The sequence below is a fragment of the Pseudophryne corroboree genome, chromosome 2 (assembly GCF_028390025.1).
Source record: "Pseudophryne corroboree isolate aPseCor3 chromosome 2, aPseCor3.hap2, whole genome shotgun sequence".
NCBI lineage: Eukaryota > Metazoa > Chordata > Amphibia > Anura > Myobatrachidae > Pseudophryne > Pseudophryne corroboree.
In genome coordinates this window covers 825,389,631-825,461,719 of record NC_086445.1, presented here as the reverse complement: position 1 = coordinate 825,461,719, position 72,089 = coordinate 825,389,631, and the positions used below count along the sequence as shown (strand labels likewise).

The 72,089-nt window shown below is 43.7% G+C and overlaps 1 long non-coding RNA gene across 2 annotated transcripts; it reads right to left on the bottom strand.

The window, feature by feature from the left end:
• Positions 1-19,795: 19,795 nt before the first annotated feature.
• LOC135051290 (uncharacterized) lies at positions 19,796-38,105 on the bottom strand. 2 transcript variants are annotated; one of them, XR_010242166.1, is made up of 4 exons: positions 37,872-38,105; positions 29,339-29,465; positions 21,759-21,904; positions 19,796-20,505 (listed from the first exon to the last, which is right to left on the bottom strand). It is a non-coding gene; the product is annotated as an uncharacterized LOC135051290 (long non-coding RNA). The 2 variants fall into 2 exon arrangements; XR_010242165.1 differs by lacking the exon at positions 37,872-38,105 and adding an exon at positions 30,075-30,162.
• Between the last annotated feature and the right edge of the window lie 33,984 nt (positions 38,106-72,089).

Below are 72,089 nucleotides of genomic sequence, written 5' to 3'. Positions count from 1 at the left end.
TGCAAGAGTTCTTGATTAGCTGAACAATGGCGATAATTTAAAATAACATTTGCTGACCATCTTAGTATAAATCTTTATTGATTAAAGCACTACAAAAATGAGTAACAGTGTCTTCTGAGGGGCCAAAGATCCAGCGGTGGTGCATTCTTCATGGAATGATCCTTCCTCGGACAGGAAAGTGCTACTAACAGACGTCGACAAGCAGACACTTCCTGCTACAATAATAAGAATAGAAATTCTCATGCAGCAAATTCATCCTAATGATCCAGGGGTTCCATAGAGTCCCACATTAGAAACCCTGCCACACCTCTGCATGTACTACATTAATATGCACAATGGTCATAATGTGTTATATGACATTGTAGTAATTTCCTATATTTAATTATCACTGCTTAAATTGTACACGGCTGCAGTATTATATTACATTATAACATTATATGATAACACAGTAACATCATATTAACTGGCAAAGCATTTTGTACCTGTTTATAATATTCATGTATCACTATTATGCATGGTTATCTTTTACAGTTTTACTTCATGATTTAGCATTCTTATATATGAGTAATAGATTGTGATAGTACTGTGCATTGTATACATATATGACACTGTTACGTATCACAATTATAAGTTTCAAGAATTGGCAGAATTATGTAACTAAAGTTATGTAACACTTACAGGTATATGTTGTTGATTTACATACTGATGACTCTGTATAAAGCATTGTTATGCCTTAGTTTAAAGCATTTTTAAGTATTAGATATATACACTGTTATTTGTTGAAGCTCTAAAATGATGTATCAGACATATACATTGTTAAAATGTGGCATCATGGTGAATATAATAGATATTGTGTTTATTATGCATATTTATAGTTTGAACTATAGAATACTGTTTTTCTAAAGATTTTCTATTTTTGACCACCACTGTTGGACTGAGCTTTTCTTACAAGCACCAGATAATAAATGAAAGAGTGAAAAAGATGCACAATAACACACAATCCATGATTTGCTCACTGTAGCAAACTGTGATTGTTTATTGCAAGAAGTCTTGATTGGCTCAAAAATGGTGCCAATATAAAATAATGTTTGCTGACCAACTGAGAATAAATCTTCATTGATTAATGCTTTCAAAAAATGAGTAACAATGTCTTCTCAGGGGCCAAAGGTCCAGCGGTGGTGGCAACCTTCATGGAATGATCCTTCCTCGGACAGGAAACTGCTACTAACAGACGTTGACAAGCAGACACTTCGTGCATTAATACTATGAAAATAATTTCTTATGCAGCAAATTCATCAAAATGATCCTGGGGTTGAAGTTTCAAATCAGGAACCCTGCTGTACAGTACTTCTGCAAGTATTACTTTAATATGCACAATAGTCATAAAGTGTTACATTATTTAAACTAATACCAGATAAGAAATGAAAGAGTAATAAGACGCTCAATAACACGCAATCCATGATTTCGTCACTGTGACAAACTGTGATTGTTTATTGCAAGAATTCTTGATTAGCTGAAAAATGGTGACAATTTAAAACAACATTTGCTGACCATTAGTATAAATCTTTATTGATTAAAGCTTTACAAAAAAGAGTAACAGTGTCTTCTGAGGGGCCAAAGATCCAGCGGTGGTGCATTCTTCATGGAATGATCCTTCTTTGGACAGGAAAGTGCTACTAACAGACGTCGACAAGCAGACACTTCCTGCTACAATACTAAGAATAGAAATTCTCATGCAGCAAATTCATCCTAATGATCCAAGGGTTCCATACAGTTCCACATTAGAAACCCTGCCACACCTCTGCATGTACTGAAAAGATTTTCTTAAGCAGCAAATTCATCAAAATGATCCTGGGGTTCCAAAGAGTTTCAAATCAGGAACCCTGCCATACTTCTGCAAGTATTACTTTAATATGCACAATAGTCATAAAGTGTTACATTATTTAAACTAATACCAGATAAGAAATGAAACAGTAAAAAGACAATCAATAATACGCAAGCCATGATTTCGTCACTTTGACAAACTGTGATTGTTTATTGCAAGAATTCTTGATTAGCTGAACAATGGTGACAATTTATAATAACATTTGCTGACCATCTTAGTATAAATCTTTATTGATTAAAGCTCTACAAAAATGAGTAACAGTGTCTTCTGAGGGGCCAAAGATCCAGCGGTGGTGCATTCTTCATGGAACGATCCTTCTTCGGACAGCAAAGTGCTACTAACAGACGTCAACAAGCAGACACTTCCTGCTACAATAATAAGAATAGAAATTCTCATGCAGCAAATTCATCCTAATGATCCAGGGGTTCCATAGAGTCCCACATTAGAAACCCTGCCACACCTCTGCATGTACTACATTAATATGCAAAATGGTCATAATGTGTTATAAGACATTGTAGTAAGTTCCTATATTATCACTGCTTAAATTGTACACGGCTGCAGTATTATATTACATTATAACATTATATGATAACACAGTAACATCATATTAACTGGCAAAGCATTTTGTACCTGTGTATAATGTTCATGTATCACTATTATGCATGGTTATCTTTTAGTTTTACTTCATGATTTAGCATTCTTATATATGAGTAATAGATTGTGATAGTATTGTGCATTGTATACATATATGACACTGTTACGCATCACAAATATAAGTTTCAAGAATTGCCAGAATTATGTAACTAAAGTTATGTAACACTTACAGGTATATGTTGTTGATTTACATACTGATGACTCTATATAAAGCATTGTTATGCCTTAGGTTAAAGCATTTTTAAGTATTAGGTATATACACTGTTATTTTTTGAAGCTCTAAAATGATGTATCAGACTGATACATTGTTAAAATGTGGCATCATAGTGAATATAATAGGTATTGTTTATTATGCATATTTATAGGTTGGACTATAGAATACAGTTTTTCTAAAGATTTTCTATTTTTGACTACCACTGTTGGACTGAGCTTTTCTTACAAGTACCAGATAATTAATGAAAGAGTGAAAAAGACGCACAATAACACGCAATCCATGATTTGCTCACTGTGACAAACTGTGATTGTTTATTGCAAGAAGTCTTGATTGGCTCAAAAATGGTGCCAATATAAAAAAATGTTTGCTGACCAACTGATAATAAATCTTTATTGATTAAAGCTTTCAAAAAATGAGTAAGAGTGTCTTCTCAGGGGCCAAAGGTCCAGCGGTGGTGGCAACCTTCATGGAATGATCCTTCCTCGGACAGGAAACTGCTACTAACAGACGTCGACAAGCAGACACTTCCTGCATTAATAATATGAAAATAATTTCTTATGCAGCAAATTCATCAACTGATCCTGGGGTTCCAAAGAGTTTCAAATCAGGAACCCTGCCATACTTCTGCAAGTATTACTTTAATATGCACAATAGTCATAAAGTGTTTCATTATTTAAACTAATATCAGATAAGAAATGAAAGAGTAAAAAGACAATCAATAATACGCAAGCCATGACTTCGTCACTGTGACAAACTGTGATTGTTTATTGCAAGAGTTCTTGATTAGCTGAACAATGGCGATAATTTAAAATAACATTTGCTGACCATCTTAGTATAAATCTTTATTGATTAAAGCACTACAAAAATGAGTAACAGTGTCTTCTGAGGGGCCAAAGATCCAGCGGTGGTGCATTCTTCATGGAATGATCCTTCCTCGGACAGGAAAGTGCTACTAACAGACGTCGACAAGCAGACACTTCCTGCTACAATAATAAGAATAGAAATTCTCATGCAGCAAATTCATCCTAATGATCCAGGGGTTCCATAGAGTCCCACATTAGAAACCCTGCCACACCTCTGCATGTACTACATTAATATGCACAATGGTCATAATGTGTTATATGACATTGTAGTAATTTCCTATATTTAATTATCACTGCTTAAATTGTACACGGCTGCAGTATTATATTACATTATAACATTATATGATAACACAGTAACATCATATTAACTGGCAAAGCATTTTGTACCTGTGTATAATATTCATGTATCACTATTATGCATGGTTATCTTTTAGTTTTACTTCATGATTTAGCATTCTTATATATGAGTAATAGATTGTGATAGTATTGTGCATTGTATACATATATGACACTGTTACGCATCACAAATATAAGTTTCAAGAATTGCCAGAATTATGTAACTAAAGTTATGTAACACTTACAGGTATATGTTGTTGATTTACATACTGATGACTCTATATAAAGCATTGTTATGCCTTAGGTTAAAGCATTTTTAAGTATTAGGTATATACACTGTTATTTTTTGAAGCTCTAAAATGATGTATCAGACTGATACATTGTTAAAATGTGGCATCATAGTGAATATAATAGGTATTGTTTATTATGCATATTTATAGGTTGGACTATAGAATACTGTTTTTCTAAAGATTTTCTATTTTTGACCACCACTGTTGGACTGAGCTTTTCTTACAAGCACCAGATAATAAATGAAAGAGTGAAAAAGATGCACAATAACACACAATCCATGATTTGCTCACTGTAGCAAACTGTGATTGTTTATTGCAAGAAGTCTTGATTGGCTCCAAAATGGTGCCAATATAAAATAATGTTTGCTGACCAACTGAGAATAAATCTTCATTGATTAATGCTTTCAAAAAATGAGTAACAATGTCTTCTCAGGGGCCAAAGGTCCAGCGGTGGTGGCAACCTTCATGGAATGATCCTTCCTCGGACAGGAAACTGCTACTAACAGACGTCGACAAGCAGACACTTCGTGCATTAATACTATGAAAATAATTTCTTATGCAGCAAATTCATCAAAATGATCCTGGGGTTGAAGTTTCAAATCAGGAACCCTGCTGTACAGTACTTCTGCAAGTATTACTTTAATATGCACAATAGTCATAAAGTGTTACATTATTTAAACTAATACCAGATAAGAAATGAAAGAGTAATAAGACGCTCAATAACACGCAATCCATGATTTCGTCACTGTGACAAACTGTGATTGTTTATTGCAAGAATTCTTGATTAGCTGAAAAATGGTGACAATTTAAAACAACATTTGCTGACCATTAGTATAAATCTTTATTGATTAAAGCTTTACAAAAAAGAGTAACAGTGTCTTCTGAGGGGCCAAAGATCCAGCGGTGGTGCATTCTTCATGGAATGATCCTTCTTTGGACAGGAAAGTGCTACTAACAGACGTCGACAAGCAGACACTTCCTGCTATAATACTAAGAATAGAAATTATCATGCAGCAAATTCATCCTAATGATCCAAGGGTTCCATACAGTTCCACATTAGAAACCCTGCCACACCTCTGCATGAACTGAAAAGATTTTCTTAAGCAGCAAATTCATCAAAATGATCCTGGGGTTCCAAAGAGTTTCAAATCAGGAACCCTGCCATACTTCTGCAAGTATTACTTTAATATGCACAATAGTCATAAAGTGTTTCATTATTTAAACTAATATCAGATAAGAAATGAAAGAGTAAAAAGACAATCAATAATACGCAAGCCATGATTTCGTCACTGTGACAAACTGTGATTGTTTATTGCAAGAGTTCTTGATTAGCTGATCAATGGCGATAATTTAAAATAACATTTGCTGACCATCTTAGGATAAATCTTTATTGATTAAAGCACTACAAAAATGAGTAACAGTGTCTTCTGAGGGGCCAAAGATCCAGCGGTGGGGCATTCTTCATGTAATGATCCTTCCTCGGACAGAAAAATGCTACTAACAGACGTCGACAAGCAGACACTTCCTGCTACAATAATAAGAATAGAAATTCTCATGCAGCAAATTCATCCTAATGATCCAGGGGTTCCATAGAGTCCCACATTAGAAACCCTGCCACACCTCTGCATGTACTACATTAATATGCACAATGGTCATAATGTGTTATATGACATTGTAGTAATTTCCTATATTTAATTATCACTGCTTAAATTGTACACGGCTGCAGTATTATATTACATTATAACATTATATGATAACACAGTAACATCATATTAACTGGCAAAGCATTTTGTACCTGTTTATAATATTCATGTATCACTATTATGCATGGTTATCTTTTACAGTTTTACTTCATGATTTAGCATTCTTATATATGAGTAATAGATTGTGATAGTACTGTGCATTGTATACATATATGACACTGTTACGTATCACAATTATAAGTTTCAAGAATTGGCAGAATTATGTAACTAAAGTTATGTAACACTTACAGGTATATGTTGTTGATTTACATACTGATGACTCTGTATAAAGCATTATTATGCCTTAGTTTAAAGCATTTTTAAGTATTATATATATACACTGTTATTTGTTGAAGCTCTAAAATGATGTATCAGACCTATACATTGTTAAAATGTGGCATCATGGTGAATATAATAGATATTGTGTTTATTATGCATATTTATAGTTTGAACTATAGAATACTGTTTTTCTAAAGATTTTCTATTTTTGACCACCACTGTTGGACTGAGCTTTTCTTACAAGCACCAGATAATAAATGAAAGAGTGAAAAAGATGCACAATAACACACAATCCATGATTTGCTCACTGTGACAAACTGATTGTTTATTGCAAGAAGTCTTGATTGGCTCAAAAAATGGTGCCAATATAAAATAATGTTTGCTGACCAACTGAGAATAAATCATTATTGATTAAAGCTTTCAAAAAATGAGTAACAGTGTCTTCTCAGGGGCCAAAGGTCCATCCGGTGGTGGCAACCTTCATGGAATGATCCTTCTTCGGACAGGAAACTGCTACTAACAGACGTCGACAAGCAGTCACTTCCTCCATTAATACTATGAAAATAATTTCTTATGCAGCAAATTCATCAAAATTATCCTGAAGTTCCAAAGAGTTTCAAATCAGGAACCCTGCCATACTTCTGCAAGTATTACTTTAATATGCACAATCGTCATAAAGTGTTACATTATTTAAACTAATACCAGATAAGAAATGAAAGAGTCAAAATACGCTCAATAACACGCAATCCATGATTTCGTCACTGACAAACTGTGATTGTTTATTGCAAGAATTCTTGATTAGCTGAAAAATGGTGACAATTTAAAATAACATTTGCTGACCATTAGTATAAATCTTTATTGATTAAAGCTCTACAAAAATGAGTGACAGTGTCTTCTGAGGGGCCAAAGTTCCAGCAGTGGTGCATTCTTCATGGAATTATCTTTCTTCGGACAGGAAAGTGCTACTAACAGACGTCGACAAGCAGACACTTCCTGCTACAATACTAAGAATAGAAATTCTCATGCAGTAAATTCATCCTAATGATCCAGGGGTTCCAGAGTCCCACATTAGAAACCCTGCCACACCTCTGCATGTACTGAAAAGAATTTCTCAAGTAGCAAATTCATCAAAATGATCCTGGGGTTCCAAAGAGTATCAAATCAGGAACCCTGCTATACATCTGAAAGTAGTACTTTAATATGCACAATAGTCATAAAGTGTTACATTATTTAAACTAATACCAGATAAGAAATGAAAGAGTCAAAATACGCTTAATAACACGCAAGCCATGATTTTGTCACTGTGACAAACTGTGATTGTTTATTGCAAGAATTTTTGATTAGCTGAACAATGGTGACAATTTAAAATAACGTTTGCTGACCATCTTAGTATAAATCTTTATTGATTAAAGCTCTACAAAAATGAGAAACAGTATCTTCTGAGGGGCCAAAGATCCAGCGGTGGTGCATTCTTCATGGAATGATCCTTCTTCGGACAGGAAAGTGCTACTAACAGATGTCAAAAAGCAGACACTTCCTGCTACAATACTAAGTATATAAATTCTCATGCAGTTAATTCATCCTAATGATCCAGGGGTTCCATAGAGTCCCACATTAGAAACCCTGCCACACCTCTGCATGTACTACATTAATATGCACAATGGTCATAATGTGTTATATGACACTGTAGTAATTTCCTATATTTAATTATCACTGCTTAAATTGTACACAGCTGCAGTATTATATTACACTATAACATTATATGATAACACAGTAACATCATATTAACTGGCAAAGCATTTTGTACCTGTGTATAATAATCATGTATCACTATTATGCATGGTTATCTTTTAGTTTTACTTCATGATTTAGCATTCTTATATATGAGTAATAGATTGTGATTGTACTGTGCATTGTATACATATATGACACTGTTACGCATCACAAATATAAGTTTCAAGAATTGCCAGAATTATGTAACTAAAGTTATGTAACACTTACAGGTATATGTTGCTGATTGACATACTGATGACTCTATATAAAGCATTGTTATGCCTTAGGTTAAAGCATTTTTAAGTATTAGGTATATACACTGTTATTTTTTGAAGCTCTAAAATGATGTATCAGACTGATACATTGTTAAAATGTGGCATCATAGTGAATATAATAGGTATTGTGTTTATTATGCATATTTATAGGTTGGACTATAGAATACAGTCTTTCTAAAGATTTTCTATTTTTGACTACCACTGTTGGACTGAGCTTTTCTTACAAGTACCAGATAATTAATGAAAGAGTGAAAAAGACGCACAATAACACGCAATCCATGATTTGCTCACTGTGACAAACTGTGATTGTTTATTGCAAGAAGTCTTGATTGGCTCAAAAATGGTGCCAATATGAAAAAATGTTTGCTGACCAACTGATAATAAATCTTTATTGATTAAAGCTTTCAAAAAATGAGTAAGAGTGTCTTCTCAGGGGCCAAAGGTCCAGCGGTGGTGGCAACCTTCATGGAATCATCCTTCCTTGGACAGGAAACTGCTACTAACAGACGTCGACAAGCAGACACTTCCTGCATTAATAATATGAAAATAATTTCTTATGTAGCAAATTCATCAACTGATCCTGGGGTTCCAAAGAGTTTCAAATCAGGAACCCTGCCATACTTCTGCAAGTATTACTTTAATATGCACAATAGTCATAAAGTGTTTCATTATTTAAACTAATACCAGATAAGAAATGAAAGAGTAAAAAGACAATCAATAATACGCAGGCCATGATTTCGATAATTGTGACAAACTGTGATTGTTTATTGCAAGAGTTCTTGATTAGCTGAACAATGGCGATAATTTAAAATAACATTTGCTGACCATCTTAGTATAAATCTTTATTGATTAAAGCACTACAAAAATGAGTAACAGTGTTTTCTGAGGGGCCAAAGATCCAGCGGTGGTGCATTCTTCATGGAATGATCCTTCTTTGGACAGGAAAGTGCTACTAACAGACGTCGACAAGCAGACACTTCCTGCTACAATACTAAGAATAGAAATTCTCATGCAGCAAATTCATCCTAATAATCCAAGGGTTCCATACAGTTCCACATTAGAAACCCTGCCACACCTCTGCATGTACTGAAAAGATTTTCTTAAGCAGCAAATTCATCAAAATGATCCTGGGGTTCCAAAGAGTTTCAAATCAGGAACCCTGCCATACTTCTGCAAGTATTACTTTAATATGCACAATAGTCATAAAGTGTTACATTATTTAAACTAATACCAGATAAGAAATGAAACAGTAAAAAGACAATCAATAATACGCAAGCCATGATTTCGTCACTGTGACAAACTGTGATTGTTTATTGCAAGAATTCTTGATTAGCTAAACAATGGTGACAATTTATAATAACATTTGCTGACCATCTTAGTATAAATCTTTATTGATTAAAGCTCTACAAAAATAAGTAACAGTGTCTTCTGAGGGGCCAAAGATCCAGCGGTGGTGCATTCTTCATGGAATGATCCTTCTTTGGACAGGAAAGTGCTACTAACAGACGTCAACAAGCAGACACTTCCTGCTACAATAATAAGAATAGAAATTCTCATGCAGCAAATTCATCCTAATGATCCAGGGGTTCCATAGAGTCCCGCATTAGATACCCTGCCACACCTCTGCATGTACTACATTAATATGCACAATGGTCATAATGTGTTATATGACATTGTAGTAATTTCCTATATTTAATTATCACTGCTTAAATTGTACACGGCTGCAGTATTATATTACATTATAACATTATATGATAACACAGTAATATCATATTAACTGGCAAAGCATTTTGTACCTGTTTATAATATTCATGTATCACTATTATGCATGGTTATCTTTTACAGTTTTACTTCATGATTTAGCATTCTTATATATGAGTAATATATTGTGATAGTACTGTGCATTGTATACATATATGACACTGTTACGTGTCACAATTATAAGTTTCAAGAATTGGCAGAATTATGTAACTAAAGTTATGTAACACTTACAGGTACAGTATATGTTGTTGATTTACATACTGATGACTCTGTATAAAGCATTGTTATGCCTTAGTTTAAAGCATTTTTAAGTATTAGATATATACACTGTTATTTGTTGAAGCTCTAAAATGATGTATCAGACCTATACATTGTTAAAATGTGGCATCATGGTGAATATAATAGATATTGTGTTTATTATGCATATTTATAGTTTGAACTATAGAATACTGTTTTTCTAAAGATTTTCTATTTTTGACCACCACTGTTGGACTGAGCTTTTCTTACAAGCACCAGATAATAAATGAAAGAGTGAAAAAGACGCACAATAACACACAATCCATGATTTGCTCACTGTAGCAAACTGTGATTGTTTATTGCAAGAAGTCTTGATTGGCTCAAAAATGGTGCCAATATAAAATAATGTTTGCTGACCAAATGAGAATAAATCTTCATTGATTAATGCTTTCAAAAAATGAGTAACACTGTCTTCTCAGGGGCCAAAGGTCCAGCGGTGGTGGCAACCTTCATGGAATGATCCTTCCTCGGACAGGAAACTGCTACTAACAGACGTCGACAAGCAGACACTTCCTGCATTAATACTATGAAAATAATTTCCTATGCCGCAAATTCATCAAAATGATCCTGGGGTTGAAGTTTCAAATCAGGAACCCTGCTGTACAGTACTTCTGCAAGTATTACTTTAATATGCACAATAGTCATAAAGTGTTACATTTAAACTAATACCAGATAAGAAATGAAAGAGTAATAAGACGCTCAATAACACGCAATCCATTATTTCGTCACTGTGACAAACTGTGATTGTTTATTGCAAGAATTCTTGATTAGCTGAACAATGGTGACAATTTAAAATAACGTTTGCTGACCATCTTAGTATAAATCTTTATTGATTAAAGCACTACAAAAATGAGAAACAGTATCTTCTGAGGGGCCAAAGATCCAGCGGTGGTGCATTCTTCATGGAATGATCCTTCTTCGGACAGGAAAGTGCTACTAACAGATGTCAAAAAGCAGACACTTCCTGCTACAATACTAAGTATATAAATTCTCATGCAGTAAATTCATCCTAATGATCCAGGGGTTCCATAAGGTCCCACATTAGAAACCCTGCCACACCTCTGCATGTACTGAAAATAATTTCTTAAGCAGCAAATTCATCAAAATGATCCTGGGGTTCCAAAGAGTTTCAAATCAGGAACCCTGCTATACTTCTGCAAGTATTACTTTACTTTAATATGCACAATAGTCATAAAGTGTTACATTACTTAAACTAATACCAGATAAGAAATTAAAGAGTAATAAGACACTCAATAACACGCAATCCATGACTTTGTCACTGTGACAAACTGTGATTGTTTATTGCAAGAATTCTTGATTAGCTGAACAATGGTGACAATTTATAATAACATTTGCTGACCATCTTAGTATAAATATTTATTGATTAAAGCACTACAAAAATGAGTAACAGTGTCTTCTGAGGGGCCAAAGATCAAGCGGTGGTGCATTCTTCATGGAATGATCCTTCTTCGAAAAGGAAAGTGCTACTAACAGACGTCAACAAGCAGACACTTCCTGCTACAATAATAATAGAAATTCTCATGCAGCAAATTCATCCTAATGATCCAGGGGTTCCATAGAGTCCCACATTAGAAACCCTGCCACACCTCTGCATGTACTAAATTAATATGCACAATGGTCATAATGTGTTATATGACATTGTAGTAATTTCCTATATTAATTACCACTGCTTAAATTGTACACGGCTGCAGTATTATATTACATTATAACATTATATGATAACACAGTAACATCATATTAACTGGCAAAGCATTTTGTACCTGTTTATAATATTCATGTAGCACTATTATGCATGGTTCTTTTACAGTTTTACTTCATGATTTAGCATTATTATATATGAGTAATAGATTGTGATAGTACTGTGCATTGTATACATATATGACACTGTTACGTATCACAATTATAAGTTTCAAGAATTGGCAGAATTATGTAACTAAAGTTATGTAACACTTACAGGTATATCTTGTTGATTTACATATTGATGACTCTTTATAAAGCATTGTTATGCCTTAGTTTAAAGCATTTTTAAGTATTAGGTGTATACACTGTTATTTGTTGAAACTCTAAAATGATGTATCAGACCTATACATTGTTAAAATGTGGCATCATGGTGAATATAATAGGTATTGTGTTTATTATGCATATTTATAGGTTGAACTAAAGAATACTGTTTTTCTAAAGATTTTCTATTTTTAACCACCACTGTTGGACTGAGCTATTCTTACAAGTACCAGATAATAAATGAAAGAGTGAAAAAGACGCACAATAACACACAATCCATGATTTGCTCACTGTGACAAACTGATTGTTTATTGCAAGAAGTCTTGATTGGCTCAAAAATGGTGCCAATATAAAATAATGTTTGCTGACCAACTGAGAATAAATCATTATTAATTAAAGCTTTCAAAAAAAGAGTAACAGTGTCTTCTCAGGGGCCAAAGGTCCAGCGGTGGTGGCAACCTTCATGGAATGATCCTTCTTCGGACAGGAAACTGCTACTAACAGACGTCGACAAGCAGTCACTTCCTCCATTAATACTATGAAAATAATTTCTTATGCAGCAAATTCATCAAAATTATCCTGGGGTTCCAAAGAGTTTCAAATCAGGAACCCTGCCATACTTCTGCAAGTATTACTTTAATATGCACAATCGTCATAAAAGTGTTACATTATTTAAACTAATACCAGATAAGAAATGAAAGAGTAAAAAGACGCTCAATAACACGCAATCCATGATTTCGTCACTGACAAACTGTGATTGTTTATTGCAAGAATTCTTGATTAGCTGAAAAATGGTGACAATTTTAAATAACATTTGCTGACCGTTAGTATAAATCTTTATTGATTAAAGCTCTACAAAAATGAGTGAGTGTCTTCTGAGGGGCCAAAGATCCAGCGGTGGTGCATTCTTCATGGAATGATCCTTCTTCGGACAGGAAAGTGCTACTAACAGACGTCGACAAGCAGACACTTCCTGCTACAATACTAAGAATAGAAATTCTCATGCAGTAAATTCATACTAATGATCCAGGGGTTCCAGAGTCCCACATTAGAAACCCTGCCACACCTCTGCATGTACTGAAAATAATTTTTCAAGTAGCAAATTCATCAAAATGATCCTGGGGTTCCAAAGAGTATCAAATCAGGAACCCTGCTATACATCTGCAAGTATTACTTTAATATGCACAATAGTCATAAAGTGTTACATTATTTAAACTAATACCAGATAAGAAATGAAAGAGTCAAAATACGCTTAATAACACGGAATCTAAGATTTCGTCACTGTGACAAACTGTGATTGTTTATTGCAAGAATTCTTGATTAGCTGAACAATGGTGACAATTTAAAATAACGTTTGCTGACCATCTTAGTATAAATCTTTATTGATTAAAGCTCTACAAAAATGAGTAACAGTATCTTCTGAGGGGCCAAAGATCCAGCGGTGGTGCATTCTTCATGGAATGATCCTTCTTTGGACAGGAAAGTGCTACTAACAGATGTCAACAAGCAGATACTTCTTGCTACAATAATAAGAATAGAAATTCTCATGCAGCAAATTCATCCTAGTGATCCAGGGGTTCCATAGAGTCCCACATTAGAAACCCTGCCACACCTCTGCATGTACTACATTAATATGCACAATGGTCATAATGTGTTATATTACATTGTAGTAATTTCCTATATTTAATTTTTACTGCTTAAATTGTACACAGCTGCAGTATTATATTACACTATAACATTATATGATAACACAGTAACATCATATTAACTGGCAAAGCATTTTGTACCTGTTTATAATATTCATGTATCACTATTATGCATGGTTATCTTTTACAGTTTTACTTCATGATTCAGCATTCTTATATGAGTAATAGATTGTGATAGTACTGTGCATTGTATACATATATGACACTGTTATGCATCACAATTATAAGTTTCAAGAATTGGCAGAATTATGTAACTAAAGTTATGTAACACTAACAGGTATATGTTGTTGATTTACATACTGATGACTCTGTATAAAGTATTGTTATGCCTTAGGTTAAAGCATTTTTAAGTATTAGGTATATACACAGTTATTTGTTGAAGCTCTAAAATGATATATGAGACCTACACATTGTTAAAATGTGGCATCATGGTGAATATAATAGGTATTGTGTTTATTATGCATATTTATAGGTTGGACTATAGAATACTGTTTTTCTAAAGATTTTCTATTTTTGACCACCACTGTTGGACTGAGCTTTTCTTACAAGTACCAGATAATAAATGAAAGAGTGAAAAAGACGCACAATAACACACAATCCATGATTTGCTCACTGTGACAAACTGATTGTTTATTGCAAGAAGTCTTGATTGGCTCAAAAATGGTGCCAATATAAAATAATGTTTGCTGACCAACTGAGAATAAATCATTATTGATTAAAGCTTTCAAAAAATGAGTAACAGTGTCTTCTCAGGGGCCAAAGATCCAGCGGTGGTGCATTCTTCATGGAATGATCCTTCTTCGGACAGGAAAGTGCTACTAACAGACGTCGACAAGCCGACACTTCCTGCTACAATACTAAGAATAGAAATTCTCATGCAGCAAATTCATCGTAGTGATCCAGGGGTTCCATAAAGTTCCACATTAGAAACCCTGCCAAACCTCTGCATCTACTCAAAAGAATTTCTTAAGCAGCAAATTCATCAATATGATCCTGGGGTTCCAAAGAGTTTCAAATCAGGAACCCTGCTATACTTCCGCAAGTATTACTTTAATATGCACAATAGTCATAAAGTGTTACATTATTTAAAATAATACCAGATAAGAAATGTAAGCGTCAAAATACGCTTAATAACACGCAATCCATGATTTTGTCACTGTAACAAACTGTGATTGTTTATTGCAAGAATTCTTGATTAGCTGAACAATGGTGACAATTTAAAATAACATTTGCTGACCGTTAGTATAAATCTTTATTGATTAAAGCTCTACAAAAATGATTAGCAGTGTCTTCTGAGGGGCCAAAGATCCAGCGGTGGTGCATCCTTCATGGAACGATCCTTCTTTGGACAGGAAAGTGCTACTAACAGACGCCAACAAACAGCTACTTCCTGCTACAATAATAAGAATAGAAATTCTCATGCAGCAAATTCATCCTAATGATCCAGGGGTTCCATAGAGTCCCACATTAGAAACCCTGCCACACCTCTGCATGTACTACATTAATATGCACAATGGTCATAATGTGTTATATGACATTGTAGTAGTATCCTATATTTAATTATCACTGCATAAATTGTACACAGCAGCAGTATTATATTACACTATAACATTATATGATAACACAGTAACATCATATTAACTAGGAAAGCATTTTGTACCTGTTTATAATATTCATGTATCACTATTATGCATGGTTATCTTTTACAGTTTTACTTCATGATTCAGCATTCATATATATGAGTAATAGATTGTGATAGTACTGTGCATTGTATACATATATGACACTGTTACGTATCACAATTATAAGTTTCAAGAATTGGCAGAATTATGTAACTAAAGTTATGTAACACTTACAGGTATATGTTGTTGATTTACATACTGATGACTCTATATAAAGCATTGTTATGCCTTAGGTTAAAGCATTTTTAAGTATTAGGTATATACACTGTTATTTTTTGAAGCTCTAAAATGATGTATCAGACTGATACTTTGTTAAAATGTGGCATCATAGTGAATATAATAGGTATTGTGTTTATTATGCATATTTATAGGTTGGACTATAGAATACAGTTTTTCTAAAGATTTTCTATTTTTGACTACCACTGTTGGACTGAGCTTTTCTTACAAGTACCAGATAATAAATGAAAGAGTGAAAAAGACGCACAATAACACGCAATCCATAATTTGCTCACTGTGACACAGTGTGATTGTTTATTGCAAGAAGTCTTGATTGACTCAAAAATGGTGGCAATATAAAACAATTTTTGCTGACCAACTGAGAATAAATCTTTATTGATTAAAGCTTTCAAAAAATGAGTAACAGTGTCTTCTCAGGGACCAAAGGTCCAGCGGTGGTGGCAACCTTCATGGAATGATCCTTCCTCGGACAGGAAACTGCTACTAACAGACGTCGACAAGCAGAAACTTCCTGCATTAATACTATGAAAAGAATTTCTTATGCAGCAAATTCTTTAAAATTATCCTGGGGTTCCAAAGAGTTTCAAATCAGGAACCCTGCCATACTTCCGCAAGTATTACTTTAATATGCACAATAGTCATAAAGTGTTACATTATTTAAAATAATACCAGATAAGAAATGTAAGCGTCAAAATACGCTTAATAACACGCAATCCATGATTTTGTCACTGTGACAAACTGTGATTGTTTATTGCAAGAATTCTTGATTAGCTGAACAATGGTGACAATTTAAAATAACATTTGCTGACCGTTAGTATAAATATTTATTGATTAAAGCTCTACAAAAATGATTAGCAGTGTCTTCTGAGGGGCCAAAGATCCAGCGGTGGTGCATTCTTCATGGAATGATCCTTCTTTGGACAGGAAAGTGCTACTAACAGACGCCAACAAACAGCTACTTCCTGCTACAATACTAAGAATAGAAATTCTCATGCAGCAAATTCATCCTAATGATCCAGGGGTTCCATAGAGTCCCACATTAGAAACCCTGCCACACCTCTGCATGTACTACATTAATATGCACAATGGTCATAATGTGTTATATGACATTGTAGTAATTTCCTATATTTAATTATCACTGCATAAATTGTGCACAGCTGCAGTATTATATTACACTATAACATTATATGATAACACAGTAACATCATATTAACTAGGAAAGCATTTTGTACCTGTTTATAATATTCATGTATCACTATTATGCATGGTTATCTTTTAGTTTTACTTCATGATTTAGCATTCTTATATATGAGTAATAGATTGTGATAGTACTGTGCATTGTATACATATATGACACTGTTACGTATCACAATTATAAGTTTCAAGAATTGGCAGAATTATGTAACTAAAGTTATGTAACACTTACAGGTATATGTTGTTGATTTACATACTGTTGACGCTGTATAAAGCATTGTTATGCCTTAGGTTAAAGCATTTTTAATTATTAGGTATATACACTATTATTTGTTGAAGCTCTAAAATGATGTATCAGACCTATACATTGTTAAAATGTGGCATCATAGTGAATATAATAGGTATTGTGTTTATTATGCATATTTATAGGTAGGACTATAGAATACTGTTTTTCTAAAGATTTTCTATTTTTGACCACCACTGTTGGACTGAGCTTTTCTTACTAGTACCAGATAATTTATGAGAGTGAAAAAGACACACAATAACACACAATCAATGATTTGCTCACTGTGACAAACTGTGATTGTTTATTGCAAGAAGTCTTGATTGGCTCAAAAATGGTGCCAATATAAAATAATGTTTGCTGACCAACTGAGAATAAATCTTTATTGATTAAAGCTTTCAAAAAATGAGTAACAGTGTCTTCTCAGGGACCAAAGGTCCAGCGGTGGTGGCAACCTTCATGGAATGATCCTTCCTCGGACAGGGAACTGCTACTAACAAACGTTGACAAGCAGACACTTCCTGCATTAATAACATGAAAAGAATTTCTTATGCAGCAAATTCATCAAAATGATCCTGGGGTTCCAAAGAGTTTCAAGTCAGGAACCCTGCCATACTTCTGCAAGTATTACTTTAATATGCACAATAGTCATAAAGTGTTACATTATTTAAACTAATACCAGATAAGAAATTGAAGAGTGAAAAAGACGCACAATAACACGCAATCCATGATTTACTCACTGTGACAAACTGTGATTGTTTATTGCAAGAAGTCTTGATTGGCTCAAAAATGGTGCCAATAAAAAAATAATATTTGCTGACCAACTGAGAATTAATCTTGATTGATTAAAGCTTTCAAAAAAAGAGAAACAGTGTCTTCTCAGGGGCCAAAGGTCCAGCGGTGGTGCATTCTTCATGGAATGATCCTTCTTCGGACAGGAAACTGCTACTAACAGACGTCGACAAGTAGACATTTCCAGTGAGTCCAGCGATAGCAGTAGAATAATCGGCCGGCGTTGTGGGGGGGGGGGGGGGGGAGAGCACGGCCACCCCAGAGAGGATGGAGCTCAGCCCACCGGCAAACCATCCTGCTTATCAACATATCATTTAAGTTATAAATAATAATTGTCTTTCCTTTCGCACAAATAGCTCTTCACACTCACTAGATACACATTCTTATTATGTCACCTCTATATTTACACTTATTTTTACCTTTCACATTATGCACAACAAAATGTTACATACAGTTTGCTATTTGTATGAATATTTTTATGAATTAGTAAACACACTTAATATTTATCATGTATTTTATTTAATCATAAATGAGGGCATTTTAACTATTGAGTTATGTACAGGAAATCAAATCCTTCCCATAATACTGTCAGACCTTAACACCAGTATATTATCTTTATATTATTTTTTGCACTATCTTTAATAATTTATTGTTTTTTTATTTCATTTATTTTTTATTAGAATTACATTGAGACATTTTTGCATTTTTGACTTGTCATTACCATTTTTAAATAAAAATCTATTTACATTTATACATTTGGATGCTTCCCCAATATTGGTATTTTTATATTAAAAAATGCATGTACCATTTTGGATAGAGAGAGACAGAATTCCAACTAATGATATATACATCCATATACTTATAAAGGTTACATTTTATCGGCAATAGATCAACTATCAATGTAGAATCCTGAATTCATGACTATACACAGAATGGTAATCCCGATAACGTTACCTGAGAACCAAACTTTTACTGCCCTCCCTCCCTGCTTGGACTTAGTGGATGAGGTGAGCAATTCATCTGCAGCATGTGTGTGAACAGGGACAAATGTGTCCCGAATACTGGAATGGGTGTCTGAGCATAGGCGCTGGATTACTCCATATTTGGATGAACTCATTATAGCCTCGGTGGCAAACCCCTCCTGACCGATACTGTGCGGTCCCTGGTTGGACACACTCCCGTCTATCTGGGACGCGGCGCTGTCCTCAGATCTGTCTATCATAGATCTGCATGCGGATTGGTTATACTCACATAGAAGGGGTATAAAATCCAGATCTGTGATACAATCAGCTTTGACTAGACAAAGCTGTTTAGCAAAATGCCACAGTGGTGTGTGTGTCTGTGTATTACAATGTGCTCCACTCAGTATTAATATGAATGAATAACACTAGAAATCAATACCTCTGGTGATATGCTATTGTAATATGTACCACAGTACCCACGTGTCCTGTGATTGCAGTAACAAGTATCTGGTTGATAAGGACTCCCACTTGTTATGCAAAGACCCACAATACTTTGCAAGGATTTATTCTGTATGTGACATATTTTTGGGTCATTTTGAGTTAATAAAACGTACCCTTAACATTGTTGTCCCATGACTATAAGGGACCACATAACAATTAGACCACACTAGGAAGACTGATCACTCTCACGAATAGAGCGAGAAGTGTCTATAATAAGTCTCCCTGAGTTTTAGAGATACTGGTGGTTTTTTACCCACCCAGGCATATTCCTAATGCATGTTAAAAATATATCCAACTCAACTAGTACATACCCTGCAAATGTACCTTTTTGCCAGGTACAGTACCTTTTTTATGGTCTGTACTGATTTTTGACTCTCCAAATTCCCATTAAAAGTATAGGAAAGGGGACATAGCCACGCTCCCCTTTACCAGAGGCCATGCCCCATTTACTAATTTTTATGTGTAAAATGTTGGAGGGTATGCTAGTATTGTAGCTTTGGGCTTGTTTATAGTGGCAGGTAGTGTGTAAGTGTGTGCGTGTACATGGGCTGACTAGATGGGCCATGTGGTTCTTATCTGCCCTCACATTCTATGTTTTTACACGCCTACCAGCGGTTGGATCACGTGGGCACCTGCGTCCCGGATACACACGGATACACGCCAAGCCACTTCTGACTGTGAAATCACCTCCGACGTTTCCTCATGTTATATCAGTGTAGTAGGTGGATCTCAGAATGTTCTGTTACTGTCACTTGCACTGTGCATGAGAGGAAATTATATCTGCTCCATTATACAGCATTATTGTATTATGTAAATGAAATCTAATAGAGCTTTGGGTTTGTGATTACTGGGTGTCTCAGCTGGTAGAGAGCATGTATTATACATTAAGAGCCAGTCTGTCGCAGGTTTGAAACCCAAGCTTTGGGCTTGTGATTGCCCCTCCCTCACCCTCTTACCCTCCACACCCATAGCCTTATTAACTGTTGTATTTGTGTAAAGTTTATATGCATAATACATGACATGATTTATAGTGTATGCTGGCCTTATGCAGTAGTTTTTCAAATGTACTATACCATAAGCATTTGTATTGTGTTTTAGCTGTGCTGCGACCGGGTATTCATGTGTGTAATGTCTATGTAGATTTTTTGCTTCTTTATGCAAATATAGATTGCTTTTTCAATCAAAAAATCTAGTATTGTGGTCATAGGGAAAATATCTGGGTGATAAGAACTCCCATTTGTTATGCAAAGACCCATGATGTTTAGTAAGGATTTACACTATGGGGGTAATTCCAAGTTGATCGCAGCATCAAATTTGTTAGCAGTTGGGTAAAACCATGTGCACTGCAGGGGGGGCAGATATAACATTTGCAGAGAGAGTTAGATTTTGGTGGGTTATTTTGTTTCTGTGCAGGGTAAATACTGGCCGCTTTATTTTTACACTGCAATTTAGATTTCAGTTTGAACACACCCCACCCAAATCTAACTCTCTCTGCAAATGTTATATCTGCCACACCTGCAGAGCAAATGGTTTTGCCCAACTGCTAACAAATTTGATGCTGCGATCAACTCGGATTACCCCCTATGTGGGATATTCAATTGTTTGAAAAGTCAGTTGGGTGTCTGTTTTTTCCTATCTAACAGTCAGGAAAAAACAGACACCCAACCGACTTTTCAAACATTTGAATTTCCTCCTATATGTGACACACCTGTGGGTCATTTGTATCAACAAAACATTCCCTCACAAAAAATGTACATCTTTTTTCTCTTTTAATTACCTTTCTCACATAATCCCTAATAAAGTTATAGTTTAATAACATTAATTTCATTTTTCTGTATGCACCACTCCCAGGACATTTTTCCTTTTCCTATCTTGAATGTGACAAAAAGAGAGACTGTTTAATCACACATTTCACATTTTCGACGAGGACCACTCATCTTCAATGTGAACAATAAAATGTGCACATAGATATTAGACAAAAACAAAATCCTAACTTCTAGCTGCACTTACCTGGAGCCATCGCAGTGCATTCTGGAGCTGCATGCAGGAGCTGTGCTTCACATGCTCTGTGACATCATTCAGCTCTGTGACATCATCTTACAGGGGGGCCATTCAGTAAAATGTTGGTGTGCTGCCTAGTAACTGGGTCGTGCAGTCTACAAACAGAAATAATGTGATATGAATACTGGCATACATATATCAAAAACATGCTACTAAATCTAGGTATTATTGTACAAAATTTGAAAAATGAAATGCATAAAAATAAGAACCAGCCAATTACATTTTAAATGAATAACGCAGTATTAAACACTTCTGCAAGAATACTGATCAGCATAATTATAAAGTTTATATAAAATGGGAAGACACCAGAGGATAAATAAGAATTTACTTACCGATAATTCTATTTCTCGCAGTCCGTAGTGGATGCTGGGGACTCCGTAAGGACCATGGGGAATAGCGGCTCCGCAGGAGTCTGGGCACAAAAGTAAAGCTTTAGGACTACCTGGTGTGCACTGGCTCCTCCCCCTATGACCCTCCTCCAAGCCTCAGTTAGGATACTGTGCCCGGACGAGCGTACACAATAAGGAAGGATTTTGAATCCCGGGTAAGACTCATACCAGCCACACCAATCACACCGTATAACTTGTGATCTAAACCCAGTTAACAGCATGATAACAGAGGAGCCTCTAGAAAAGATGGCTCACTACAGCGATAACCCGATTTTTGGTAACAATAACTATGTACCAGTATTGCAGACAATCCGCACTTGGGATGGGCGCCCAGCATCCACTACGGACTACGAGAAATAGAATTATCGGTAAGTAAATTCTTATTTTCTCTGACGTCCTAGTGGATGCTGGGGACTCCGTAAGGACCATGGGGATTATACCATAGCTCCCAAACGGGCGGGAGAGTGCGGATGACTCTGCAGCACCAAATGAGAGAACTCCAGGTCCTCCTCAGCAAGGGTATCAAATTTGTAGAATTTTACAAACGTATTTGCTCCTGACCAAGTAGCTGCTCGGCAAAGTTGTAAAGCCGAGACCCCTCGGGCAGCCGCCCAAGATGAGCCCACCTCCCTTGTGGAGTGGGCATTTACAGAATTTTGGCTGTGGCAGGCCTGCCACAGAATGTGCAAGCTGAATTGTACTACAAATCCAACGAGCAATAGTCTGCTTAGAAGCAGGAGCACCCAGCTTGTTGGGTGCATACAGGATAAACAGCGAGTCAGATTTTCTGACTCCAGCCGTCCTGGAAACATATATTTTCAGGGCCCTGACAACGTCTAGCAACTTGGAGTCCTCCAAGTCCCTAGTAGCCGCAGGCACCACCATAGGTTGGTTCAGGTGAAACGCTGAAACCACCTTAGGGAGAAACTGAGGACAAGTCCTCAATTCCGCCCTGTCCGAATGGAAAATCAGATAAGGGCTTTTACAGGATAAAGCCGCCAATTCTGACACGCGCCTGGCCCAGGCCAGGGCCAACAGCATGACCACCTTCCATGTGAGATATTTTAACTCCACAGATTTAAGTGGTTCAAACCAATGTGACTTTTGGAACCCAAAAACTACATTGAGATCCCAAGGTGCCACTGGAGGCACAAAAGGAGGCTGTATATACAGTACCCCTTTCACAAACGTCTGAACTTCAGGGACTGAAGCTAGTTCTTTTTGGAAGAAAATTGACAGGGCCGAAATTTGAACCTTAATGGACCCCAATTTCAGGCCCATAGACACTCCTGTTTGCAGGAAATGTAGGAATCGACCCAGTTGAAATTCCTCCGTCGGGCCTTACTGGCCTCGCACCACGCAACATATTTTCGCCAAATGCGGTGATAATGTTTTGCGGTTACATCCTTCTTGGCTTTGATCAGGATAGGGATGACTTCATCCGGAATGCCTTTTTCCTTCAGGATCCGGCGTTCAACCGCCATGCCGTCAAACGCAGCCGCGGTAAGTCTTGGAACAGACAGGGTCCTTGCTGGAGCAGGTCCCTTCTTAGGGGTAGAGGCCACGGATCCTCCGTGAGCATCTCTTGAAGTTCCGGTTACCAAGTCCTTCTTGGCCAATCCGGAGCCACGAATATAGTGCTTACTCCTCTCCATCTTATAATTCTCAGTACCTTGTGTATGAGAGGCAGAGGATGGAACACATACACTGACCGGTACACCCACGGTGTTACCAGAGCGTCTGCTGAGGAAGTCTGCTTCCCAGTTGTCCATTCTCGGAATGAACACTGCTGACAGTGCTATCACATGATTTTCCGCCCAGCGAAGAATCCTTGCAGCTTCTGCCATTGCCCTCCTGCTTCTTGTGCCACCCTGTCTGTTTACGTGGGTGACTGCCGTGATGTTGTCCGACTGGATCAACACCGACTGACCTTGAAGCAGAGGTCTTGCTAAGCTTAGAGCATTGTAAATGGCCCTTAGCTTCAGGATATTTATGTGAAGTGATGTCTCCAGGCTTGACCATAAGCCCTGGAAATTCCTTCCCTGTGTGACTGCTCCCCAGCCTCGCAGGCTGGCATCCGTGGTCACCAGGACCCAGTCCTGAATGCCGAATCTGCGGCCCTCTAGAAGATGAGCACTCTGCAACCACCACGGGAGGGACACCCTTGTCCTTGGTGACAGGGTTATCCGCTGATGCATCTGAAGATGCGACCCGGACCATTTGTCCAGCAGGTCCCACTGGAAAGTTCTTGTGTGGAATCTGCCGAATGGGATTGCTTCGTAGGAAGCCACCATTTTTCCCAGAACCCTTGTGCATTGATGCACTGAGACTTGGCTCGGTTTTAGGAGGTTCCTGACTAGCTCGGATAACTCCCTGGCTTTCTCCTCCAGGAGAAACACCTTTTTCTGGACTGTGTCCAGGATCATCCCTAGGAACAGAAGACGAGTCGTCGGAACCAGCTGCGATTTTGGAATATTGAGAATCCAACCGTGCTGCCGCAACACTACCTGAGATAGTGCTACACCGACCTCCAACTGTTCTCTGGATCTTACCCTTATCAGGAGATCGTCCAAGTAAGGGATAACTAAAACTCCCTTCCTTCGAAGGAGTATCATCATTTCGGCCGTTACCTTGGTAAAGACCCGGGGTGCCGTGGACCATCCAAACGGCAGCGTCTGAAACTGATAGTGACAGTTCTGTACCATAAACCTGAGGTACCCTTGGTGAGAAGGGTAAATTGGGACATGAAGGTAAGCATCCTTGATGTCCCGAGACATCATGTAGTCCCCTTCTTCCAGGTTCGCAATCACTGCTCTGAGTGACTCCATCTTGAATTTGAACCTCCGTATGTAAGTGTTCAAAGATTTTAGATTTAGAATCGGTCTCACCGAGCCGTCCGGCTTCGGTACCACAACAGTGTGGAATAATACCCCGTTCCCTGTTGCAGGAGGGGTACCTTGATTATCACCTGCTGGGAATACAGCTTGTGAATGGCTTCCAAAACTGCCTCCCTGTCAGAGGGAGACGTCGGTAAAGCCGACTTTAGGAAAACGGCGAGGGGGAGACGTCTCGAATTCCAATTTGTACCCCTGAGATATCACCCGAAGGATCCAGGGGTCTACTTGCGAGTGAGCCCACTGCGCGCTGAAATTCATTGAGACGGGCCCCCACCGTGCCTGAGTCTGCTTGTAAAGCCCCAGCGTCATGCTGAGGGCTTGGCAGAGGCGGGAGAGGGCTTCTGTTCCTGGGAACTGGCTGATTTCTGCAGCCTTTTTCCTCTCCCTCTGTCACGGGGCAGAAATGAGGAACCTTTTGCCCGCTTGCCCTTCTGGGAACGAAAGGACTGCGCCTGATAATACGGCGTCTTCTTATGTTGAGAGGCGACCTGGGGTACAAACGTGGATTTCCCAGCTGTTGCCGTGGCCACCAGGTCTGAAAGACCGACCCACAATAACTCCTCCCCTTTATAAGGCAATACTTCCAAATGCCGTTTGGAATCCGCATCACCTGACCACTGTCGTGTCCATAACCCTCTTCTGGCAGAAATGGACAACGCACTTACACTTGATGCCAGTCGGCAAATATTCCGCTGTGCATCACGCATATATAGAAATGCATCTTTTAAATGCTCTATAGGCAATAATATACTGTCCCTATCTAGGGTATCAATATTTTCAGTCAGGGAATCCGACCACGCCAACCCAGCACTGCACATCCAGGCTGAGGCGATTGCTGGTCGCAGTATAACACCAGTATGTGTGTAAATACATTTTAGGATACCCTCCTGCTTTCTATCAGCAGGATCCTTAAGGGCGGCCATCTCAGGAGAGGGTAGAGCCCTTGTTCTTACAAGCGTGTGAGCGCTTTACCCACCCTAGGGGGTGTTTCCCAACGCACCCTAACCTCTGGCAGGAAAGGATATAATGCCAATAACATTTTAGAAATTATCAGTTGTTATCGGGGGAAACCCACGCATCATCACACACCTCATTTAATTTCTCAGATTCAGGAAAACTACAGGTAGTTTTTCCTCACCGAACATAATACCCCTTTTTGGTGGTACTCGTATTATCAGAAATGTGTAAAACATTTTTCATTGCCTCAATCATGTAACGTGTGGCCCTACTGGAAGTCACATTTGTCTCTTCACCGTCGACACTGGAGTCAGTATCCGTGTCGGCGTCTGTATCTGCCATCTGAGGTAACAGGCGCTTTAGAGCCCCTGACGGCCTATGAGACGTCTGGACAGGCACAAGCTGAGTAGCCGGCTGTCTCATGTCAACCACTGTCTTTTATACAGAGCTGACACTGTCACGTAATTCCTTCCAACAGTTCATCCACTCAGGTGTCGACCCCCTAGGGGGTGACATCACTATTACAGGCAATTTGCTCCGTCTCCACATCATTTTCCTCCTCATACATGTCGACACAAACGTACCGACACACAGCACACACACAGGGAATGCTCTGATAGAGGACAGGACCCCACTAGCCCTTTGGGGAGACAGAGGGAGAGTTTGCCAGCACACACCAGAGCGCTATATATATACAGGGATAACCTTATATAAGTGTTTTTCCCCTTATAGCTGCTGTATTTTTAATACTGCGCCTAATTAGTGCCCCCTCTCTTTTTTAACCCTTTCTGTAGTGTAGTGACTGCAGGGGAGAGCCAGGGAGCTTCCCTCCAACGGAGCTGTGAGGGAAAATGGCGCCAGTGTGCTGAGGAGATAGGCTCCGCCCCCTTCTCGGCGGCCTTATCTCCCGTTTTTCTGTGTATTCTGGCAGGGGTTAAAATTCATCCATATAGCCCTGGGGGCTATATGTGATGTATTTTCGCCAGCCAAGGTGTTTTTATTGCTGCTCAGGGCGCCCCCCCCTAGAAGCCCTGCACCCTCAGTGACCGAAGTGTGAAGTGTGCTGTGGAGCAATGGCGCACAGCTGCAGTGCTGTGCGCTACCTTGGTGAAGACAGGATGTCTTCTGCCGCCGATTTTCCGGACCTCTTCTTGCTTCTGGCTCTGTAAGGGGGCCGGCGGCGCGGCTCTGGGACCGGACTCCATGGCTGGGCCTGTGTTCGATCCCTCTGGAGCTAATGGTGTCCAGTAGCCTAAGAAGCCCAATCCACTCTGCACGCAGGTGAGTTCGCTTCTTCTCCCCTTAGTCCCTCGATGCAGTGAGCCTGTTGCCAGCAGGTCTCACTGAAAATAAAAAACCTAAAACTAAACTTTTCACTAAGCAGCTCAGGAGAGCCACCTAGTGTGCACCCTTCTCGTTCGGGCACAAAAATCTAACTGAGGCTTGGAGGAGGGTCATAGGGGGAGGAGCCAGTGCACACCAGGTAGTCCTAAAGCTTTACTTTTGTGCCCAGACTCCTGCGGAGCCGCTATTCCCCACGGTCCTTACGGAGTCCCCAGCATCCACTAGGACGTCAGAGAAATAAAAGCAGGTTGAGTGCTAGAACTACTGCATACAGTATATAATACTGCAAATTATGTGTATAATTATATATATTTATTGCAGTTCAGATACCTAGTACTCAGCCAGTAGTGGATCTTGCCACGGGCAAGCAGGACTTTTGCCTGGGGCGCCGCCTTCCGGAGGGCGCAGGCGCCGTCCGGAGGGCGCTGCACCATGGCAAGATCCGCTGCTGCTGTGCCCCCCCCCCCCCCCCCGCTGCCGCTGCCCGCTGTGAAGGGAAACTAGACGCTATGCGTCTAGTTTTCGTTCGTCGGCTGCCCGCTGTGAAGGGAAACTAGACGCTACGCGTCTAGTTTCCCTTCGTGGAGAGGACCTTTACTGTAATGATGTGCGGTGCGCGTTGACGTCATCGCGCACCGCACAGCAAAGGTCCTTTCCACGAAGGGAACTAGACGCTTAGCGTCTAGTTTTCCTTCGTGGAGAGGACTTTTGCTGTGCGGTGCGTGATGACGTCATCGCGCACTGCACATCCTTTCAGCAGCGCTACTACAGTACAGGGGGCGTAACTGACCACGCCCCCTGTATGAAACCAAACACACCCTATTGCCGCCCGGGGCGCAAAAAGCCCCTGAACCTGCCCTGTACTCAGCCTATTACCAGCGGACAATATATAGAGGGAAGGACAGCGCTAAGAATATAAACAGTTCACATAGTCTTAAAGGTTGACAATCTTTATTCAGGACCCAACTAGGCAGCTGCTCAGGGCCATTTGCCTGTGATAAATGATTATTTAGTAACCCCCATTAAAGACAATAATATAAATTAATTAGATGGGAAAATCTACAAGATTTACATTTGTGTCTGACACCTGATGAACTATGGATTGTTTCCTAATACTTTGGCTAGGTTTAGCAGTTCCCCTACTTTATTACTTACTGTCCTGCTGATCACCTCCAGCTCTGGTTCAGGCAGCTGATCCATGTAGTGCTTCCAACACACTGAGAAGGTCATGCTCCAAGTGGTATTGTGACAGCACTGGTACTGTGACATCATTGTGGTAATCTACAGGTCATGTGACAGGCCCAGCAGTCAGCTGAGTACAGATGAAGTGGCCCAACACAAGCTGCATGACTAGTTACAAAATATCATTGTTTTGACAGTTATCACCACTATATGCCAAATGGCATCTTTAAATCATGACACATATTCTCATGTCTGTGTATGCTTACACAAATGCAAATATCTCAGGACTGGGAGGTGGGAAATCCTTGGCACAATCAGTAATTTGTTGTAAAAACTGCTGAAGTCTGAGATTTGTGCCCAACCATTTTGAGACTTTGTGATTACCATGATCACTAGTCACATTACCAATATTATGTGGCACACCTGAATGACATCACTCCCGGTGGTGCCTCCACGTGGCTTAGCTCAGGGTGCATATATGAGGTATTTATAGGCCTAATGGCAAAGTCAGGTGGCTTTGTTCATTTTGACTGACAAGTCCACGGTCTTGACAAAGGTCCTTAGGGGACTGAAATGTCAACAAAAGCATCTGTACTGGTATGTAACCAGTAAAATTGATACTTGTAGTGTAACAAAAAGAGAGACTGTTTAATCACACATTTCACATTTTCGACGAGGACCACTCGTCTTCAATGTGAACAATAAAATATGCACATAAATATTAGACAAAAACAAAATCCTAACTTCCAGCTGAACTTACCTGGAGCCATCGCAGTGCATTCAGGAGCTGCATGCAGGAGCTGTGCTTCACATGCTCTGTGACATCATCTTACAAGGGGCCATTCAGTAAAATGTTGGTGTGCGGTCTAGTAACCGGGTCGTGCAGTCTACAAACAGAAATAATGTGATATGAATAGTGGCATACATATATCAAAAACATGCGACTAAACAGACACTATAAATACAAAATTTGGAAAAAAATGCATAAAAATAAGAACCAGGCAATTATATTCTAAAGGAATAATAATGCAGTATTAAAAACTTCTGCAAGAATATTGATCAGCATAATAATAATGTTTACATAAACTAGGAAGGTACCAGAGCATATTGAAAGAGAGATGAGTGCTAGAACTACTGTGTGTGTAATATATATATATATATATATATATATATATATATATATATATATATTGCAGTTCAGATGCTTAGTGCTCAGCCTATTAACAGTGGACAACTTGTCCCAGTGCCTTCCAGCAGTGTAACAATACATAGAGGGAAGGACAGCACTAAAAATATACACAGCTCACATAGTTTTAAAGGTTGACAATCCAGAGGTTCACTCTTTGTTCAGGAATCAACTAGGCAGCTGCGGAGGGTCATTTGTCTGTGATAAATGATTATTTATTAACCCCCATTAAATACGATAATATAAATAAATTAGATGGATTGTTTCCTAATAAGTTGGTTAGCTTTAGCAGTGAGCAGTTATTACTTACTGTCCTGCTAATCACCTCTAGCTCTGGAACAGGCAGCTGATACATGTAGTGCTTCCAACACACTAAGCAGGTCATGCTCCAAGTACACTTCCCAGGGTTCTGTGAGGTTGCAACACTGGTATTGTGATAGCACTGGTACTGTGACATCTCTGGTACTGTGACATCATTGTGGTAATCTATAGGTCATGTGACAGGCCCAGCAGTAAGCTGATTACAGATGAAGTGGCCCAACGCAAGCTACATGACTAGTTAAAAAAAAATTCATTGTTTTGTCAGTTATCACCACTATATGCCAAATAGTATCTTTAAATCATGACACAGATTCTCATGGTTTCTCATGCAAATATCTCAGGACTTGGAGGAGGGAGAGCCTTGGGACAATCAGTAATCTGTTGTAAAAACTGCTGAGATCTGAGATTTGTGCCCAACCATTTTGACACTTTGTCATTTATTTTTGTTTCTAAATTTTACCCAATTTAGGACTAAATATTTCTGGTGGCAACATAGGAAAATACATATTTTTGACATAAGTCAAGATCTACACAATACTAAACTACTGTAAAAATGTCAAGGTACCTGGAGAAAAAAAAATCATGCAACGTCGCCACTCCCATTACTGAAGTCTGCTGGGTAGGGGGTGTGTGGCAATCAACTGCTCTCTACTCTCTTTATTGTATGGTGGTCACAAAACCGCTCTTTGCATTGTATGGTAGCCATAAAAAATGCTCTCAATATTGTATGGAAAACAAAAAAGGATCCCTGTATTGGATAGTGGTCACAAAAATGCACAGTTTTATACATTGCCCGATTACTATGCTTCCCACTTGAAAAACTGTATGGGAGTTTTCATATAGGAAACTATTCATGAAGCAGTGAAAAGCGTGGAGAAGCGAGCCAGTGGAGAAGTTGCCCATGGCAACCAATCAGTGTTGACGTAACATTTATAAAGTGCTTTCTCTAAAATAAGATGTAGCAGCTGATTGGTTTCCATGGGAAACTTTTCCACTGGTTCACTTCTCCACTTCTCACGAATAGACCTCTAAATCAGTTTAATGTGCAGTTTACCCTTTGGTAAACTGCACGGTTTTCACACCAGACAACAAAGTGCCATAAAGTATGCAGCTTCAACAAACCGCAGCTTAGTACATTTACTCCATTGTGTATCTCTGTTTTGGACAACCAAATAAAAAACAAAACAAAACATAAAAAACTATATTTTAATGTTTTAATATATAAAGTATTTGTGAATATATATATATATATATATATATATATGTTATATATATATATATAAAACTGCAGGTGTCCTCATGCAAAAGGAAAACAGGCGGCACTCCTCCAGACTTATAAGAAGAAAGCTTGTTGCTTTTATTCAGACAACGTTTCAAGGCCTTGAGCTTGCTACACATCTACCTGCCTTTTGGGATCCGCTACCTATGTTGGTACTACAGTGTATTTGGTCACTCTTAACTTTGAATTGCTCTTTGGTGCCTAATTCACTGTGGATACAATTAGAATCGGATGAACTCTGTGTTTCTTCACAAAGTGGCTATACTGCACATCGACCACTGAGGATAACCCTACTGCTCAATCATCGGAACATGCAAATAACCAATTTATGAGCTACTTTCCAGTGGAATTTATTTCATCAGAGTGAATCCTAGCCAGCACATGCAGACTATCCCATTTTCTCTGACGTCCTAAGTGGATGCTGGGGACTCCGTCAGGACCATGGGGATTAGCGGCTCCGCAGGAGACAGGGCACAAAAGTAAAAGCTTTAGGATCAGGTGGTGTGCACTGGCTCCTCCCCCTATGACCCTCCTCCAAGCCTCAGTTAGATTTTTGTGCCCGGCCGAGAAGGGTGCAATCTAGGTGGCTCTCCTAAAGAGCTGCTTAGAGTAAAAGTTTGTTAGGTTTTTTATTTTCAGTGAGTCCTGCTGGCAACAGGCTCACTGCTACGAGGGACTTAGAGGAGAGAAGTGAACTCACCTGCGTGCAGGATGGATTGGCTTCTTAGGCTACTGGACACCATTAGCTCCAGAGGGAGTCGGAACACAGGTCTCACCCTGGGGTTCGTCCCGGAGCCGCGCCGCCGACCCCCCTTGCAGATGCCGAAAAGTGAAGAGGTCCAGAAACGGCGGCAGAAGACTCTTCAGTCTTCATAAGGTAGCGCACAGCACTGCAGCTGTGCGCCATTGTTGTCAGCACACTTCATAGCAGCGGTCACTGAGGGTGCAGGGCGCTGGGGGGGGCGCCCTGGGCAGCAATGATAGTACCTTATTCTGGCTAAAAATACATCACATATAGCCCCTGGGGGCTATATGGATGTATTTAACCCCTGCCAGGTCTCAGAAAAACGGGAGAAGAAGCCCGCCGAAAAGGGGGCGGGGCCTATTCTCCTCAGCACACAGCGCCATTTTCCCTCACAGAAATGCTGGTGGGAAGGCTCCCAGGCTCTCCCCTGCACTGCACTACAGAAACAGGGTTAAAACAGAGAGGGGGGGCACTTATTTGGCGATATGTATATATATATTAAAATGCTATAAGGGAAAAACACTTATATAAAGGTTGCCCCTGTATAATTATAGCGTTTTTGGTGTGTGCTGGCAAACTCTCCCTCTGTCTCCCCAAAGGGCTAGTGGGGTCCTGTCCTCTATCACAGCATTCCCTGTGTGTGTGCTGTGTGTCGGTACGTGTGTGTCGACATGTATGAGGACGATGTTGGTGAGGAGGCGGAGCAATTGCCTGAAATGGTGATGTCACTCTCTAGGGAGTCGACACCGGAATGGATGGCTTATTTAAGGAATTACGTGATAATGTCAACACGCTGCAAGGTCGGTTGACGACATGAGACGGCCGGCAAACAAATTAGTACCTGTCCAGGCGTCTCAAACACCGTCAGGGGCTGTAAAACGCTCATTTACCTCAGTCGGTCGACACAGACACGGACACTGACTCCAGTGTCGACGGTGAAGAAACAAACGTATTTTCCTTTAGGGCATCACGTTACATGTTAAGGGCAATGAAGGAGGTGTTACATATTTCTGATACTACAAGTACCACAAGAAGGGTATTATGTGGGGTGTGAAAAAACTACCTGTAGTTTTTCCTGAATCAGATAAATTAAATGAAGTGTGTGATGATGCGTGGGTTTCCCCCGATAGAAAATTATTGGCGGTATACCCTTTCCCGCCAGAAGTTAGGGCGCGTTGGGAAACACCCTTTAGGGTGGATAAGGCGCTCACACGCTTATCAAAACAAGTGGCGGTACCGTCTCCAGATAGGGCCGCCCTCAAGGAGCCAGCTGAGAGGCTGGAAAATATCCTAAAAAGGTATATACACACATACTGGTGTTATACTGCGACCAGCGATCGCCTCAGCCTGGATGTGCAGCGCTGGGGTGGCTTGGTCGGATTCCCTGACTGAAAATATTGATACCCTTGACAGGGACAGTATTTTATTGACTATAGAGCATTTAAAGGATGCATTTCTATATATGCGAGATGCACAGAGGGATATTTGCACTCTGGCATCAAGAGTAAGTGCGATGTCCATATCTGCCAGAAGATGTTTATGGACACGACAGTGGTCAGGTGATGCAGATTCCAAACGGCACATGGAAGTATTGCCGTATAAAGGGGAGGAGTTATTTGGGGTCGGTCCATCGGACCTGGTGGCCTCGGCAACAGCTGGAAAATCCACCTTTTTTACCCCAAATCACATCTCAGCAGAAAAAGACACCGTCTTTTCAGCCTCAGTCCTTTCGTCCCCATAAGGGCAAGCGGGCAAAAGGCCAGTCATATCTGCCCAGGGATAGAGGAAAGGGAAGAAGACTGCAGCAGGCAGCCCATTCCCAGGAACAGAAGCCCTCCACAGCTTCTGCCAAGTCCTCAGCATGATGCTGGGGCCGTACAAGCGGACTCAAGTGCGGTGGGGGGTCATCTCAAGAGTTTCAGCGCGTAGTGGGCTCACTCGCAAGTGGACCCCTGGATCCTACAAGTAGTATCCCAGGGGTACAGACTGGAAATTCGAGACGTCTCCCCCTCGCAGGCTCCTGATGTCTGCTTTACCAACGTCTTCCTCCGACAGGGAGGCAGTATTGGAAACAATTCACAAGCTGTATTCCCAGCAGGTGATAATCAAAGTACCCCTCCTACAACAAAGAAAGGAGTATTATTCCACACTATATTGTGGTACTGAAGCCAGACGGCTCGGTGAGACCTATTCTAAATGGGAAATCTTTGAACACTTACATACAAAGGTTCAAATCAAGATGGAGTCACTCAGAGCAGTGATAGCGAACCAGGAAGAAGGGGACTATATGGTGTCCCTGGACATCAAGGATGCTTACCTCCATGTCCCAAATTGCCCTTCTCACCAAGGGTACCTCAGGTTCGTGGTACGGAACTGTCACTATCAGTTTCAGACGCTGCCGTTTGGATTGTCCACGGCACCCCGGGTCTTTACCAAAGTAATGGCCGAAATGATGATTCTTCTTCAAAGAAAAGGCGTCTTAATTATCCCTTACTTGGACGATCTCCTGATAAGGGCAAGGTCCAGAGAACAGTTGGAAGTCGGAGTAGCACTATCTCAAGTAGTTCTACGACAGCACGGGTGGATTCTAAATATCCAAAATCGCAGCCGTTTCCGACTACACGTCTGCTGTTCCTAGGGATGGTTCTGGACACAGTCCAGAAAAAGGTGTTTCTCCCGGAGGAGAAAGCCAGGGAGTTATCCGAGCTAGTCAGGAACCTCCTAAAACCAGGAAAAGTGTCAGTGCATCATTGCACAAGAGTCCTGGGAAAAATGGTGGCTTATTACGAAGCGATTCCATTCGGCAGATTCCACGCAAGAACTTTTCAGTGGGATCTGCTGGACAAATGGTCCGGATCGCATTTTCAGATGCATCAGCGGATAACCCTATCTCCAAGGACAAGGGTGTCTCTCCTGTGGTGGTTACAGAGTGCTCATCTTCTAGAGGGCCGCAGATTCGGCATTCAGGATTGGATGCTGGTGACCACGGAGGCCAGCCTGAGAGGCTGGGGAGCAGTCACACAAGAAAAAAAATTTCCAGGGAGTGTGATCAAGTCTGGAGATTTTTCTCCACATAAATATACTGGAGCTAAGGGCAATTTACAATGCTCTAAGCTTAGCAAGACCTCTGCTTCAAGGTCAGCCGGTATTGATCCAGTGGGACAACATCACGGCAGTCGCCCACGTAAACAGACAGGGCGGCACAAGAAGCAGGAGGGCAATGGCAGAAACTGCAAGGATTTTTCGCTGGGCGGAAAATCATGTGATAGCACTGTCAGCAGTGTTCATTCCGGGAGTGGACAACTGGGAAGCAGACTTCCTCAGCAGGCACAACCTCCACCCGGGAGAGTGGGGACTTCATCGGGAAGTCTTCCACATGATTGTGAACCGTTGGAAAAGACCAAAGGTGGACATGATGGCGTCCCGCCTGAACAAAAAACTGGACAAGTATTGCGCCAGGTCAAAAGACCCTCAGGCAATAGCTGTGGACGTTCTGGTAACACCGTGGGTGTACCAGTCGGTGTATGTCTTCCCTCCTCTGCTTCTCATACCCAAGGTATTGAGAATTATAAGACGTAGAGGAGTAAGAACTATACTCGTGGCTCCGGATTGGCCAAGAAGGACTTGGTACCCGGAACTTCAAGAGATGCTCACAGAGGACTCATGGCCTCTGCCGCTAAGAAGGGACTTGCTTCAGCAAGTACCATGTCTGTTCCAAGACTTACCGCGGCTGCGTTTGACGCCATGGCGGTTGAACGCCGGATCCTAAGGGAAAAAGGCATTCCGGAAGAGGTCATTCCTACCCTGGTCAAAGCCAGGAAGGAGGTGACCGCACAACATTATCACCACATGTGGCGAAAATATGTTGCGTGGTGTGAGGCCAGGAAGGCCCCATGAAGAAATTTCAACTCGGTCGTTTCCTGCATTTCCTGCAAACAGGAGTGTCTATGGGCCTCAAATTGGGGTCCATTAAGGTTCAAATTTCGGCCCTGTCGATTTTCTTCCAGAAAGAATTGGCTTCAGTTCCTGAAGTCCAGAAGTTTGTCAAGGGAGTACTGCATATACAACCCCCTTTTGTGCCTCCAGTGGCACTGTGGGATCTCAACGTAGTTCTGGGATTCCTAAAATCACATTGGTTTCAACCGCTCAAATCTGTGGATTTGAAATATCTCACAGGGAAAGTGACCATGCTGTTGGCCCTGGCCTCGGCCAGGCGAGTGTCAGAATTGGCGGCGTTTGTCTCAAAAAAGCCCATATCTGATTGTCCATTCGGACAGGGCAGAGCTGCGGACTCATCCCCAGTTTCTCCCTAAGGTGGTGTCAGTGTTTCACCCGAACCAGCTTATTGTGGTACCTGCGGCTACTAGGGACTTGGAGGACTCCAAGTTGCTAGATGTTGTCAGGGCCCTGAAAATATAGTTTCCAGGACGGCTGGAGTCAGGAAAACTGACTTGCTGTTATCCTGTATGCACCCAACAAACTGGGTGCTCTTGCTTCTAAGCAGACGATTGCTAGTTGGATGTGTAGTACAATTCAGCTTGCACATTCTGTGGCAGGCCTGCCACAGCCAAAATATGTAAATGCCCATTCCACAAGGAAGGTGGGCTCATCTTGGGCGGCTGCCCGAGGGGTCTCGGCTTTACAACTTTGCCGAGCTGATACTTGGTCAGGGGCACACCCTGACTGAGGAGGACCTGGAGTTCTCTCATTCGGTGCTGCAGAGTCATCCGCACTCTCCCGCCCATTTGGGAGCTTTGGTATAATCCCCATGGTCCTGACGGAGTCCCCAGCATCCACTTAGGACGTCAGAGAAAATAAGAATTTACTTACCGATAATTCTATTTCTCGTAGTCCGTAGTGGATGCTGGGCGCCCATCCCAAGTGCGGATTGTCTGCAATACTTGTACATAGTTATTGTTACAAAAATCGGGTTATTATTGTTGTGAGCCATCTTTTCAGAGGCTCCGCTGTTATCATGCTGTTAACTGGGTTCAGATCACAGGTTGTACAGTGTGATTGGTGTGGCTGGTATGAGTCTTACCCGGGATTCAAAATCCTTCCTTATTGTGTACGCTCGTCCGGGCACAGTATCCTAACTGAGGCTTGGAGGAGGGTCATAGGGGGAGGAGCCAGTGCACACCACCTGATCCTAAAGCTTTTACTTTTGTGCCCTGTCTCCTGCGGAGCCGCTAATCCCCATGGTCCTGACGGAGTCCCCAGCATCCACTACGGACTACGAGAAATAGAATTATCGGTAAGTAAATTCTTATTTTTAACAATATCTTCATGCAGGTCTATATGTAGCCCCTCATTTCTATTTTTTATAATTGTTTTTATCATGTTTATTTAATAAATGTACATACTATTTATATATAAACCGTTCAGAGATTTATTTTTTCATATAGTTCATAACAGCAAGCGCTGGTAAATTTCTATTTTTTCTTTGAGTATTTAGGGGGACTTACCACCCCCTTACCAGCTGCTATTGATAGCGCACAATAAACACTCTTTTTCTTCATTAACGTTTCAAGGCCCATTGGGCTTTTCATCAGGTACAAACAGTGTAAGGAACAAGGGGGTCAATTTACTAAGATGGAAGTTCTATTTAAGATGGGATGTTGCCCATAGCAACCAATCAGATTCTGCTTCTCATTTATCTAGCACCTTCTAGAAAATAATACCTGGAATCTGATTGTTTGCCATGGGCAACATCCCATCTTAAATAGAACTCCCATCTTAGTAAATTTACCCCATGGTCTTACCTTATGTAAGGGGACTGTAGTCCCAGCAGGTGCATGTGTACTATTCTCCCCCACCTCCATGTGAGTGACGCCGGTACTGTGACGTAATTGGCGTGAGTGTAGAGTCGCCGGGCATGCTTGGCCCATTGCAGAGGAAGTCAGCGGCTGGTTGCTAGGGGTGGAGCCAGTACTGGTATGCCGTAAAGGAAAAAAAATGAATGAAAAAGGCATAAGAACTGTAACTGACTGTAAATTCGTACACAGTGTCCGGCGGCATCCTGGAGGGGGAGGAGGAATAAGACAACATATAAGTGATAATACGAAATGTAAATATAAAGATATAAAAATATTAATGAAAGAGCAAACTACATTGTCCTAGTGGTACATATAACGAAGGCAATAATTCAACCTGATGTGCTAATGGCAAGAACTAGCAGTTATAAATTATCTAAATATGAATAAGAAGCAAAAATAGGATTTTAATTACTTACTGGTAAATCCTTTTCTCGTAGTCCGTAGAAAGTGCTGGGGTCCATATTAGTACCATGGGGTATAGACGGGTCCACCAGGAGCCATGGGCACTTTAAGACTTTGATAGTGTGGGCTGGCTCCTCCCTCCATACCCCGCCTACCAGACTCAGTCTAGAAACTGTGCCCGAGGAGACGGATAACTTCGGGAGAAGGACAACACAGATAGTGGCGAGATTCATACCAACTCACACATACAAGGCAAACCAAGCTAACCAGCTTGAAAACTCAGCAACAGCTGAATAAGAATACTTAACCAAGTAACAAACAGTATTTAACCAAGAACATAACAATATTGAACAACGTAATCACTGCAGGATCACAAAGCGCTTGGCGGGCGCCCAACATCCTCTACAGACTACGAGAAAAATATTTAACGGTAGGTAATTAAAATCCTATTTTCTCTTACGTCCTAGAGGATGCTGGGGTCCATATTAGTACCATGGGGATGTACCAAAGCTCCCAGAATGGGAGGGAGAGCGCGGAAACTTCTGCAGAACTGATTGACCAAACTTTAGGTCCTCAGAGGCCAAAGTATCGAATTTGTAGAATTTAGCAAACGTGTTCAACCCTGACCAAGTAGCCGCTCATCAAAGTTGTAAAGCCGAGACATCCCGGGCAGCCGCCCAGGAAGAACCCACCTTACGAGTAGAGTGGGCCTTAACAGACGTAGGACACGGCAAGCCTGCCGTAGAATATGCATGCTGGATAGTGACCCTGATCCAACGAGAGATCGTCTGCTTAGAAGCAGGACACCCAATTTTCTTGGGATCATACAGGACAAACAGAGAGTCCGATTTTCTGTGACGAGCAGTCCTCTTCACATATATTTTCAGAGCCCTTACAACATCCAAGGACTTTGATGGAATTGAGGTGTCAGTAACAACTTGCACCACAATAGGTTGGTTGATATGAAAAGCCGACACAACCTTTGGAAGGAATTGCTGACGTGTCGAGAGCTCAGCTCTATCTTCATGGAAAATCAAGTAAGGACTTGAGATTCAGAATTGGTCTTACCGAATTGTCTGGCTTTGGTACTACAAACAAGCAGGAAATGTAACCCTTGTTTTGTAGATGAGGTGGTACTGGAACAATAACTTGGGTCTGTGACAGTTTTTGAATGGTGTCCTGTAAGGTTATTCATGCCTCTTGTGAAACTGGTAAGCCTGATTTGAAGAATATGTGAGGTGGGAGCTCCTGGAACTCCAGTCTGTAGCCCTGGGATATAAGGTCTATGACCCAGGGATCCTGGTACGATCTTGTCCAGATGTGACTGAAGAATTTTAGCTGGGCTCCCAGCACACGGAACCCTTATTGCTAAAGTAAGCTTAGCCGGGTCGCAGACTAAGTACACAGATTGGGGACTTAGTACTGTATACCGCTCCCTCCCTGTTATAACCCCCTGGTACCGCTGAGGTAACTGGAGGCTGTCTGGAGGAGCTGCGCGTCCCTGCAGTCAGCATATATGTTGATGCAGTGTATAAGATGGTGCCTGTGAGCTGCTGGATCTGTCATAGTTTAGCCACGCCCCTTCAATGGCGCACGGTCTTCCCGAGCTTATTTGTACTGACTGAGGTAATTTTGAGCCTAAAACGGAGTCAGCCCCTTTTAAGTCTGTAATGCCAGTCTGGGTACTATGGACATATACAGTGTACTGAGACTCAGTTCGCTCCCTCAGAAGCTGTGCGTCTGCACTGTGTACTGAGTCTGGAGACCCAGCCGCCCTATGTAGAAGCCGTGCGTCTCCGTACCCTAATGCCGCCATAATGGCTGGTGACCTGCTAACCAGAACGCCGGCTTAGTACTCACCACTCTTCATTCTTCTGGCTCTGTTAGGGGTGGTGGCATGCTGCGGGAATGTACGCTCGCCGTGGTGGGGCTTGCGAATAGTTCCCTCAGGAGCTAATGTCCTGTCAGCTGAGAACGGGACCATTAACCCTGAGAGAGTTTGGGCTGTTCTCCCCCTAAGTCCCACGAAAAAGACAGGCTAGTTCCATCCAGTCCAGCCTGAAAAATAAGATTTTACTCACCGGTAAATCTATTTCTCGTAGTCCGTAGTGGATACTGGGGACTCCGTAAGGACCATGGGGAATAGACGGGCTCCGCAGGAGACTGGGCACTCTAAGAAAGATTTAGTACTACTGGTGTGCACTGGCTCCTCCCTCTATGCCCCTCCTCCAGACCTCAGTTAAGGAAACTGTGCCCGGAAGAGCTGACATTACAAGGAAAGGATTTTGGAATCCAGGGTAAGACTCATACCAGCCACACCAATCGCACCGTACAACTCGTGATAACTATACCCAGTTAACAGTATGAACAATAACTGAGCATCAGACAAACCTGATGCAACCATAACATAACCCTTATGTAAGCAATCACTATATACCAGTATTGCAAAAGAAGTCCGCACTTGGGACGGGCGCCCAGCATCCACTACGGACTACGAGAAATAGATTTATCGGTGAGTAAAATCTTATTTTCTCTAACGTCCTAGTGGATGCTGGGGACTCCGTAAGGACCATGGGGATTATACCAAAGCTCCCAAACGGGCGGGAGAGTGCGGATGACTCTGCAGCACCGAATGAGCAAACACAAGGTCCTCCTCAGCCAGGGTATCAAACTTGTAGAACTTTGCAAAAGTGTTTGAACCCGACCAAGTAGCTGCTCGGCAAAGTTGTAATGCCGAGATCCCTTGGGCAGCCGCCCAAGAAGAGCCCACCTTCCTTGTGCAATGGGCTTTTACTGATTTTGGAGGCGGCAAGCCAGCCACAGAATGAGCCTGCTGAATCGTGTTACAGATCCAGCGAGCAATAGTTTGCTTTGAAGCAGGAGCACCCAGCTTGTTGGATGCATACAGGAGAAACAGCGAGTCAGGTTTCCTGACTCCAGCCGATCTGGCTACATAAATCTTCAAAGCCCTGAATACATCTAGTAACTTGGAATCCTCCAAGTCACGAGTAGCCGCAGGCACCACAATAGGTTGGTTCAGATGAAAAGATGACACCACCTTTGGCAGAAATTGCGGACGAGTCCGTAATTCTGCCCTGTCCTTATGGAAAACCAGATAGGGGCTTTTACATGACAAAGCCGCCAATTTTTGACCACTTTCCACGTGAGATATTTTAACTCCACGGTCTTAAGCGGCTCAAACCAGTGAGATTTCAGGAAACTCAACACCACGTTAAGATCCCAAGGTGCCACTGGTGGCACAAAAAAGGGGCTAAATATGCAGCACTCCCTTTACGAACGTCTGAACTACAGGTAGAGAAGCTAGTTTTTGTATGATGAAAATGGATCGGGCCGAAATCTGGACCTTAATGGACCCCAATTCTAGGCCCAAAGTCACTCCCGACTGTAGGAAGTGAAGGAAACGGCCCAGCTGGACTTCCTCTGTAGAGGCATTCCTGGCCTCACACCCAGCAACATATTTTCGCCATATACGGTGATAATGTTTAGCCGTCACGTCCTTCCTAGCCCTTATCAGCGTAGGAATAACCTCATCCGGAATCCCTCTTTTCTACTAGGATCCGGCGTCCAACCGCCATGCCGTCAAACGCAGCTGCGGTAAGTCTTGGAACATACAAGGTCCCTGCTGCAACAGATCCTGCCCTAGAGGCAGAGGCCATGGGTCCTCTGCGAGCATTTCTTGCAACTCTGTATACCAAGTCCTTCTTGGCCAATCCGGAACAATGAGTATTGTTCTCACTCCTCTTTTCCTTATGATTCTCAGCACCTTGGGTGAGAGAGGAAAAGAAGGAAACACATAAACCGACTGGAACATCCACGGTGTCACCAGTGCGTCTACAGCTATCGCCTGAGAGTCTCTTGACCTGGTGCAATACCTCTGTAGCTTTTTGTTGAGGCGGGATGCCATCATGTCCCCCCTGTGGCAGTTCCCACCGACCTACAAGCTGCGCGAAGACTTCTTGATGAAGTCCCCACTCTCCCGGGTGGAGGTCGTGCCTGCTGAGCAAGTCTGCTTCCCAGTTGTCCACTCCCGGAATGAACACTGCTGACAGTGCGCTTGCGTGATTCTCCGCCCAGCGAAGAATTCTGGTGGCTTCTACCATCGCCACCCTGCTCCTTGTGCCGCCTAGGCGGTTTACATGAGCCACTGCGGTGATATCGTCTGACTGAATCAGAACCGGTTGGTCGCGAAGCAGGGTCTCCGCTTGACTTAGGGCGTTGTATATGGCCCTTAGTTCCAGGATACTGATGTGAAGGCAAGTTTCCTGCCTTGACCACAGCCCTTGGAAATTTCTTCCCTGTGTGACTGCCCCCCACCCTCGGAGGCTTGCATCCGTGGTCACCAGGACCCTGTCCTGAATGCCGAATCTGCGACCTTCGAGAAGGTGAGCACTCTGCAGCCACCACAGGAGAGACACCCTGGCTCTGGGGGATAGGGTAATTAACCGATGCATCTGAAGATGTGATCCGGACCACTTGTCCAGTAAGTCCCATTGGAAGGTCCTCGTATGGAACCTGCCGAAGGGAATGGCCTCGTATGATGCCACCCTCCTTCCCAGGACCCGAGTGCAGTGATGCACTGACACCTGTTTTGGTTTTAATAGATTCCTGACCAGTGTCACGAGCTCCTGATCTCTCTCTATCGGGAGATAAACCCTTTTCTGGTCTGTATCTAGGATCATGCCTAGGAGAGGCAGATGAGCTGTAAGAACCAACTGCGACTTTGGAATATATAGAATCCAGCTGTGTTGCCGTTACACTTCCAGAGAAAGTGATACGCTGTTCAGCAACTGCTCTCTTGATCTCGCTTTTATGAGGAGATCGTCCAAGTACGTGACACCTTGCTCCGCAGGAGCACCATCATTTCCGCCATTACCTTGGTGAATATTCTCAAGGCCATGGAGAGACCAAACGGCAACGTCTGAAATTGGTAATGACAATCCCGTACCGCAATTCTGAGGTACGCCTGATGAGGTGGATAAATGGGGACATGAAGGTATGCATCCTTTATGTCCCGAGTCACCATAAAATCTCCCCCTTTCAGGCTTGCAATAACCGCTCTTAGCGATTCCATCTTGAACTTGAACCTTTTCAGGTATATGTTCAGGGATTTTAAATTCAATATGGGTCCGACCGAACCGTCTGGTTTCGGGACTACAACATGGTCGAATAATAACCCCCTCCTTGTTGAAGGAGGGGAACCTTGACCACCACCTGTTGAAGATACAATTTGTGAACTGCAGTTAACACTGTTTCCCTCTCGTGGGGGGAAGCCGGCAGGGCCGTCGGTGAGGGGGCATCTTCTCAAAGTCCAGCTTGTATCCCTGAGACACAATATCTATTGCCCAGGGATCTAACAGGGAGTTAACCCACTTGTGGCTGAACTTACGAAGGCGTGCCCCCACCGGGCCTAGCTCCGCCTGTGGAGCCCCAGCGACATGCGGTGGATCTTTGTAGAGGCCGGGGAGTACTCCTGTTCCTGGGAACTAGCTGTGTTGTGCAGCTTCTTACCTCTGCCCCCGACCTCTGGCAAGAAAGCACACACCTCGGACTTTCTTGTTTCTTTATTCGAAAGGCTGCATTTGATAATGTCGTGCTTTCCTAGGCTGTGCAGGAATATAAGGCAAAATATCAGAATTACCAGCTATAGCTGTGGAGACAAGGTCCGAGAACCCTTCTCCACACAATCCTCAGCCTTCCATATGCCTCTTAAGTCGGCATTATCTGTCCATTGCACATTCTACAGGACACGTCAATCAGAAATCGACATAGCTTTGACTCTAGGACCCAGTATACTCATGTCTCTTTGGGCATGTTTTATATATATATACCTATCTCTTAAGACAGCATCTTTAATATATATATATATATATATATATATATATATATCACTATATATACATATATATATATATATATATATATATATATATATGCATACTAGGGTCTCAATCTCTGCTGATAAGGTACCTGTCCACGCTGCCACAGCGCTATAAACCCATGCCGACACAATCGCCGGTCTGAGAAGTGTACTAGAATGTGCACGCTATCTGCAGGATCCCTGAGAATAGCTAGTGCTACCTTCTGTGCAAACGTGACACCCTAGGGGAAGATTCCCATCACATCCTGGCCCTAGTGGGGAAAGGATACTGCCTGAGAATTTTTTGTGGGAAGCTGCAGTCTCTTGTCTGGAGATTCCCGCTCTTTTTCCTCATGAGAGGAGGGAAATTTACCTCAGCTTTCTTCCCCTTAACATGTGTACCCTTGTGTCAGGGACAAATGAGTCATCAGTGATATGCAAATCATCTTTTATTACAATAATCATATATTGAATACCTTTCAGCCATTCTGGCTGTAACTTTGCATTATCATAGTCGACACTGGAGTCAAACTCCGTGTCGATATCAGTGTTTATTATTTTGGATAGTGAGCATTGTGAGACTCTGAAGGTCTCTGTGACATAGGGACAGACATGGGTAGATTTCCTGTCTGTTCTCTAATCTTTTGTGCAATAAATTCACCTCAGCACTTACACATATCCAAACAGGTGTCGGTGTTGTCGACGGAGACACCCTCTCACACACATATTTGCTCTATCTCCTCCTAAGGGGAGCCTTTTACCTCAGATATGTCGACACACACGTACCGACACACCACACACACAGGGGATGCTCTATTTGAAGACAATTCCCCAACAAGGCCCTTTGGAGAGACAGAGAGAGTATGCCAGCACACACCCCAGCGCTATATGACCCAGGAATCACACAGTAACTTGGTGTTAACCAAGTAGCTGCTGTATATATTGTTTTTACGCCAAATTTATGTGCCCCCCCTCTCTTTTTCACCCTCTCTATCGTGCTTCTGCAGGGGAGAGCCTGGGGAGCTTCCTCTCAGCGGAGCTGTGGAGAGAAAATGGCGCTGGTGAGTGCTGAGGAAGAAGGCCTCGCCCCCTCAGCGGCGGGTTTCTCCCGCGATTTTGTGTAAAATTAATGGCGGGGGCTCATGCAGATAACAGTGTCCAACTGTATATATGCTGCTTTTTGTCAGGAGGTAATCAATTGCTGCCCAGGGCGCCCCCCCCTGCGCCCTGCACCCTACAGTGACCGGAGTGTGTGGGTTAGTGTGGGCGCAATGGCACACAGCTGCAGTGCTGTGCGCTACCTCATATGAAGACAGGAGTCTTCTGCCGCCGATTTCGACGTCTTCTTGCTTCAACTCGCCGGCTTCTGACTTCTGGCTCTGCGAGGGGGACGGCGGCGCGGCTCCGGGAACGGACGACAAGGTCAGGTCCTGTGTTCGATCCCTCTGGAGCTAATGGTGTCCAGTAGCCTAAGAAGCACAACCTAGCCGCAGTTAGTAGGTTTGCTTCTCTCCCCTCAGTCCCACGTAGCAGAGAGTCTGTTGCCAGCAGAAGCTCTCTGAAAATAAAAAACCTAACTAAAATACTTTCTTATTAGCAAGCTCAGGAGAGCTCACTAAAATGCACCCAGCTCTGTCCGGGCACAGATTCTAACTGAGGTCTGGAGGAGGGGCATAGAGGGAGGAGCCAGTGCACACCAGTAGTACTAAATCTTTCTTAGAGTGCCCAGTCTCCTGCGGAGCCCGTCTATTCCCCATGGTCCTTACCGAGTCCCCAGCATCCACTAGGACGTTAGAGAAATAATAAACTTTTAAAATAAATGCACAAAACTCTTCAAGAGCTTCCAGAGACGTGACAGACTCCTCCTGGGCATATTTTCTGTACTGAGTCTGGTAGGAGGGGCATTGAGGGAGGAGCCAGCGCACCCTATCAAATTCCATACTTGCCTACTTTTGAAAACAGGTTTCAGGTAGATAATAGTTGGTAGTAGCCCCCCCGTTAAGGGTTTTTTTAATGCTCCACCCAAAAGGTGTGTCTAACTCCATCTATGGGCAAATCTATTGTCATTGTGGGGTGTATCCTACAGTGAAAACTGTATTAAGTACAGCATGCGGCTAGAGGGAGTTTGTGTATGGGTGGCATGTGTAGTTGCAAAAATAATTACGTAATCTAGGGTTACCACCTCATCCCTTTAATTCTAGACACATATTAATTACACATGTTCTGTGGCTGGCTGATTTCAAGACTCTATTTCACCTGGTTTTAATCAGCCGCAGACCCTGTGTAATTAATGCATGTCCAGGATTAAAGGGATGAGGTGGTAACCCTAACGCAGGGCCGGATTAAACCTTGAGGGTGCCTGGGGCACTTAAAACAGGTGGCCCCGGTGGAAGGTGTGTAGTGTATATTAGATTGTGCATACCTCCCAACATGTCCCATTCCAGGAGGGACAAAATGCTCTCTACCAGGACTTCCCACTTAATATATGATTGGCATCAACTGTGTTGACCTATTTAATTGATAAGAAAGGTATTTCAACACAGGTGATTGCAATTATAAATTAAGAAGGAAGTCCAGGTAGAGAGCATGTTGTCCTTCCTGGAATGGGTCATGGTGGGAGGTATGGATTGTATATATTAAATTTAAACCAATTGTGTATATTAGTTTTAAATGAATAGTTAATAATGGCTGGGTACTGTTTATAACTCCACCTAATTGAAATACAGGTTGAGTATCCCTTATCCAAAATGCTAGCGACCAGAGGTATTTTGGATATCGGATTTCTCCGTATTTTGGAATAATTGCATACCGTAATGAGATATCATGGTGATGGGACCTAAGTCTAAGCACAGAATGCATTTATGTTTCAAATACACATTATAAACACAGCCTGAAGTCAATTTTAGCCAATATTTTTTATAACTTTGTGCATTAAACAAAGTGTGTCTACATTCACACAATTCATTAATGTTTCATATACACCTTATACACACAGCCTGAAGGTCATTTAATACAATATTTGTAATAACTTTGTCTATTAAATAAAGTTTATGTACATTGAACCATCAAAAAACAAAGGTTTCACTATCTCACTCTCACTCAAAAAAGTCCGTATTTCGGAATATTCCGTATTTCGGAATATTTGGATATGGGATACTCAACCTGTACAACTATTATATAACATTTCCAGACAGCTTAACTTTAAAATACACATAGAAAAATAAAATAATTTATCTTGTCACATGCAAGAACAGCAGCAACCTCTGTACTACTTACACACTGGGACAGGATTCAGGAGGGTCTATCACTAGACCCAAATGGTTTAGTTGCAGTCAGTTACAGCTCTCTCCACCCTCCTATCTCTCCTCTGGTCAGAAAGCTCTGTCGTTAGCTCATGAATGATACTCCTGTGTCTCTGCCTGCACTGCATATTGTCCTGCTCACATTCTGGCTGCTGGTTCTGTTGCTGCTTAAGAGGGAAAGCTAGTGATGTCAGTGTGCTCTGGCCGGGGGCCCTCTGACAAAGGGGGGCCTGGGGTACAGTATGCCCTGCATCCACCCCTTTATCTGGCTATGCCCTTTCGTCATCATTGGCATTGCATCCAAGTCAGAATAAACCCCAGTATGTGACAATGGTCTTAAATACATTTATATTTAGATGCACACTCCGTTGCAAGCATTAGCATTAAAGAAACAAAATATTAATCACAGGTTCAGCATTACAATACTTGTGTAAAAAAAAAAAAAAAAAACGTAATTGCCTAATTGCCTCCAGGATTTACTTCTATTTCCCAAGGATTGTAAAACTAAAATCTGTGATTAATATTTTGATTCTTTAGTGTCTTATTCAGGTTAGGGTTAAACAAATGAAAGATGAAAGATATAATAAACAAGGCCTGCCTACTTATATTGTTTTTATTTATATGCCAACTTGGAGAGGAAAGGGTGCTGCTAAAGCTGCTCGACAGGCACAAGGCGCAAGTAACTCACTAGCCTTGGCTTAGTTCCTGTGTAGCCTTTACATCTAGATGGATCCTCTTATTTCTGTAGTGTAAGTATGGGTTACCAGCCATGGCCTTCTCTTGTCATGGAGCGCTGGATTAGTGACAGCGCCTGTATTGGTTGCTGTCACCTCCTGGTTGCTTCACGGTCAGGTAGTGGGTGGGGAAAACAGCAGGCTTGGGGAGTGTCCGGGTCCTGGAGCAAAATGAGGTCCACTATTTCTTGCTCTGCCGCCCATCACATCTGGACTCACGGATTCACAGTAAGGATTCCTGTCAGGGCAATGGGGAATCCGTGGGCTTTAACTATGTGGGGCAGTGGCAGACTATATATCAGACAGGATGGAGAGGTTACATGTTAACAAAACAGAAATACAGTATCACAGAGAATGAACAATCATCATGATGTAATCACACAAATATATTATATATGCCGCACACATGGTGGCAGACTGAGTTGGTCTCTGCATGGGGGGAGTGGGGGGACAGAGTTAACCTATTAGCATAAGCAGCCTAAGTACTCTGCATTTTCTGCCTGCAGATCTCACATCATGCACTCATACAGGGAGCAAGGGCCAGTCTGCAAAGTACTTACCGCTATACAATTGTATTCAACAGTGTTTGAATTAGTGATGAGCGGGTTCGGTTCCTCGGAAACCGAACCCCCCCGAACTTCACCCATTTTACACGGGTCCGAGGCATACTCGGATTCTCCCATATGGCTCGGTTAACCCGAGCGCACCCGAACGTCATCATCCCGCTGTCGGATTCTCGCGAGATTCGGATTCTATATAAGCAGCCGCGCGTCGCCGCCATTTTCACTCGTGCATTGGAAATGTTAGGGAGAGGACGTGGCTGGCGTCCTCTCCGTTTATTCATTGTTGAGTTGATGCAAATATTTGTGCTTGCTTATATCATTGTGGGGACTGGGGAGCAGCTTTATATATAGGAGAAGTACAGTGCAGAGTTTTGCTGATCAGTGACCACCAGTTTTATCCGTTCTCTGCCTGAAAAAAACACTCCATATCTGTGCTCAGTGTGCTGCATATATCTATGCTCACACTGCTTAATTGTGGGGACTGGGGAGCAGCTGTATTATATAGGAGGAGTACAGTGCAGAGTTTTGCTGACAGTGACCACCAGTATACGTTGTCTGCCTGAAAAACACTCCATATCTGTGCTCAGTGTGCTGCATATATATCTGTGCTCACACTGCTTTATTGTGGGGACTGGGGACCACCAGTATAATATTATATAGGAGGAGTACAGTGCAGAGTTTTGCTGACCAGTGACCACCAGTATACGTTGTGTGCCTGAAAAACACTCCATATCTGTGCTGCATTGTGTAGAGTATAGTAGGAGTACAGTGCATAAATTTGCTGACCACCAGTATATAATATACAGGAGTACGGTACAGAATGCCACTGCTGTACCTACCTCTGTGTCGTCAAGTATACTATCCATCCATACCTGTGGTGCATTTAAGTTTTGCACAGTTTGCTGACCACCAGTATATAATATATAGCATTACGGTACAGTAGGCCACTGCTGTACCTACCTCTGTGTCGTCAAGTACACTATCCATCTACATTCTATACCTGTGGTGCATTTCAGTTGTGCAGTTTGCTGACAGTGACCACCAGTATATATAGCAGTACGGTACGGAAGGCCACTGCTGTACCTACCTCTGTGTAGTCAAGTATACTATCCATCTACATTCTATACCTGTGGTGCATTTCAGTTGTTCAGTTTGCTGACACAGTGACCACTAGTATATATAGCAGTACGGTACGGAAGGCCACTGCTGTACCTACCTCTGTGTCGTCAAGTATACTATCCATCTACATTCTATACCTGTGGTGCATTTCAGTTGTGCAGTTTGCTGACACAGTGACCACCAGTATATATAGCAGTACAGTACGGAAGGCCACTGCTGTACCTACCTCTGTGTCGTCAAGTATACTATCCATCTAGTTTCTATACCTGTGGTGCATTTCAGTTGTGCAGTTTGCTGACACAGTGACCACCAGTATATATAGCAGTACGGTACGGAAGGCCACTGCTGTACCTACCTCTGTGTCATCAAGTATACTATCCATCTACATTCTATACCTGTGGTGCATTTCAGTTGTGCAGTTTGCTGACAGTGACCACCAGTATATATAGCAGTATGGTACGGAAGGCCACTGCTGTACCTACCTCTGTGTCGTCAAGTATACTATCCATCTACATTCTATACCTGTGGTGCATTTTAGTTTTGCAGTTTGCGGACAGTGACCACCAGTATATATAGCAGTACGGTACTTCACAGGAAAGCCAATAGTCCTGCAGGCCATGTCACTGGCAAGTCTGACGAGTCCTCTCCTGCCTGGGATTCCTCCGATGCATCCTTGAGTGTAATGCCTACTGCTGCTGATGCTGCTGCTGTTGCTGCTGGGAGTCGATCATCATCCCAGAGGGGAAGTCGGAAGACCACTTGTACTACTTCCAGTAAGCAATTGACTGTCCAACAGTCCTTTGCGAGGAAGATGAAATATCACAGCAGTCATCCTGCTGCAAAGCAGATAACTCAGGCCTTGGCAGCCTGGGCGGTGAGAAACGTGGTTCTGGTATCCACCGTTAATTCAGAGGCAACTAGAGACTTGATTGAGGTACTGTGTCCCCGGTACCAAATACCATCTAGGTTCCATTTCTCTAGGCAGGCGATACCGAAAATGTACACAGACCTCAGAAAAAGAGTCACCAGTGTCCTAAAAAATGCAGTTGTACCCAATGTCCACTTAACTACGGACATGTGGACAAGTGGAGCAGGGCAGACTCAGGACTATATGACTGTGACAGCCCACTGGGTAGATGTATTGCCTCCCGCAGCAAGAACAGCAGCGGCGGCACCAGTAGCAGCATCTCGCAAACGCCAACTCATTCCTAGGCAGGCTACGCTTTGTATCACCGCTTTCCAGAAGAGGCACACAGCTGACAACCTCTTACGGAAACTGAGAAAGATCATAGCAGAATGGCTTACCCCAATTGGACTCTCCTGGGGATTTGTGACATCGGACAACACCAGCAATATTGTGCGTGCATTACATCTGGGCAAATTCCAGCACGTCCCATGTTTTGCACATACATTGAATTTGGTGGTTCAGAATTATTTAAAAAACGACAGGGGCATGCAAGAGATGCTGTCGGTGGCCTGAAGAATTGCGGGCCACTTTCGGCATTCAGCCACCGCGTGCCGAAAACTGGAGCACCACCAAACATTCCTGAAATGCCCTGCCATCATCTGAAGCAAGAGGTGGTAACGAGGTGGAATTCAACCCTCTATATGCTTCAGAGGATGGAGGAGCAGCAAAAGGCCATTCAAGCCTATACATCTGCCCACGATATAGGCAAAAGGAGGGGGAATGCACCTGACTCAAGCGCAGTGGAGAATTATTTCAATGTTGTGCAAGGTTCTGCAACCCTTTGAACTTACCACACATAGTCAGTTCAGACACTGCCAGCCTGAGTCAGGTCATTCCCCTCATCAGGCTTTTGCAGAAGAAGCTGGAGACATTGAAGGAGGAGCTAAAACAGAGCGATTCCGCTAGGCATGTGGGACTTGTGGATGGAGCCCTTAATTCGCTTAACCAGGATTCACGGGTGGTCAATCTGTTGAAATCAGAGCACTACATTTTGGCCACCGTGCTCGATCCTAGATTTAAAACCTACGTTGTATCTCTCTTTCCGGCAGACACAAGTCTGCAGAGGTTCAAAGACCTGCTGGTGAGAAAATTGTCAAGTCAAGCGGTACGTGACCCGTCAATATCTCCTCGTTCACATTCTCCCGCAACTGGGGGTGCGTGGAAAAGGCTAAGAATTCCGAGCCCACCCGCTGGCGGTGATGCAGGGCAGTCTGGAGCGAGTGCTGATATCTGGTCCGGACTGAAGGACCTGCCAACGATTACTGACATGTCGTCTACTGTCACTGCATATGATTCTCTCACCATTGAAAGAATGGTGGAGGATTATATGAGTGACCGCATCCAAGTAGGCACGTCAGACAGTCCGTACGTATACTGGCAGGAAAAAGAGGCAATTTGGAGGCCCTTGCACAAACTGGCTTTATTCTACCTAAGTTGCCCTCCCTCCAGTGTGTACTCCGAAAGAGTGTTTAGTGCAGCCGCTCACCTTGTCAGCAATCGGCGTACGAGTTTACTTCCAGAAAATGTGGAGAAGATGATGTTCATCAAAATGAATTATAATCAATTCCTCCGTGGAGACATTCACCAGCAGCAATTGCCTCCAGAAAGTACACAGGGACCTGAGATGGTGGATTCCAGTGGGGACGAATTAATAATCTGTGAGGAGGGGGATGTACACAGTGAAAGGGGTGAGGAATCGGAGGATGATGATGAGGTGGACATCTTGCCTCTGTAGAGCCAGTTTGTGCAAGGAGAGATTGATTGCTTCTTTTTTTGGTGGGGGCCCAAACCAACCAGTCATTTCAATTACGGTCGTGTGGCAGACCCTGTTGCTGAAATGATGGGTTCGTTAAAGTGTGCATGTCCTGTTTATACAACATAAGGGTGGGTGGGAGGGCCCAAGGACAATTCCATCTTGCACCTCTTTTTTCTTTCATTTTTCTTTGCATCATGTGCTGTTTGGGGACTATTTTTTTGAAGTGCCATCCTTCCTGACACTGCAGTGCCACTCATAGATGGGCCAGGTGTTTGTGTCGGCCACTTGGGTCGCTTAGCTTAGTCACACAGCGACCTTGGTGCGCCTCTTTTTTTCTTTGCATCATGTGCTATTTGGGGACAATTTTTTTGAAGTGCCATCCTGCCTGACACTGCAGTGCCACTCCTAGATGGGCCAGGTGTTTGTGTCGGCCACTTGGGTCGCTTAGCTTAGTCACACAGCGACCTTGGTGCGCCTCTTTTTTTCTTTGCATCATGTGCTGTTTGGGGACTATTTTTTTGAAGTGCCATCCTGCCTGACACTCCAGTGCCACTCCTAGATGGGCCAGGTGTTTGTGTCGGCCACTTGGGTCGCTTAGCTTAGTCACACAGCTACCTCATTGCGCCTCTTTATTTCTTTGCATCATGTGCTGTTTGGGGACTATTTTTTTGAAGTGCCATCCTGCCTGACACTGCAGTGCCACTCCTAGATGGGCCAGGTGTTTGTGTCGGCCACTTGTGCCGCTTAGCATAGTCACACAGCGACCTTGGTGCGCCTCTTTTTTTCTTTGCATCATGTGCTGTTTGGGGACTATTTTTTGAAGTGCCATCCTGCCTGACACTGTAGTGCCACTCCTAGATGGGCCAGGTGTTTGTGTCGGCCACTTGTGTCGCTTAGCTTAGTCATCCAGCAACCTCGGTGCAAATTTTAGGACTAAAAATAATATTGTGAGGTGTGAGGTGTTCAGAATAGACTGGAAATTAGTGGAAATTATGGTTATTGAGGTTAATAATAATATGGGATCAAAATGACCCCCAAATTCTATAATGTAAGCTGTTTTTTAGGGTTTTTTGAAAAAAACACCCCGAATCCAAAACACACCCGAATCCGACAAAAAATTTTCGGTGAGGTTTTGCCAAAACGCGTCCGAATCCAAAACACGGCCGCGGAACCGAATCCAAAACCAAAACACAAAACCCGAAAAATGTCCAGTGCACATCACTAGTTTGAATATACTTGTAAAAGTGGCAAGTAGTTTGCAGACTGGCCCTTGTTAACAGCATGAGCTCTGCATTGTGACTGCAGCTGGAGAAATCAGCGGAACAGAGGAGCCGGAGGTCAGCGGTCATCGACCCCGGCGGCGAGAGACTGCTGATAAGATTTACAATGTCAGTGTCATCTCCTTTTATAGTGGCCTAACAAGCTTACTTCATCCTGTGTGTGACTGCCTGATCTCACCATCCCCAAGGCAGCACTAACTGGTTTCTGCTACTAGCGCAGTAGCGCTGCTGCATATTCACTTTCAGCTCACCTGCACACAGCAAGCGAACGCGATGTGATAGCACGTCAGAGCGTGCCGTAAAATAGGATTCTAATACCTCCTGTTAAATCCTTTTCTCTTAGTCCGTAGAGGATGCTGGGGACTCCAAAAGGACCATGGGGTATAGACGGGATCCGCAGGAGCTTGGGCACACTAAAAAGACTTTGACTGGGTGTGAACTGGCTCCTCCCTCTATGCCCCTCCCCCAGACCTCAGTTATATGAACTGTGCCCAGGAGAGACGGACATTTCGAGGAAAGAATTTATTGTTTAAACACGGTGAGTGTCATACCAGCTCACACCACGAACCTACCGCAAAACGTGGAATTCAATAGAATCCCAGCCAACGGCATGAAAAAATACACAGCCACATACTGAGAGAATATGTAACACAACCTGTGTGTCAACACAACCAATAAGAAAACACTGCATGCTATGGCATGAACAACGTCAGCAACAGCCTGACAGATAGAAACACCACAAGAGTGTAACCATAACCAATAACGGCAGCCACAGTACGCACTGGGACGGGCGCCCAGCATCCTCTACGGACTAAGAGAAAGGGATTTACCGGTAGGTATTAAAATCCTATTTTCTCATACGTCGTAGAGGATGCTGGGGACTCCAAAAGGACCATGGGGTTTATACCAAAGCTCCAGACCGGGCGGGAGAGTGCGGACGACTCTGCAGCACCGATTGAGCAAACAAAAGGTACCCATCAGCCAGGGTATCAAACTTGTAGAGCATAGCAAACGTGTTTGAACCCGACCAAGCAGCCTCTCGGCAAAGATGAAACGCCGAGGCTCCTCGGGCATCCGCCCAAGCAGAAACCATCTTCCTAGTAGAATGAGTCTGAAAACACCTAAACCACTGTTGGCAGAACTATTATCCGAGTTCTCAATTTCGCTCTATCCTCCTGGAAGATCAAATAGGGGCTCTTGTGAGACCCAGCCGCTACATCCGACACCCGCCCTGCGGACCCCAAAGCCAAAAACACGACCACTCTCCAAGAGAGAAATTTTAATACAACCCTTCAGACAGGTTCCAATCATTGTGACACAAGGAAACTCAGCACTACTGCGAGGTCCCAAGGTGCAACTGGGGGCACCAATGGAGGTTGGATGTGCAGTACTCCTTCCACGAAGGTCCGAACTTCCGGAAAGGTCGCCAATTCTTTCTTGAAAGAAACTTTATAAGGCCAAAACCGCACTTGAATGGAGCCTAACTTTAGGACTACACCCACACCTGATTGCAAAGAATGGAGAAGAACGACCCAGCTGAAGCTTCCGTAATAGCCTTTTTGGATTCACACCAAGACACCTATTTTCTCCAAACACGGTGGTAAGGCTTTGCTGTTATTTCTGTTCTAGCCTGAAGAAAAGTGGAAATGACTTCACTGGGAATACCCTTTCTGGCTAGGATATGGCGTTCAACCATCACGCCGCCAAACGCAGCCGCGGTAAGTCTTGATACATGCCCGGATCTTAATGTAACAGTTCCTCCCGTAGAGGAAGAGGCCAGGGAACTTCTATGAGGAAATCTTGAAGAACTGAATACCAAGCCCTCCATGTTCAGACCGGAACAATGACGATCGCCTGAACTTTTGTTCGTCTTACGTTTATCACCTTCAGAAGAGTGAGAACGGAGGGGACCATAGACCAACTGAAAACACCCAAGGTGACCCGAGGACGTCCACTGCTATAGCTTGAGTGATCCCTGACCTGGAACAATATCCCTGAGATCTCTCGTTGAGGCGAGACGCCAACATGTCCAATTGAGGCACTCCTCAAGACTTGTCTCTTCAGTGAAACTTCTCGATGACGACTGTATTTCTCCCGGATGGAGATCGCATCTGCAGAGGAATCTATTTCTCGATCGTTCCCATCTGGAAAGAAGACTGCTAATAATAAGAATTTACTCACCGGTAATTCTATTTCTCGTAGTCCGTAGTGGATGCTGGGTACTCCGTAAGGACAATGGGGTATAGACGGGCTCCGCAGGAGACTGGGCACTCTTAAAAGAAAGATTAGGTACTATATCTGGTGTGCACTGGCTCCTCCCTCTATGCCCCTCCTCCAGACCTCAGTTAGGGAAACTGTGCCCGGAAGAGCTGACATTACTAGGAAAGGATTTGGAATCCAGGGTAAGACTCATACCAGCCACACCAATCACACCGTACAACTCGTGATAACTATACCCAGTTAACAGTATGAACAATAACTGAGCCTCTCTCAACAGATGGCTCATACAATAACCCTTTAGTTAAGCAATAACTATATACATGTATTGCAGAGAGTCCGCACTTGGGACGGGCTCCCAGCATCCACTACGGACTACGAGAAATAGAATTACCGGTGAGTAAATTCTTATTTTCTCTGACGTCCTAGTGGATGATGGGTACTCCGTAAGGACCATGGGGATTATACCAAAGCTCCCAAACGGGCGGGAGAGTGCAGATGACTCTGCAGCACCGAATGAGCAAACTCAAGGTCCTCCTCAGCCAGGGTATCAAACTTGTAGAATTTTGCAAAAGTGTTTGATCCCGACCAAGTAGCAGCTCGGCAAAGTTGTAATGCCGAGACCCCTCGGGCAGCCGCCCAAGAAGAGCCCACCTTCCTCGTGGAATGGGCTTTTACTAATTTAGGATGCGGCAGTCCAGCCGCAGAATGTGCAAGCTGAATCATGCTACAGATCCAGCGAGCAATAGTCTGCTTTAAAGCTGGAGCACCCAGCTTGTTGGGTGCATGCAGGATAAATAGCGAGTCAGTTTTTCTGACTCTAGCCGTCCTGGAAACATAAAGTTTCAGGGCCCGGACTACGTCCAGCAACTTGGAATCCTCCAAGTCCCTAGTAGCCGCAGGCACCACAATAGGTTGGTTCAAATGAAACGATGATACCACCTTAGGGAGAAATTGGGGACGAGTCCTCCATTCTGCCCTTTCCATATGGAAGATCAGATATGGGCTTTTACATGACAAAGCCGCCAATTCTGACACACGCCTAGTCCAAGCTAAGGCCAAAAGCATGACCACTTTCCACGTGAGATATTTTAGCTCCACGGTCTTAAGTGGCTCAAACCAGTGGGATTTTAGGAATCCAACACACGTTAAGATCCCAAGGTGCCACTGGAGGCACAAAAGGGGATGAATATGCAGCACCCCTGTAACAACGTCCGAACTTCAGGCAGTGAAGCCAGTTCTTTTTGAGAGAAAAAGGGATAGGGCCGAAATCTTGGCCTTTATGGATCCTAATTTTAGGCCCATAGTCACTCCTGACTGTAGGAAGTGCAGGAATCGACCCCCCTGGAATTCCTCTGTAGGGCCTTCCCGGCCACACGCCAAGCAACCTATTTTCGCCATATACAGTGAAAAAGTCTTGCTGTCACGTCTTTCCTAGCCTTTATCAGCGTAGGAATAACTGCATCCGGAATGCCCTTTTCCGCTAGGATCCGGCGTTCAACCGCCATGCCGTCCAATGCAGCCGCGGTAAGTCTTGGATCAGACAGGGTCCCTGTTGCAACATGTCCTGACTGAGAGGCAGAGGCCATGGGTCCTCTGAGAGCATTTCTTGCAGTTCCGGGTACCAAGTCCTTCTTGGCCAATCCGGAGCAAAGAATATTGTTCACACTCCTCCGTTTATTACAATTCTCAGCCCTTGGGTCTAAGAGGAAGAGGAGGGAATATATAGACCGACTGGAACACCCACGGTGTTACTAGTGCGACCACAGCTATCGCCTGAGAGTCCCTTGACCCAGCATAAAACCTTTTTTATCTTTTTATTGAGGTGGGACGCCATGTAGTCCACCTGAGACAGTTTCCATCAATTTGCAAAACTGCGTGAAGACTTCCTGATGAAGTCACCACTTTACCGGGTGGAGGTCGTGTCCACTCCCGGAATGAACACTGCTGACAGTGCGCTTACTTGATTCTCCGCCCAGCGAAGAATTCTGGTGGCTTCTACCCTCGCCACCCTTCTCCTTGTGCCGCCCTGGCGGTTTACATGAGCCCCTGCGGTCTGACTGGATCAGAACCGGTTGGTCGCGAAGCAGGAACTCCGCTTGACTTAGGGCGTGGTATATGGCCCTTAGTTCCAGGATATTGATGTGAAGGCAAGTCTGTTGGCTTGACCACAAACCTTGGAATTTACTTCCCTGTGTAACTGCCCCCCACCCTCGGAGGCTTGCATCCGTGGTCACCAGGACCCAGTCCTGAATGCCGAATCTGCGGCCCTTGAGAAGGTGAGCACTCCGCAGCCACCACAGGAGAGACACCCTGGCCCTGGGGGATAGGGTGATTAACCGATGCATCTGAAGATGTGATCCGGACCACTTGTCCAGTAAGTTCCATTGTCCTTGCATGGAACCAGCCGAAGGGGATGGCCTCGTATGATGCCATCATCCTTCCCAGGACACGAGTGCAGTGATGCACTGACACCTGTTTTGGTTTTCAATGGATTCCTGACCAGTGTCATGAGCTCCTGAGCTCTCTTTATCGGGAGATAAACCCTCTTCTGGTCTGTGTCTAGGATCATGCCTAGGCGAGGCAGATGAGCCGTAGGAACCAACTGCGACTTCGGAATATATAGAATCCAGTCGTGTTGCCGTTTCACTTCCAGAGAAGGTGATACGCTGTCCAGCAACTGCTCTCTTGATCTCGCTTTTATGAGGAGATCATCCAAGTATGTGATAATAGTGACACCTTGCTTCCGCAGGAGCACCATCATATCCGCCATTACCTTGGTGAAATTGGTAATGACAATCCCGTACCGCAATTCTGAGGTACGCCTGATGAGGTGGATAAATGGGGACACGAAGGTATGCATCCCTTATGTCCCGATTCATTTCAGGCTTGCAATGACCGCTCTTAGCGATTCCATCTTGAACCTGAACCTTTTCAGGTATATGTTCAGGGATTTTAATACAATATGGGTCTAACCGAACCGTCTGGTTTCGGGATTATAACATGGTCGAATAATAACACCCTCTTGCTGAAGGAGGGGACCCTTGACCACCACCTGTTGAAGATACAATTTACGAATTGCAGTTAACACTGGCTCCCTCTCTTGGGGGGAAGCCCGCCGGGTCCTCGGTGAGGGGGCATCTTCTCACAGTCCAGCCTGTATCCCTGAGACACTATATCTATTGCCCAGGGACCTAACAGGGAGTGAACCCACTTGTGGCTGAACTTACGAAGGCGTGTCCCCACCGGGCCTAGCTCCGCCTGTGGAGCCCCAGCGACATGCGGTGGATTTTTGTAGAGGCCGGGGAGGACTTCTGTTCCTGGGGACTTAGCTGTGTTGTACAGCTTCTTTCCTCTGCCCCCGGCTCAGACAAGAAAGGACGCACCTCAGACTTTCTTGTTTCTTTATTCGAAAAGCTGCATTTAATAATGTCGTGCTTTCCTAGGCTGTGCAGGAATATAAGGCAAAATATCAGAATCACCAGCTATAGCTGTGGAGACCAGGCCCGAGAACCTTTCTCCACACAATCCTCAGCCTTCCATATGCCTCTTAAGTCGGCATCATCTGTCCAATGTATATTCTACAGGACACGTCAAGCAGAAATCGACATAGCTTTTGTCTCTAGGACCCAGTATACTCATGTCCCTTTGGGCATGCTTTATAATTATATATCTATCACTTAAGACAGCATCTTAAAATATTTATATGCATACTAGGGTCTCAATCTCTGCTGATAAGGTACCTGTCCACGCTGCCACAGCGCTATAAACCCATGCCGACACAATCGCCTGGGTAGTATACTAGAATGTGCACACTATCTGCAGGATCCCTGAGAATAGCTAGTGCAAACAGGACACCCAAGGGGAAGATTCTCAACACATCCTGGCCCTAGTGGGGAAAGGATACAGCCTGAGAATTCTCTTGTGGGAAGCTGCCGTCTCTTGTCTGGAGATTCTCGCTCTTTTTCCTCATGAGAGGAGGGAAATTTACCTCAGCATTCTTCCCCTTAACATGTGTACTCTCGTGTCAGGGACAGATGAGTCATCAGTGATATGCAAATCATCTTTTATTCCAATAATCATATATTGAATATCTTTTAGCCCTCTTGGCTGTAACTTTGCATTATCGTAGACGACAGTGGAGTTAAACTCCGTGTCGATACTTTGTTATTTTGGATAGTGAACATAGAGAGACTCTGAAGGACTCTGTGACATAGGGACAGACCAGGGTAGATTTCCTTTCTGTTCCCTAACCTTTTGTGCAATAATTTTACCTCAGCACTTACACATATCCAAACAGGTGTCAGCGTTGTCGACGGAGACACCCTCCCACACACATATCCGCTCTATCACCTCCTTAGAGGAGCCTTTTACCTCAGACATGTCGACACACGCGTACCGACACACCACACACACAGGGGATGCTCTATTTGAAGACAGTTCCCCCACAAGGCCCTTTGAAGAGACAGAGAGAGAGTATGCCAGCACACACCACAGCGCTATATAATACATGGATGTACACTATACTGAGTGATTTTTCCCCTATAGCAGCTTATATACACAGTTTTGCGCCTAAATTTATGTGCCCCCCCTCTCTTTTTTACCCTTTGTGTACCAGGATACTGCAGGGGAGAGCCTGGGGAGCTTCCTTCCAGCTGAGCTGTGAAGAGAAAATGGCGCCGGTGTGCTGAGGAAGAAGGCCCGGCCCCCTCAGCGGCGGGCTTCTGTCCTTTTATGTACTTTAATGGCGGGGGTTAATGCACATATACAGTTTATCAGACTGTATTATGTGCTTTTCGCCAAGTAAGGTAATCTAATTGCTGCCCAGGGCGCCCCCCCCAGCGCCCTGCACCCATCAGTGACCGGAGTGTGTGGTGTGCTAAGGGAGCAATGGCGCACAGCTGCAGTGCTGTGCGCTACCTTAATGAAGACCGGAGTCTTCAGCCGCCGATTTTCAACTTCTCTTCGTTCTTCTGGCTCTGCAAGGGGGACGGCGGCGCGGCTCCGGGACCGGACGACCGAGGACTGGGCCTGTGTTCGATCCCTCTGGAGCTAATGGTGTCCAGTAGCCTTAGAAGCCCAAGCTAGCTGCAAGCAGGTAGGTTCGCTTCTCTCCCCTCAGTCCCACGTAGCAGTGAGTCTGTTGCCAGCAGATCTCACTGAGAATAAAAAACCTAACAAATACTTTCTTTTCTAGGAAGCTCAGGAGAGCCCCTAGGGTGCATCCAGCTCTGGCCGGGCACAGATACTAACTGAGGTCTGGAGGAGGGGCATAGAGGGAGGAGCCAGTGCACACCAGATATAGTACCTAATCTTTCTTTTAAGAGTGCCCAGTCTCCTGCGGAGCCCGTCTATACCCCATGGTCCTTACGGAGTACCCAGCATCCACTAGGACGTCAGAGAAATAGCGTTTACCAGTCCTTTCACCCAGCGGAACACTTTTACGGCATCTGCCATTGGCACTTTGCTCCTTGTTCCACCCTAGCGACGTACTTACACCACTGCTGTCAAGTCGTCCGACAGAATCAACACAGGCAGATCACTAAGCATATATTCACTGAAAATAGCTCTTAATCCAAGAAAGCTTATTGCAGACAAGCTTCCCAGCTTGACCTTTTCCTCTGGAAATACTTCCCTTGCAAGGACTGCTCCCCAGTCTCGGAGATCTGCATGCTTGGACACCAGGAACTCCACCTGGATTCCGAACCTTCGACCCTCTAGGAGGTGAGAACTGAGGGCACCACAGAAGCGATATCCTTGCCATTAGGATTATATTCTGGCGCTTGTGCAGGCGAGACCCGGACCGCATTTCCAACTGTCCTCGTGAGAACCACACTGGCATTTGACCTGCTCACTGAAAAACCTCTTAGGCCGAACCATCTTCTTCATCAACGGAACATATTGCTGGATTGTCACTGAAAATCTGATCCGACTCTGGATCCTCAGACCCTTTTTCCACAGGAAACCACAGAACCTCAACCGTTCAGTATCTACTCTGATACCCACCTCCGACATCTGTGTCGTTGAGAACAGCCATTCTCTGTGTGGAAGCACAGTCAGAGAGAACCAACAGTTTGCACGGCTTGTTTCTTGACCTCGCCTTAATTAGGAGAGCGTCTCAATACAGAATAATCATGGCACTTACTATTGAAAGGAAACCCATGATACTGCCATCCCTCCTGTGAAATGGCAAAGACAATCCTGGATATCAACCCAGGTAAGCCGGATGCGGAGAAAAACGCATTTAACCCCTTTTCTACCTTTACGTGCTGGAGCTCCCTTCGTAAGTAGAAATCTTAGATTCACTTTTTTTTTTTTAGGGACAGCAGGACAATGTCCTGAACCTGACGCAACTCTGGTATGGCGTCGCGTACCACCTCCCCTTCTAGAGGGGAATCCCTAAGATCTATTCAAAAACTCAGTGAGGGGAATCATCTGTTAACTCCAGCATGTTCCCTTTTGGATTCTATTAGAAACTCACAGGTCCAAGTCCCTTCCCGGACTGACCGAAAAATAATAGACGAGTTCCCACCAGAGTGGGCTCCAGCCAGATAGACCCAGCGACATGCTGTGGATATGGTAGAACAGAAAACAACATCCGCTTCTGCGAACCTAACAAGGCTGTAGAACTCTTACCTTGTCACCTTCCACAATCTGCACCGAGAAGGAAAAAAGAAAGGTATCTAACCGGTTAAAATGACTGCATCCCACAACCGAATGCGTCACCAGCCCTTGTGAGGGAATCTAACTCACCAAGTTAGACTTACCCACGGTATCCGCCGAAATTGACTGAACTGAGGCCTCCGCAACAGCTGTACACCGTCCCAGGGAAACACTCCAGTATCTCGGATTCAGCCTCAGCATTTCTTCTGCAGTCGTACAGCAACCTGCCTCCATGTTATAGAGAAGGATCAACATAAGAAACATCCCCTCTCTCTATAGAGTAATTCTATCGAATGCCTTACCGAATACAAACACTCCCCCATATGCAGGCAATGCAAACAACTTATTACTAAGCAATAATCACGGCAGTGATGAGGGCATTCGTAATTTTTTGGAAGTCCAACAAAAAAAATACAAATGAATACACCACCGGTCAAAACGCGGCTGTTTAAGTATGAATCTCGGTAATTTACTAAGAAGTGCAAAGCAAAAAAAAAACAAACACTGCCGTGAAAAATTACAACTCGTAAAAAAGTGCTAAAAAAAAAAACAGACCTGCTTTTTTAATCCGTGATTGTATAGGCATGCAGGGATCCATGAGATCCGTGCATGTATATCAGTGGGAAGGGGTGGGAAAGTGGTTATTTTCTTATAAAAAATTGCGTGGGGTCCCCCCTCCTAAGCATAACCAGCCTCGGGCTCTTTGAGCCGATCCTGGTTGCAGAAATATGGGGGGAAAATTGACAGGGGTTCCCCCATATTTAAGCAACCAGCATCGGGCTCTGCGCCTGGTCCTGGTTCCAAAAATACGGGGGACAAAAAGAGTAGGGGTCCCCCGTATTTTTAAAACCAGCACCGGGCTCCACTAGCTGGACAGATAATGCCACAGCCGGGGGTCACTTTTATATAGTGCCCTGCGGCCGTGGCATCAAATATCCAACTAGTCACCCCTGGCCGGGGTACCCTGGGGGAGTGGGGACCCCTTCAATCAAGGGGTCCCCCCCCCCAGCCACCCAAGGGCCAGGGGTGAAGCCCGAGGCTGTCCCCCCCATCCAATTGGCTGCGGATGTGGGGCTGATAGCCTTTTGTGAAAATGAAAAGATATTGTTTTTAGTAGCAGTACTACAAGGCCCAGCAAGCCTCCCCCGCATGCTGGTACTTGGAGAACCACAAGTACCAGCATGCGGCGGAAAAACGGGCCCGCTGGTACCTGTAGTACTACTACTAAAAAAATACCCAAAAAAAGACAAGACACACACACCTTGAAAGTAAAGTTTTATTACATGCATCCACACAAACATACATACATACTTACCTTATGTTCACACGAGGGTCGGTCCTCTTCTCCAGTAGAATCCATGGGGTACCTGTTGAATAAATTCTACTCACCAGATCCAGGGTCCCAGGCTCCTCGTAGCATCCATTTGTAATCCACGTACTTGAATAAAATAAAAAAACGGAAAGCCGAGCCACGCACTGAAAGGGGACCCATGTTTGCACATGGGCCCCCTTTCCCCGAATGCCAGAAACCCACTCTGACTGATGTCTAAGTGGGTTTCTTCAGCCAATCAGGGAGCGCCACGTTGTAGCACCCTCCTGATCGGCTGTGTGCTCCTGTACTGTCTGACAGGCGGCACACGGCAGTGTTACAATGTAGCGCCTATGCGCTCCATTGTAACCAATGGTGGGAACTTTCTGCTCAGCGGTGAGGTCACTTTCGGTCAACCGCAGGGCAGAAAGTTCCCACCATTGGTTACAATGGAGCGCATAGGCGCTACATTGTAACACTGCCGTGTGCCGCCTTTCAGACAGTACAGGAGCACACAGCCGATCAGGAGGGTGCTACAACGTGGCGCTCCCTGATTGGCTGAAGAAACCCACTTAGACATCAGTCAGAGTGGGTTTCTGGCATTCGGGGAAAGGGGGCCCATGTGCAAACATGGGTCCCCTTTCAGTGCGTGGCTCGGCTTTCCGTTTTTTTATTTTATTCAAGTACGTGGATTACAAATGGATGCTACGAGGAGCCTGGGACCCTGGATCTGGTGAGTAGAATTTATTCAACAGGTACCCCATGGATTCTACTGGAGAAGAGGACCGACCCTCGTGTGAACATAAGGTAAGTATGTATGTATGTTTGTGTGGATGTATGTAATAAATCTTTACTTTCAAGGTGTGTGTGTCTTGTCTTTTTTTGGGTATTTTTTTAGTAGTAGTACTACAGGTACCAGCGGGCCCGTTTTTCCGTCGCATGCTGGTACTTGTGGTTCTCCAAGTACCAGCATGCGGGGGAGGCTTGCTGGGCCTTGTAGTACTGCTACTAAAAACAATATCTTTTCATTTTCACAAAAGGCTATCAGCCCCCCATCCGCAGCCAATTGGATGGGGGGGGACAGCCTCGGGCTTCACCCCTGGCCCTTGGGTGGCTGGGGGGGGGGACCCCTTGATTGAAGGGGTCCCCACTCCCCCAGGGTACCCCGGCCAGGGGTGACTAGTTGGATTTTTGATGCCACGGCCGCAGGGCACTATATAAAAGTGACCCCCGGCTGTGGCATTATCTGTCCAGCTAGTGGAGCCCGGTGCTGGTTTTAGAAATACGGGGGACCCCTACTCTTTTTGTCCCCCGTATTTTTGGAACCAGGACCAGGCGCAGAGCCCGATGCTGGTTGCTTAAATATGGGGGAACCCCTGTCATTTTTCCCCCCATATTTCTGCAACCAGGGTCGGCTCAAAGAGCCCGAGGCTGGTTATGCTTAGGAGGGGGAACCCCACGCATTTTTTTTCTCCGTTTTACAGTGTTTATTTAAAAAAAAAAAAAAAAATGAACCCCAGCACGGATCACACAGATCCGGCCGAGATTCATTGTGATAAAGTCGGCAGTGTTTTGCTAATCACTGCCGTAAAAAACGGGAAAAAAACACGAATGACATCGACATCGGAACAAATGAAAAATCCGAATACGGCAGCTTAGTAAATTAGGCGTAATAAATTCAAAAAGTTGCAGTTTTACACTTTCGATGTCATTCGTGATTGAACTTTGACCTTTTTCCGAAAATTACGAATGTTAGTAAATATACCCCCTAGAGCTTTATCAACAGAGCGACCAGCACATGAGAAGGAATACTATTATTTCAGCCTTCATTATAAATCATAATACAGGTATGAATATACATAATGCAATACACAATTACACACATATCCGAAACATATATATATATATAAATATATATAATAGGATTATCCGTAACTAACGGTTCCCTAGTGACATTAATGTGTTCTGACTGTGTATGACCATGTACTGAATGCCCCAGTTGTGGATCTACCAGGAAACATTATGGTCGACAGAAAACCTAGTATTCGTCGACATCAGGCAATAGTAACCTAGGCAAAATAACATTCGTGCGACCCTGAGGGGTCCGAGGGGAGTATACATAAATAATTTTAATAACACTCCCCCACATATACTACCACGTCCGTGTTCGAGCTACAGGCCCATGGAACCAAACCCTACATATACATATAATATATATATATACAGGCATAAGGCAGGTACAGCATGTTAATTTACACCCAGTAATAACAGTTGGTGCCGACAGGGTCACCCACATACTACTGTGTTTCCCACACAGTGTGTACTTATGACAAGCATACAACTACCGACCTGTTGACTCTATCAAATACCAACAGGCGTCGGCGATGTCGACAGTGACCCCATATCGGTTTGTGACTGAGCACTCACTCATGTAGACACATACGGACTAGAGTGGGTATAACGGACAGGGAACTCACACAGAAATATGCACAACAATGATTATATGGCCATTTCTAAACAAATAGTGTTATATATATACCTGTATCTCAATATACCACTAAAAACTCTGTGCCCCACCTCGTTTGTACTACATCACCTTTTTGGCGGGGACAAAGATAAAAATGGCGCTGAACACTGCTGTGAGGGCTAAGCCCCGCCCCCTTTTCGGCGCGCTTCAGCCCCATTATAATAAAGTGTAACATGCAGGCAGGGGACCGTATATAGGGGGTCATTCCGAGATGTTCGCTCGTTAGTTTTTTTCGCTAAGGAGCGATTAGTCGCAAACTGCGCATGCGCAATGTTCGCAGTGCGCCTGCACCAAGTAAATTAGCACAACATTTTGGTATTTTACTCATGGCCTAACGAAGATTTTTCATCGTTCTGGTGATCGGAGTGTGATTGACAGGAAGTGGGTGTTTCTGGGCGGAAACTGGACGTTTTATGGGAGTGTGCGGAAAAACGTTGGCGTTTCTGGGAAAAACGCGGGAGTGTCTGAAGAAACGGGGAGTGTCTGGCCGAACACTGGGTGTGTTTGTGACGTCAAACCAGGAACAAAACTGACTTAACTGATCGCAGTGTAGGAGTAAGTCTGGAGCTATTCAGAAACTGCTAAGAAATTTCTATTCGCAATTCTGCTAATCTTTCATTCGCAATTCTGCTAAGCTAAGATACACTCCCAGAGGGCGGCGGCTTAGCGTGTGCAATGCTGCTAAAAGCAGCTAGCGAGCGAACAACTCGGAATGAGGGCCATAGTGTCTAGGCACTATATACATTAACAAAACACATATATATTGCTGTCCAGGGCGCCCCCCTCAGCGCCCTGCACCCAAGTGACCGCTGGTGTGTGCGGGATCAATGGCGCACAGCGCTACCGCTGCTGTTCGGCGGGGGTATCGTACCGGGTGTCCGGGCCCCGAGTATGCCTGTGTAAAACAAACAACCTCAGTAACATGCTGCCCAGAGCGCTCCCCCACAGAGCCCTGCACCCTGCAAGTGTGTGGGAGCATGGAGCGCATCGCTACCGCTGCGGTTACCTCCGTTACTGAAGTCTTCTGCCATCACTGAAGTCTTCTTTTCTTCCAATACTCACCCGGCTTCATTCTTCTGGCTTCTGTGAGGGGGTTGAAGGCGCGGTTCCGGGAACAAGCAGCAAGGCGAACCAAGTGATCGAACCCTCTGGAGCTAATGGTGTCCAGTAGCCTAAGAAGCAGAGCCCTTGAACTAAGAAGAATTAGGTCTGACTTCTCTCCCCTCAGTCCCACGATGCAGGGAGCCTGTAGCCAGCAGATCTGCCTGAAAATAAAAAGCCTAACATTAAGTCTTTTAGAGAAACTCTGAAGAGCTCCCCTAGTGTGTGTCCAGTCACTCCTGGGCACAAAGTCTAACTGAGGTCTGGGGGAGGGGCATAGAGGGAGGAGCCAGTTCACACCCAGTCAAAGTCTTTTTAGTGTGCCCAAGCTCCTGCGGATCCCGTCTATACCCCATGGTCCTTTTGGAATCCCCAGCATCCTCTAGGACGTATGAGAAATAGGATTTTAATTACCTACCGGTAAATCCTTTTCTTGTAGTTCGTAGAGGATGCTGGGGTCCACATTAGTACCATGGGGTATAGACAGGTCTCTTGAGAGCCATGGGCACTTTAAGAGTTTAATAGTGTGGGCTGGCTCCTCCCTCTATGCCCCTCCTACCAGACTCAGTCTAGAAACTGTGACCGAGGAGACGGACATACTTCGAGAGAAGGAAATACACAGATAGTGGTGAGATTCACACCAGCTCACACAACAGATATCCAAGCTAACCAGCTTGAAACCAATCAGCAACGGCTGAAAAACAGTACTTAACCAAGTAACAACGCAGCATTCAACTAAGTAACAATGCAGGAAAACTAAGCGCTGGGCGGGCGCCCAGCATCCTCTACGGACTACGAGAAAAGGATTTACCGGTAGGTAATAAAAATCCTATTTTCTCTTACGTCCTAGAGGATGCTGGGGTCCACATTAGTACCATGGGAATGTACCAAAGCTCCCAGTACGGGAGAGAGAGCGCGGAGGCTCCTGCAGCACCGATTGACCAAACTGAAGGTCTTCAGAGGCCAAAGTATTAAACTTGTAGAACTTAGTAAAAGTGTTCCCTCCTCACCAAGTAGCCACTCGGCAAAGTTGTAAAGCCGAGACACCCCTGGCAGCCGCCCAGGAAGAACCCACCTTACGAGTTGAGTGGGCCTTAACGGATTTTGGACATGACAAGCCTGCCGTAGAATAAGCATGCTGGATAGTACACCTGATCCAGCGAGAAATCGTCTGCTTAGAAGCAGGCCACCCAACCTTGTTGGGATCATAAAGGACAAACAGAGCGTCCGACTTTCTGTGACAAGAAGTTCTCTTCACCTAAATCTTCAAAGCCCTTACAACATCCAAGGATTTTGAAGTAATTGAGGAATCAGTAGCCACTGTCACCACAATAGGTTGGTTGATATGAAAAGCCTACACAACTTTTGGAAGAAATTGCTGACGCGTCCTGAGCTCAGCTCTATCTTCATGGAAAATCAAGTAGGGGCTCTTGCAGGACAATGCCCTCTATTCTATCACACGTCTAGCAGATGCTAATGCCAATACTGTGAAAGCCTTCCAAGTAAGGAACTTGACATCAACCTCCTGTAAAGGTTCGAACCAATCCGACTGCAGGAACTGCAGCACCACATTAAGATCCCAAGGTGCCGTAGGAGGCACAAAGGGAGGCTGGATGTGCAGAACCCCTTTCAAGAAAGTCTAAACCTCAGGGAGGGCAGCCAATTGTTTCTGGAAGAAAATGGACAAGGCCGAAATCTGGACTTTTATTGAGCCCAACCTCAGGCCCACATCCACACCTGCTTGCAGAAAGAGGAGAAACCACCCTAGTTGAAACTCCACCGTAGGAAACTTCTTGGATTCACACCAAGACACGTACTTTTTCCAAATGCGATGGAAATGTTAGACATTACTCCTTTCCTAGCCTGTATCAGGGTAGGAATAACCTTGTTCGGAATGCCCTTCCGAGCTAAGATCTGGCAATCAACCTCCATGCCATCAAACGTAGCCGTGGTAAGTCCTGATAAGGAAAAAACTGTGTTCCCTAATGCACACCGAGTAAAAAATATTACTACATAATAGTCAGATAATACGGAGATCTTAGTTGCGTATATCTGCAGATATAGGGTTAAGCCCCCAGGCCGATCGACAAGGCTTCTCCGTCACTGGGGGTCCCTAATACTAGGTATGGGTCCGAGGTGCAGGACCCCACGAGGTCGGCACAGGTCGGCCACCCCAGGTCAGCACACAGGTGAAAATTAATAGGGGTTAATAAGAAGCACAGAAGTGCTATGTAAGTGGTGTGATTAAAATAATATATACAAAGTGATGGGGAAAATCATAAGTGTTAATAAAGTGTTAGGGTGTGCCGACCTGAAGCAGCCCAGCCATACCGACACAGGGGCCACCGCACCCCACACCCACCCCATGAATAATTACAAATATGTCTGGGTTAAATTCCCAGTGTAAGGCCACATGGTAATGGCTCCTACAGCATCTGAGAGCCAGCTTACCTGGGGATACCCCTGGCTTCCCCTATGGCACTCGGGAATTAGCAATCCCTCCTAATGCTGACCCATCTATGCCTCTCTAAATACAATACACAAAATGGAAAGCTGCTCAATCAGATTGTAATGTCACTCAGGTGCTAAAAGGGAGGGGTAATTCTGCGTAGGAAAAAACTGTGTTCCCTAATGCACACCGAGTGAAAAATATTACTACATATTAGTCAGATAATACGGAGATCTTAGTTGCGTATATCTGCAGATATAGGGTTAAGCCCCCAGGCCGATCGACAAGGCTTCTCCGTCACTGGGGGTCCCTAATACTAGGTATGGGTCCGGGGTGCAGGACCCCACGAGGTCGGCACAGGTCGGCCACCCCAGGTCAGCACACAGGTGAAAATTAATAGGGGTTAATAAGAAGCACAGAAGTGCTATGTAAGTGGTGTGATTAAAATAATATATACAAAGTGATGGGGAAACTCATAAGTGTTAATAAAGTGTTAGGGTGTGCCGACCTGAAGCAGCCCAGCCATACCGACACAGGGGCCACCGCACCCCACAAGCACCCCATGAATAATTACAAATATGTCTGGGTTAAATTCCCAGTGTAAGGCCACATGGTAATGGCTCCTACAGCATCTGTAGGAGGCATAGGTAAGTCCTGATAAGCAAACTGCCCCTGTTGCAGAAGGTCCTCTCGAAGAGGAAGAAGCCTCGGCTCTTCCAACAGTAACTCCAGAAGATCCGCGTACCAAGTACGTCTTGGGATGAGTGGAAGTGGAGGGAACACATACACTGACTTGAACACCCACGGAGTTACCAGGGCATATCCTGCCACTGCCTGTGGGTCCCTGGACCTGGAACAGTACCTCCAAAGCTTCTTTTGAGGAGGGAGGCCTCAAAGACTTGACAACTCTGCGAACACCTCTGGGTGGAGGCCCCACTCTCCCGGATGGAGATTGTGTCTGCTGAGGAAGTCCGCTTCGCAGTTGTCCACTCCCAGAATGAAGATTGCTGACAGCGCCACCACATGCTTTTCCGCCCAGAAGATGATTTTTGTTACCTCTGACGTTGCAGCTCTGCTCTTCGTTCTGCCTTGTCGGTTTATGTAGGCCACTGTTGTTACATTGTCCGACTGAACCTGAATGGCCCGATCTTTCAGAAGATGTGCTGCTTGCAGAAGACCGTTGTACGCGGCCCTTAGTTCCAGAATGTTTAATCGGAAGGATGGATTCCAGACTTGACCAACTTCCTTGGAAGATTTTCCCTTGGGTAACTGCTCCCCAATCTCTGAGACTTGCATCCGTGGTTAGGAGGATCCAATTCAGAATCCCGAACCTGCGGCCCTCTAGTAGGTGAGAAGTTTGCAGCCACCAGAGGAGCGATATTCTGGCTTTCGGTGACAGACCTATCCTCTGGTGCATATGAAGAGGAGATCCTGACCATTTGTCCAGGAGATCCAGTAGGAAAGACCGTGCATGAAATCTTCCGTACTGTAGAGCCTTTTAGGAGGCAACCATCTTTCCCAGATGGCGAATGCACTGATGGACAGATACCCAGGCTGGCTTCAGGACATTCCGGAACATTGCTTGTATCGCCAACGCTTTCTCTTCCGGCAGAAACACCCTCTGTACTTCCATGTCGAGGATCGTCCCCAGGAAGGAAAGTCTCCTTGTCGGCACCAAATGCGACTTTGGAAGATTCAGGATCCACCCATGATCCTGGAGTAGTTGAGTTGAGAGAGCAATGCTCTGTAACAGCTTCTCCCTGGATGACGCTTTTATCAGCAGATCATCCAGATAAGGAATTATGTTCACTCCCTGTTTGCGGAGGAGTAGCATCATCTCCGCCATGACCTTGGTGAACACCCTCGGTGCTGTGGGGAGGCCAAACGGCAGTGCATG